Source organism: Talpa europaea, assembly GCF_964194135.1.
Source record: "Talpa europaea genome assembly, chromosome: 16".
Taxonomy (NCBI): Eukaryota; Metazoa; Chordata; class Mammalia; order Eulipotyphla; family Talpidae; genus Talpa; species Talpa europaea.
In genome coordinates, this window is record NC_140084.1 from 49,067,064 (window position 1) to 49,135,939 (window position 68,876).

Sequence of the window (68,876 nt, forward strand, 5' to 3'; positions counted from 1 at the left end):
AAACAGTCGCCCCATCGTCCCCCGTCTCTGAACACCGCTGAGGACCCTGAAGTTGTTGTTGGCAATTAGCAGCAGGAAAAGTTTTCCCGACTCTTCTGAGCTCCCAGGCCTGCCACTGCCCGTGCATCTCCAGGGACTCGATAATTGCAGCTCTGAGGGGGGGTCCCAGCAGCACACACTATATCTCAGGGTGCACTGGGCCTGGCACACACACAGGCTGAGTCCTTGCCCTGAGCCCAGCGCCCAGGCAGCAGGAAGCCGGTGAGTCTGCTCTGTGCTCACGGGGGCGGGTGTGGGAGGGGACAAGGGTGCAGGAGGGACATGGGCAGAAGGTGACCCGCTCCTGGAGCCAGACCTGGGCAGGCACCTCCCGGGCTGGTGAAGACAGCAGGTGCAGGCCCCCAACCCTGAGTGCTCCTGGTGCCGGCGCCGGCTCTTCAGGCCCAGGGGGCTGCGGGTCCAGGCATCCCAGGAGCACCCTGACTCCCCTGACCTCAGTGTGGTGGTTCTGGGGCTCCTGCTGCTCAGCCTCCTCAGGCGGTGCCCTGGCCTGATGCCCGGGGCCATGGGGCGTCTCGGGGCCTCCCTGCTGGTGAGACAGGGCCGGGGGCTGCACGGGGCTCTGGTCCCGGCAGGAAGCCCGTCTGAGAGCCGGTGGGGAGGAGACGGTCCCCGACATGGCAGGTGAGGGACGCCGCGGGCGGCGTTCATGGGTCCCCACTGTGGAGAGACTTTCCTCCCTAAATGTAGGGACAGCAGCACTTTAGGCGTATATCAGCATGAGAACTGGCAGGATGGACGCCAGGCATTTGGCCGTACAAATGATTTTCTTCTTACAAATTGTACTCGGGGTTCTGGGGAACCTCTCTCTCCTTTCCCATCACCTCTTTGTCTCTCTCACGGGCTGTCGGCCGAGGGCCACCGATTTCATTGTCAAGAACATGGTTGTGGCCAATTGCCTGGTCCTCATGTCGGGTGGAATCTGCTATCCAGTGACGTTCTTTGGGGAGATCCCCATCCTCAACGACTTTGGATGCAGATGTTGCCATTATGCTCGACAGGTGGGCAGGAGCATGTCCATCAGCACCACCTGCCTCCTGAGTGTGGTCCAGGCCGTCACCATCAGCCCCTGGCGCTGCAGGGGGGCAGGGCTGAGAGGGAAACCTCCCAAGTGCGTCCTGCCCTGCATTGCCCTGTGCTGGGTCCTGAGCCTGCTGGTAAATTCCATCATTGCCGTATTCATGTCTAGCAATTCCAGTGACAAAAATGACACAAGCAGGAAAAGGTTTGGACAGTGTTCCTCTGATCGTCTCGACACAGCCAGTGACATCTTACACGTGACTGTGCTCTCCTTCCCCGATGTTGTGTTTTTTGTGACCATGGTCGGTGCCAGCGGCTCCATGGTCTACACCCTGTCCCGGCACAGGCGGCGGGTCCGGCACCTTCACGGGTTCGCCTCCTCCACGTCCTCCCCCGAGTCTAGGGCCACTCACACCATCCTGCTCCTGGTCAGCACCTTCGTCTGCTTTAACATCATTTCCTCTGTGCTGAAGATGGTTGTGGCTGTTATGTATAATCCCGACTGGTATGTTTATAACATCAATATAGTAATCACACTGTGTTTCCCGACTCTCTGTCCTTTTCTGCTCTTGAGCTGGGAGCCCAAGGTGTCCCAGCTGTGCTCTGCCCTGATCAGGAATAGTAAATGCCACGAACCCTTGAGAAACATGTAAACCGCGTGTGAGTGCACGGTCATTTATTCATTCGATACGTCACTCAACACCCCCAGTGCTAAGTGCAATCTTGAGTGACTTATGGTTCATGGACAGCCAGAACAACCTCTTCAAAGCAAGTGTTTTGGGACCAGTCACTGTAACGAGGTCTGTACTGGGGTCCCTAATACTCCTGTGAGGAGCATGGTCTTGCTGCAGGTGATTAGCAGTGTGTGGGAGACAGCACGCGGTCCTGACACTCCCTGGCATGGTGGAGAGGCCTCAGCTGTGTCACTTTAATTCTCACAGTAAGTTCTGAGATGGTCCTAAGGGAACATTAGGAATGTTCCGTCCTAATGGAATGGAGCTGAGGACACAAGGAAATGGCCCGGTGGGGGCAGGGCAGCCCTGGAGCTGGAGTCAGCTGTCCTGAGGGAGACCCTGGCAGCGAGTCCGGCTTCGGGAGCAGTTTTCAGTCTTGCACATTCGACCCTCAGGGAGGCGGAGCCCTTATTTGAGAAGTCGTGTGATGGCGATTCCGTGCCGGAGCATCCTCTGGTAGACCTGCGGACGGATGGGCTGGGTCCAGCAGGCACAGACGCACATGTTAGCTGATTTCGAGCCACCAGAGGGTGAGGGTGATGGTGAGGATTCAAGGAGACGTGCTTTGCATGGCCTGGGATTTGCAGCAGCAAAACCTCTCCCACAGTGAAGGGGATGTGAGCGGATTTCCAAGACAGACTGGAGGTTCCCAATCTCGTCGCTCAGGGTGGAGGCTCAGGAAACTCGGCACCTGGGGAGACGCACTTGTAAGGAAAGAGCTGGATCTCCTGTGTGTTCACGGTGCCAAGGACGTGTGTCCTCAGTCTCAGGAGGGGCATGTATAGAGCTTGCTCTGAATGTACAGCGTGGAGTTCACGCAAAATATGAAGCATTCAACAGTGTGCGACTCAAAGCACTTATTGTGACAGACTTGTCTGTACATATCTGAGCTCACGTGACACACTTTCTCACACCACAAAGCACAAAGAGGAGAAGCTCATGGACGCTCACATCGTACAACTGCATTTTGTTTCCATGTGTGCCCATGCAGATCTGCAGATGTGTGTCAGCGATCACATGTGTGGCCTGCGTGCTTGTAGTGTAGGCACCTGTATCCGTGTCCACCTACAGCAATCATGTCACTTATCGACGCATTAGAACTTCCTACTTTGAGAGAAATGACCCATCCTATTATCTAGAATAGTGACATTTCTTAAAGTGTGTTTTATCTGGTGTGTATATTGCTATGGAATCGATTGTTAAAATAAATACATGCTTTTCCTATTATCAATTTATTGTTTAGCCATAGCTCTTAAAAATAATCCAAAGTGTATAGTAACATTTATTTGAACTTAAAAGTTGCTATTCACCTTTAAGTGTAATACGGTATTTTCAATATTATATTAGATGTATAATTTTAGAGTTTCTTTTCATATTTTGTCTATGCTAGCTTCCTTTCCTTTGGTTTTCAATGTGATCCTATAGTACAAATGCATTTGATATTTCTGCATTGTAATCACCGCATCTTCTTTGAAAGTTGTGTACAAAGTGTTGCTTGATTTTTTTTAAAGATTTGTTTATGCATACAAGAGCTGGGGTGCAGGCCAGAGATGGGGGCGGGTTGAGAAGATTCACCAGAGACAGAGTGGGGAACGGAACAGGCAGACTGACTGAAACACACTGCTGAGGGGAGCAGAGGGTGGGGCAGCCATGAGGGTTGCTCCCTGACTAACCTGGAATCAAACTCTTGGTGCAGAGGCTGTGGATCGCCTCACAGTGCGGCGCTTAACCCCTTCCACCACCGGGGAGGCCCAGTATTGTTTGATTTTAACCTAGAAACTTTATTCTGTTTCTAAGAGCTCACCACAGCGACATTTAGTCACTGATCCACCTTTGCCACATCAGGACTGGAAATATGAGTCTGTTTTCCTCATCCCATCTTTCTAAGCCCTCTGGTATGGTTTTACATACTTAACACCCCACCCCGGTGAGGCAGAGTAAGTCCCCATGAGCTCACCCTGTCCTCAGTCCCTCGATACCACAAACAGGGTCTTGTCCTCCCCAGCCTCGGGCTCCCCCCACAACAACCCCTCAGGCCACCCTCCTCTGCCACCTGCCCCAATGTCACCACCCAGCGGAACCCTTTTTGTGGAGGAGGTGGAGTGAGCACCTTCCTCTTTGGTCTGTTTGATGCTGATATGCATTTTCTGCTGCCCTGATGTTGGTCCTTCCCTGATGTTGCTGTCTAGCACCCTGTTGTGTGACCAGCAAACACCTGATCATACCTGATTACTTTGCCCAGGGAGCACCCCACATCCCCCAACCCCACTTCCTCCAGGTCCTAGGGGCTGACAGCAGAAGCTTTGTTCCTTGTAAAGAAATTCTAATTCGATAAATCTGCGCCTCCTGAGCGAGTGTCCTCACCACAATTGGAGCCCTAGACCCTGCCACGTCTGGCTGTGTCCTTAGGGTCAAGTCCTGCCCACAGCCCACTGGAGGTGAGTTTGACACTTCTGTGTGGATTTCAGGCTTAACTACTTCTCAGAAGCCCATGGTATCTTCTTCCAGCCAGCAGGAGGACTGTTCATGGAGACGTGATTTTCTGCTGCTGTGTGGAAGCTTTGATGGGGATGTGGCCCCAGTTGCTTCATTTTGCTTTTGTTTCCTTTGCTGAATTGCACGGAGTTGGGGTATGTAGCCACTCACATATTAGAATTGCATTAAGTTTCCTGATATACTTCTGGAAGATCAGTTAATTCCTGCTCTTCTTCACCTTCCAAAAAATAGAGACCTAGGAACTTAGAAATATATTATTTACATTTTTCACCTTTCTGACTTCCAGCAACGCCGATGGGTCCTGTGTGAGCAACACTGTATGGCAGATGTGACCATTTGCACATAACAGCATAGGGGGCTTAGGTCAGCAGTTGTTCAGCCTAATCATATTTCAGCTTTCTGTCTCTCCACTTGCCTGCCTGTGTATCCAGTCCCTTCTTCACCATTAAAGACATCGCAGACACAAGAAAGGCTCCAAGAGTCTTCTTCATTTCCAAATTAACAATGAATATGCCCGGCCCGGGATGGATGCGTAGCAATGGGCGTAGTTAGCAGGATTTGACCCAGATGGGTATGGAGCCATGTGACCCCATGGAGGGACTGAGGCTGGCAGTCATGAGAAGGTGGTACGTGGTGGCCACCCACCCTCTCTCTGTGGGCACCTCCCCTGAATGGCCTGAGGTAGACGGATCCCGGTTGCAGGTGGAATAGGCACTGTGCAAGGCAGACCTTGGGCTCGCAAGTGCCCATGAGGTGGCAGCAGGAGCTGTTGGATGGGTGTTGTTCTCAGCTCCTGGAGCGTCTATGAAGTGAGAGAAGGCCAAAGTGTGTGAGCTGCAGAATGACACCCAGGCCCTGAGAGGCCTCTTGAGTACTCTGGAGAAGATCCAGCGAGCCCCGAGTGTCAGATGTCAGCAGTATCTCGTCCTCCAAGATTTTTTCATTTGCACATTCAACAGTGAACCTGCCATGCCTGGGACTCTTGCACCAGCTATACCCACACAGATCAAGCAGACTCGTGGTGGGTATGATGTGTGTGATGTGCGGATATGGTGGGTGTCAATAACGTGCACACCTATATCCATGTCCCCTTAAAGTCAATCAGTGTATTTATCAGTATATTGGAAATTTGTCCCTTGGAACTAATGGCAAACAGTATTAACAAAAATAGTGACATTCTGCAAAAGATATGTTACGTGATATGTATCTAGCCAGAAAATTGTTTAATTGTTAAAATGTAAACCTGTTTTTACTATTATCATGATAATATTTAACCATAGCTCTTAAAAAATAATCCAGTGTCCATAGTAACATTTGTTTGATCTTAAAAGTGTGAATTCGTCTTTAGTTCATATAATATCGGTAATTTGGACATAGAATTTCTTTTCTTATTTAATCTGTGGGAACTTTTTCCCATTGTTTTTAAATGTAACTGCAAGAAATGCAGTTTTCTTTGCTACATTATTAGCTACATTTTCATTGAAAGTTATTTACATAGTATTGTTTGTTTTTAACTTAGAAATTTCTCTATTTCTGACAGCTCATCAGAGCTTTATTTAGTAACTTGGACCCAAATTTACCACACAACATGGAAATACGAGTCCATTTACTCCATCCCATCTTTATCAGCCCGCCGGCGTGTGTTTTATGTATTTAAATACCCACCCCTTGTGTGTGCAGAGTTCAGTTCCCATGAGCTCACCTTGTCCTCAGTCCTGGGATCCACAAAGAGGGTGTTATCTGCCCCCAACCTGTTTCCTCTCCCCACCCCATGCCTTAAGCCATTCTGCCCTGCCACCTGCCCCCGAACACCGCCAGGTGGGGCCCTTTCTGTGGAGGAGGTGGAGCAAGCACCTTCCTCTTTGGGTCTATTTGATGCTGTCTGCGTGTTTCCTACTGACCTGATGTTGGTCCTTCCCTGGCGATGCTGTCCAGGACCCTTTTTTGTGAATAGCAAACGCCTAATCATTGCGGTTATTTTTGCCCAGCGAGGCCCTGCAGATCCTTCCCATCCAGGGGGCAGGCAGGAGAGGCTTTGTTCTAATTCGATAAATATGTGCCTCTTGAGCGGGTGTTCTGACCACACTTGGAGCCCTACACCCTGCACATCTGGCTGTGTCCTTAGGGTGCAGTTCTGCCCACAACCCAATGGGGGTGTTCCAGCTGTCCCCAGCTGATGCTGACAGACCTGAGGGGCAACCCCAGGTCCAGGCTGGGGACTCAGGGGAGCCATCCCTGCCTGCTGGAGTAACAGACGCCTCCACTAGGGCTCGCCAGGTGAATGGATGGGATTGTTGTCATCACACCTGACACCAGGCATCATCAGGTGGGCGGGGCAGCCTGGCCTGGCACAGAAACCTCAGGGACAGACCGGCTAGGTTGGTCTCCCAGGACAGGTACCCTGGATATCTGATGTCCACTTTGCCTGTTGGGGGGGGTGGTTTGAAGTCCCCACTGTGCATTGGGCAAACCCAGCCTGAGATGGCCCCTGTGTGACACCTCCCTCCCCTCAGAGGAGGTCGGTGGGGGATCACCTGGTCCCTCTCACTGCCTCTGCTCAGCCTCGTCCTGACCCATGGCTGCTGCATGGGTGTGGGCATGAGGGGGCGATGCTCTTACCAGGACAGGAGGCCAGAGAGGTGAGCCCCCCACTCCATGTCTTGGTCACCTGACCCCATTCCTCCTGTGGTCTGGCCTCTACGGTTGCCCCTGGCCCAGGCACAAGCTGGCTTTTGTGTGGACTCCTTCCTGGGCCCTTGAATCGTCAGGCTGGGACTGGAGAGCAAAAGTCCTCAGGAGGGGGCACCTGGTTGGACTTGGGAGACCCCGAGAGGCTCCTACCTGGTGACCAAGAGCATTCAGGGCAGGGGCCCTGTGAAGGCACTGGACCCAAAGGTCGGGCTGTGTCTGATCCTGTAGTTCAAGGTGGGCAGTGCAATGGAGGTGGCTCCCCTTGACCTGGGCTCAGATCCCCCACAGCCCAGCCCACCCTCAGGGTACAGAGCTGGCGGCTCGGCCTCTGCTCAGCATGGTCCGGGATAAAGGGGCCCCACTAGACCAGAGGGTTGCAGCTCGATGGGGTACTCAGGCTATATGTGTGGGAGTCTTCTGTCCCTCCGTGGAAGGGTGTGGGGGGAAGCCCAGGGCTGTCGGTTCTGGGGAGGCTCAGGGTGGCTGTCCCAAGGGTGGCTCAGGGCTCGCTGTCCCCTTCCAGGTCGTGGCCAGTGACAGGCCACTTCTGTCTGTCTGTCCGTCCGTCTGTCTACCCTGTGTCCTCAATCTCTAGTTGGTCAGGAGATGGAGCAGAAAAAAATAGAGAGGCCCCACATTCTTGTAGGTCCTGTGCGTACATGCGTGCATTGGTGTCTGTACTTCTGCCCATTACGTCGTTTTCGTTATCATCCGTGTGTCGAAAAGTTGCACAGGAAGGAAAGTCTGCACGGTCGGTGATGGTACCCGTGGGTGCGTCCACTATGGGAGGCCGTGGAGAAGCCTCAGAAAATCAAATAAAGGAATTCCCCACGGGCAGCTGACCTCCGCCGCCACAACACAAAAGCACCAATGTGGGGAGATACACACGCCAGTGTTGGGCTGTCTTTACAGTGGGGGAGGAAGGAACCCGAGTGTCCGTGGAAGGATGCGTCGGGTGTGCGCGCGTACACACACCCACACACGCACACACTGTGTGTGTCCCCCGCCATAGTAAATACACAACCTGCCTTTGGCTGTGTCGGGTGGACCTAGGGGCTGTTATGCTTGGAGAAATGAGTCAGCCAGGGAGCGACCCGCAGGACAGGGCCTCACTCATCAGCGCTTTGGAGAGAAACCAGGAGGGAAAACCACCCCCTGTGGGACCAGGCGCCGCTCAGTAGTTGGTGGGGCAGGGAGTGGTAACGGGAAGACGCGATCGGCGCGGTGTGGGGTAGAGTTGGGCTTTGGGGACACCCTGGTGTCGTGGCGCAGGCCTGACTGTCCTGAGCGGCCCGGGCGGGTCGGCCTCACCCGGCTGGCCGAGCTCCCGCCTCGTCTCGCTCCATCCTCCGCCCTGAATCTGACCGGCTTCCCGCACTGGCTGCCCTGGAGCACCCACCGGTGAGAGGCCGGGTGTCCCCCTCTCTGGGAAAGGCACACCCCCTCTGTTCAGTTTGCAGTCCACAGGCCTGCTCTTCTGGACCAGGGGTCAGAGGCGCTTGCGCCCAAGGCGTGTGGCGTGTGCACGTTGGGGCGCAGGCCCTGACATGGCCGCCGGGTGGAGGTGGAGAGCACAGGCCTCCTGGGGGACCCCGTGAAGGCAGGGGGACCCTGGGGGACACCGGGCCTGCTTTTCTGTCTCCCGAATCCCCCTGGTCACTGCTCGGCAGGGCGTCCGGCCCAGGGCCCAGGTCCCCACCCACCTCCGGGGCCCAGAGGATATTGGCCACGAGGCTGATTCCAGAGGCTTGAGATCTAGTGGGAGTTTCCTTCCAAGGTTGTCACTCGCCTGGGGCAGGTGTCTCCTTCCTTCTTCCCAGTCGCGCCCGTGCAAAGGGGTCGCCTGATCTGTGTGCCCAGCTGGGTCCCCACGCATTGGGAAGGGCAGAGACGTGGTCAAGGGAAAGGTGACTTGTATGTGAGGACATGAATTTGGGGCCCAGTCTGAGTGTGGTGGGCTGAATGGTGTCGCTCCAAACCGAGAGATCAAAGCCGTGAAGTGCAGAAGCCCAGAAAGTGAGTATTTCAGGACAGGGCCGTTCAAAGGGACCCGTTCCCACGAGGCCTGACGGGTGTCGTTCTAGCAAGAGGGCGTTTGACACCAGAGAGACTGCAGCGCGATGACGAGGGAGCGTGGGAGGACGCAGGAGAAGGGGCGCTGCCGACGGAGAGGGCCCGGCTCTCCTTGACCTGGTCTCCACACCAGGACACCGGTATGTGTCCACTTCAGCTCTTGGACCTGTGCCCTAGAAAATGAGCGAAAGGGAAGGGCTTGCCCATTCCTTCCCGGGACCCCACCGGGCACCCAGTTCTCCCTCCCTACAGGTCTAGGTCTCTGGGGGTGGCAGCTGGCCGACCCTCTCAGACAGTAGAGCCCGGAGCGGAGGGCACGGGAAGGGGCAGAGCCGGGGACACTTCCTCCCTCTGTGACCTGCTCGCGGCGCGATGAGGAGGGAGGCCGGCGCCGGGCTGCGGCAGGGCTGGCGGGTTTCTGCTGGCAGAGCTGGCTGGCTGGTGTGGTTTGTTTTAGATTTATTTATTTACGCAAACAAGAGCTGGGGTGCAGGCCAGAGGTACGGGGGTGAGAGGAGTCGCCAGAGACAGAGTGGGGAGCAGAACAGGTGGATCGACGGAAACACACTGCTGAGGGGACAGCGGGGAGACAGGAGAGGTCTGCTGCGCCCTGTGGGTAGCTCCCTGGCCGGGGATGAAACTCCTGCTGCAGAGGCTGCGGCTCGCTGCACGGTGCCGTGCTTAACCCCCGGCGCCACCAGGGAAGCCTCCGCTCTTCATCGTCTACTCTAAGCTCCTGTCGTGTCCCAGCTTCCCTCTTCCTGGGCGCGGACTCTGGGCAGCTCAGGCCCATCCGTGGCAGGCTGGGGCTTCTTGGTCACGGGGATCAGTGGGGCGTCTTGTCGGGGCGGGGCATTCTTCCCTCCGAGTGGACCCCCAGTTCCACATTCACTCTCAGTGCGCCCTTATTTCCTTTTCTGAGGAAATCTCTCCCTCCACAGGGCGGGGGGAGATGGGGAGTTGCGCTGTCGTCTCATCCTTGAATAGGAAACTGGGGTTCTTTTGAACCTGCCCTTTGGGGGTTAGGCTTCCAGTCAACCCCAGCTGCATCCTCTGACCTCCCTGAGGACACACAGCACCCGAGAGGCTGCCTGTCGCCTCCAGCCCCGTTTGGCGTGAGCAGGGCCTCATGGGACGCCAGACTTCTGAAATCAGGCTCATCCTCAGCAGACATGAGTCCGCGTTGCTTTGTCTTCTCATTCCAGCTTTAGCTACACTCGCCCCAAAGGTGGTGTTGAAGGGCTGACCTCCCTAGTTTGCTAGACACCAGCATCGATGTTGGGCGAGGGGAGACGTGCGGGGGTTGTTGGAGCCCATGGGTGCCCCAAACAACCCTTGTGAGTTTTTCCAGCTCACTACTTCCCAGGGGCTATGGTGTTTGAGGACCACGGGACTTGTCTCTTAACCCCCCCCCCGCCGGCTCATACAACCTCCCCCGTTGCCGTCCCTTGACAACAGTCTCACGCTCACCCTACAGCGTTGTGTCTTGGCTGCTACCCCAAAGAGTGATGTTGTCCATAGCGTCCAAAGCACTTGTTAGACAAACCCTCACGTACAAGAGCCAGGGACAAATGTCAAGGCTCATCTGACAAGACAGACACACACACGGGAAGCCTGTGTGGATGCGTCTCGGTGCCCCCAGGACACACTTCCTGCCGCCTTCACGGGAGCCCACCACTTGGCCATCCAGGCTGACGAGGACGCACGATGTACACAACATACGGGAACCGTAGCCAGAGCTGCAGAGTGTTGAACCGTGGGCCCACTCAACAGTGAGCAGAGCGAAAGAACTTTATGAAGGAAATAGCCAGCCCCTGTGTTCACTGCCAGGTCTGAGGAGAGCTGAGCGAGGACAGATACGAAGCAGAAGAGCTTCCACACGGGAGAGGTCCCGAAAAGGGTTGCTGCCGGGCGGGAACAACATGAGGTTTGACAGTCACGCTCATGTCTGCGGCGAGGGCAACCGCAGTGGTGGCCACCCGGTGTCTTGATTGGCTGTTTGGGACTTTTGTCCTCCTGTAGGTGAACTGGCGATTTCTCAGCCCCATGCTTTGACTTCTCACTTGTTAGTCACGATTCCCTCCCATTATGTCCCTCAGGGGCCCAGGCCTCATCTGGCAAGATCTAACCCCTCAAATAGCATGAGGAGTATGGACCCAGTCGTTCAGCTTTCCTCGTGCAGCAGCGGGTGGGGCGCCTGGCGTCAGGACTTGAGGTGCGAGAATAGACCGGGCTGCTTGACTCGCCCCCACAAGACCATGAACACCCCCAACAGGTGAAAGAGCCCCCCACCTATCTGAGCCTCCCTCACTAAGCCCTAAATGGATTTGTGGACACGGCGAATGACTACACCACCGAATATTCTGCAGACACAGACAAATCACCTAATCCTGGTAAGGTTGGGGACTCTTCGCTTCCTCATCCAGGCAGAGCAGAGCCTGGAGACGGTGGTGTTGCGGCTCATGCGCAGAAAGGGGCTGATGGCAGGAAAACACGCAGAGACCAGGGCGGTGGTGTTCACCATCCACCACCCGGGCTGATGGAGCAGAGCCAAGCACGCGGGGAGGGCGGAGCACAGGGAGTGGGAGCACGCGAAAGTGCCCACCAAGAGGAGGACGTGGCGGGTGGCCCTGGACTCGGGGGACGACCCGGGGGATCCCCGACAGCTGTGGAGGTGCTGGGCCCGCTGCCTGTGCCTGTGCAGGAAGAGAACCATGGAGCCGCTGGCCCAGACGATGAGCAGGGAGAGGGAGAGCTCGGGGACGACGATCAGCAGCGCGAACACCGTCCCGATGACTTTCTCCTGCTCTGGGGGCGGACAGGACCCCCCGTCCCCATCTCTCACCATGCCGTGGCTCTCCCACAGGCCTGACATGTACAGCACATAGGCGGGAAAGATGAAGTTCACGCCCATGGACAGGACCCAGCACAGGGAAATGGAGAGGCTGACGCACCTTGGAGCTTGAAGCCCAAGGTTTCTCCAGCTCGAGCTCCTGGGGCTTATGGTGACAGCCTGGAAGACGCTGAGGAGGCAGGTGGTGCCAATGGACACGCTCCTGCCCACCCGCTGCACGTACAGAAGAAGTCTGCACCCCGACTCCCGGAAGGAATATTTCAACCCCAAAGCCGCCATTGCCTTGGGGACGCCTTTGGACAGAATGAACTAGGAGTTGGCTGTCGTAAGGTGCGAGAGGATCAAATCTGTGTCCCTCAACCTCCCTCGACTGCGGTCCAGGAGGAGGTAACGGTACAGGAGGGAGAGGTTGCCCAAGATCCCGATGAGAGCCTGGGAGACGGCGAGAATGCCGACCCCCAAATCCCTGGAGGTGATTCTGTGACTCGGCACCTGCTCCTTCATGCTGTGGCAGCCCTCGCACTTACTACCGAACAGCCTCATTACCGAGCAGTGACACAAAGGGGGACTGTGGTTTCTTGACTCCCAGGGAGTCCCAAAGACTTCAGGTGGCATGAAGAGGTGGAGAAACAGTCCTGACATGTTCATGGAAAAGTTGACCATTCAGAGGGACGAGCTCTTACGGGGCTGAGTCCTGACAAGCGACACCCCATGGGAAGAGAGCGTCGACACCATATTCACAGTAAAGCCCGGTCCCTAGATACTGGATGAGGGAAACACCTCAGACATCCACTCGTACAGTAAATCAACTCAGCACCGATGGCTGACCTAGATGTTAAAGATTGTTGGGGCCGGCTGCCCTGCAGGGAGCTGGAGTTTTGGAGAGCGCCTGTTTACTCTGCATGCGGGGTCCCAGGACATTACAAGTTCTGCAAACAGAACTTCTTCCCAGAACTGACTCCTGTTCTCTGAGGACGTGCTGGCTTGTGCGCATGTTCCCCAGTAACCAGGAAAGCTTGTTTTCAGCAGTAACTTATTCATCTTTATAAGAAAAACACAATTGCGTGCTATTTTCTTGTTCCTTTTTTCATCTCTTTAATAAAAGCTCGGGCTGGGAGAGGGAGAGGCAGAGCTGCTCTCGATGGCTCTCCCCAGCCTCCCCCTTGGGTCTAATCTTCGTTAATGGCAGAGAACTTCCTCGGCTGCCCTGTTTCCGCGACAAAGGACAAAAATGACTTACAGGAAAACACAAAGAGCCTGTTTCTGTGGTCCTAGAAGAAGGGAATATTTATGAGAAAACACAGAACAGTAAACCATATCCAGGAAATGATGAAATGAAGCAAAACTGAACAATGTACTCATCCAAAGACACACACACACACACACAGAGCGAGGGAGAAACCCAGAGAGTTTGACAGAGAAAGAAATGGAGGGAGGAAGGAGAAAAAGAGAAAGAGCAGGAGAGAGAGAGAGAGAGAGAGAGAGAGAGAGAGAGAGAGAGAGAGAGAGAGGACTTCTTTACTGGACAAGGAAATCTTACAGGCCACACAATTTCAAAAAAAAAGCAGGAAGCCCTCCCCCCAGAAGCCTCAAGAAGGAGCTAGTGCAGTGGATCATTTCTGAGAAACACTTAAAGGCCCAAACAACAGCAACAACCCCTTTGACCCACTGCACACCCAAACCGCCACCAGCAGCAGGTCAGCCCGAAGCCCACACCAAGGGCACGAAGCACCACCTTTGGGCAAGAAAGGGAAGGCGGTGCTCGGCCTCTGCCGCTGCTCTGTGCGTTCAAATTGGGCCGAACGTTTTGAAAACCCGCGTGGGGGGCTCCCCTGTGCACCCTGTGATCCCCTGAGCCAGCAGCTCCTCCCGGGGTGCCCGTGACAGACAGCGGGGCGCTGACCTTCTGGGCAGTGTTGCGGGATTTACTCGCCAGCATCACTCAGGACCCCCGACGCGACCCCCAGACCCAAAGTCCTCCGGCCCCAGCAGCGAAGCCATGAGCTAGAGTGGGGGGCTCCTCTCGCCATGCGCTTGCAGAGGGGCCAGCCGGCTTGCATGGTTCCGAAGGCGAGGTCTGGGGGTGGAGGGCCCGGCGCCAGCATTCAGAGTGGGTGACCCACTCCAGGGACAGCCAAAGTGCGCCCCCCGCCCCCACTCCCGCGCCCCGTGCAGACTCCCCAGGGGTCCCCGCACCTCCTGCAGCAGAGTGCCCCCGGCCCTGACAAGAGGGGCCCGGAGCGCGTCGGGGGAGAGGTGACAACCTCCTCTTTCTGGATCTGGGGTTTTGCGGGTGTTCTGTTGATGAGGTCCCGCCAGTGTGCGCGTCTCCTACCCCCCACCCCCACCGCGTGTCTTGATGTAACTGACTCACCTCCCAGGGCACGGGGCAGGGCCGGCCCGGGTCTGTAGGGGCGCCTGCGGGCAGCCAGGTCACGCCCGCCGTGGCTGTGGCGCCTGCGGGCCTGTCAGGAGTCACAGCCCTGCACCCCGATCTTCCCGCCTCCGCTGCGGCATTTATGACCGGACACGCCGGAGAGGGCACAGCGGGCCTGTGGCCGGGTGGCAGCGGCAGCCAGCCTGCCCTGGCGTCTCGGGCCCTGCGTGCGTCCGGCTCCCGGCTGAGGGCGGTGGCGAGACCCGCACCTGGTCCCCGGCGGCGTGGCCGGCAGACCCCTGAGGACAGAGGGAATGTCTCCACCCGCAGGGAGCCGCGTCTGCCGGGAGCTGCCCCCACACAGCGCGGCTGACTGCACAGCTCGGGGCCTGCCTCTGCCAGGAGTCCCGACAGTGACCCTGGACCCAGCTCGCCTGTGCTGCCCAGGCCGCCCGAGCCCAGCCTTACAAAGTGGCCGGCCTCTCCATCTTTAACCGGGATGCTTATTTATTTTTTATTTTTTATTTTCATTTTTATTTTATTAAAGATTTATTTATTCATGCATGCAAGAACCAGGTACAGGGCAGATGTGCGGGAGGGTGAGAGGATTCACCAGAGACGGAGCGGGGCCGACTGACTGAAATCCACTGCTGAGGGGAGCAGCGGGCGAGACAGGAGAGGTCTGCGGCGCCATGTAGGTAGCTCCCTGGCCAGCGGGGATCGAACCCGCTCTGCAGACAGCTTCACAGCGCTGCGCTCAAATACCTGTGCACCAGGGACGCCCTATTTTTATCATTGAGTTTGACATTTCTGTGTCTCAGACTTAACCGATTCCTTGTAAAGAAATTCTGATTCGATAAATCTGCGCCTCCTAAGCGAGTGTCCTCATCACCATTGGAGCCCTAGACCCTGCCACGTCTGGCTGTGTCCTTAAGGTCAAGTCCTGCCCACAGCCCACTGGAGGTGAGTTTGACACTTGTGTGTGCATTTCAGACTTAACCGCTTCTCAGAAGCCCATGGTATCTTCTTCCAGCCAGCAGGAGGACTGTTCATGGAGACGCGATTTTCTTCTGCTGTGGGGAAGCTTTGAGGGGGATGTGGCCCCAGTTGCTTCATTTTGCTTTTGTTTCCCTTGCTGGGATCGGTTTCCAAACACTTCTCCGAGCCTGATCGCAAAGGCATCCATCTGTGTTTTCTTCCTTGGAGTTTACGGTCTCAGGTCCTCCACCCAATGTTTATTCCATTTTGTGTTGCTGTTCACGGTGGTGGGAGCATGTGCGCCAGCTCCACTCTGCTGTGTGAGGTTGTCCAGTTTCCCCAACACTGTCTGTCGGAAACTATGTCCCTGTCTTGTAAGCTATCGGTTTCTGTGCCGTAAATGTCCTCCACGTGAGTGTGCTCTCTTTCCAGACACTCACAGACAAGACGTTTGTCCCTGAGCTGAAACTAGAGTCCACAGGCAGTAAAAGTAGGTTCCTGTAGCGATTTCTGTATCGCAAGTTCACTGCAGCGATTGCAAGAGCCAAGATGTGACAGAGCCCACAGGTGATGAACTGACCAAGAAGCCTCCAGGCCAAGGCCGAGAGCGCCATGTGGTTCCCGGGTGGGAAAAAGAGGGGTGAGTTTTGGGGGAACAGACCGGCAGACGCCGGGGCTACCTAGACACTACCTGGGAACATAGACAAGGTGGGATCCCACTCATGTGACCCCCTTAGCGTCCGGATGCTAATTTTGCAGCCGCTGAGGGGAAGGGAGACCCTGGGCTGTGATGGAGGTGCAGGCCGCGGGCCTTGTTGCATTGGGTTGGGGCCCGGACACCTGCTTTGGCCACAGCCCCCAGGGCTCGTGGCTGTGAGTAGTGAAGGGAGCTCTAGTGGCCGCACCGTGCTGGGGAGGAGAGCTCTGCAGTGGAATCCATGGGCTCCCTCCCCTCATCATCTTGTCGCCTGTCTATCCCGCTTCTGCCATTTATTTATTTATTAAGATTTATTTATTTATGAATACAATAGCTGGGGTATAGGCCAAAGATGCGGGGGTGAGAGGATCCACCAGAGACAGAGCAGGGAACAGAACAGGCACTGACTGCAATACACTGCTGAGGGGAGCAGCGGGTGAGTCAGGAGAGGGCTGCCTCGCGGTGTGGGTTTCTGCCTGGCCGACCAGAGTTTGAACTCGTGCTGCAGAGGCTGTGGATCACTTCATAGTGCGGTGCATACCCCTTATGCCACCAGGGAGGCCCTAAGTGAGTCTCAATTGTGTTCTCTTTGGATACCCTTAAAGTTTCAGCCCCCATGTAGCCCCAGGCCTCTCCCCCAGTTTCGACCCCAGACGCCACCGTGCTGCTCCCTCCATGATCTGCCCCTCATGTTCCCCCTCGCCCCTGAGCCTCCTGGTCTGTGTGCCTCAGCTCCTGCACAGGTCACTAGGACTCCCTGCCGGGGCACCAGCCCCCAGGTCCCCAGAGCGCCCTCTCCGCCGCATGCTGCGCCCTCTCTGCCATCCGGCCTCCTGCCCACCACTCGGCCACCGCCAGCCCTCCTGCATCTGTGTCCATGCAGAGCCCACCGTCTGCCTCCGCCCTGACCTGCTCTCCACCCAGTTCAGCCGCCCTAGTCCACGGATCCTTACTCGGGCCTAGACTCCCTCGAGAACCCACTGAATCTTGGGCCTGCCACCCTGCAACCTTGACTCCCAGGGGTGAACCTCTCAGTGAGCAGAGCCCCTCCGGGCTGCCCCTCCTCCTGCACACTCCAGGCTGTCCTGTTCATTCTGGGGCTCCTCCCATGAGCTCTTATGCCCCCAGCGCCCAGGGAATCAGAGTCTCCCCAACGCCCCAATCTCTGGACAGCCGCTAAGGACCCAGAAGTTGTTCTTGGCAATTAGCAGCAGAAACAATTTTCACGACTCTTCTGAGCTCCCAGGCCTGTCGCTGCCCGGGCAGCTCCAGGGGACCCGATAATTGCGGATCTGACGGGGAGTGGGTCCCAGCGGCAGACACTATATTCTGAGTGCACTGTGCCCGGCACAAGGACACAGGATGAGCCCTTCCTGAGCGCAGCGCCCGGGCGGCAAGAAGCCGGTGAGTCTGCTCTGTGCTCACGGGCGCGGATGTGGGAGGAGGTCAGGGGTGCAGGAGGGACACGGGCAGGAGGGGACCCGGTCCTGGAGCACAGCCGGAGCAGATATCTCCCAGGCTAGTGAAGACAGCGGGGTGCAGGCCCCCACCCTGAGGGCGCCTGGTGTCTGGCTCGGGCTCCACAGGCCCAGGAGGCTGCGGGTCCAGGCATCCCAGAGGCACCCTGACTCCCCACACCTAAGCGTGGAGGATCTGGGGCTCCTGCTGTTCAGCCTCCTCAGCAGGAGTCCTGGCCATGCCCAGGGCCATGGGGCATGTAGGGGCCTCCCTGCTGGTGAGACAGGGCCGGGGGCTCCACGGGGCTCTGGTCCTGGCAGAAAGCCCGTCTGAGAGCCAGTGGGGAGGAGACAGTCCCCGACACGGAGGGTGAGGGATGCAGCGGGCTGCGTCCATGGGTCCGCACTGTGCAGAGACTTTCCTCCTAAGTGTAGGGACAGCAGCACTGTAGGAAAATAAAGCTGCGGGCTGCAGACGTTTTCAGGCTGAAGAGTGTCCTGTCCCATCTCTGCCGCTGTCCATGTGATAACCCCGTCACTCTGGGCACCTGTCCCGCCTCGGCAGGTCTGTGTCTGCTCCTTCCCCTTCACGCACGCTCTGGCCTCATGACTGGCCGTCCCGGGACCAGCCCTGCAGCTCAGGTGCCAACAGCTCTGGCTGAGGTTGGTAACCAGAAGCCGCGCCTCCCTGTGCTCTCTTCCGAGGCTGCACTTCCAGTCCTGGTGCTCGGGTGCGCAGCTCCTGGAGGGGCCCGAGGCTGCTGTGCTCCTGCCGTCCTGCCGCTCTGCACCTGCCAGGCTCACAGAGAGCCCAGGACACCCTGTAGCCCATGCTGGGGGCTCCCTGGTCTCTGTAGCTTTAGCAAAGTGTAAAACTGACTAAGATATTGAGCCATCCCGGTGGCGCAGCGGTTGAGCGCTGAGTTGCGAAACTGCTCGCAGCCTCTGTAGCATCGGTTGGACAATGGCGGCCCGAGAGGGTCCCACATGGGGCTCAGACCTCTCCTCTCGCCCACTGTTCCCCTCAGCCGTGTGTTTCGTCAGTCTGCCTGTTCTGCTTCTCGCTCTGGCTCTGGTGAATTCTCTCACCCTCCCCCGCTTCTGACTGTACCCAGTGCTTGTATAATAAATAGATAAATAAATCTTTAAAAAAAAAGGAGTAAAATATTAGATCAAAAATAAGTGGAAAATTGTCACTAGCAAAGTGAAATCAAGTGCCACGGCTCTCACCAGTAGTTTCAAAATGCACAGTCAAATCAAGTTGTGATTTACCTGGAGACCCGGCTGAGGGGCCCCTGTGAGTGTGGGTCCAGTGTCCTGTGTTGTCCCCGCCCAGCCAGGTGCAGCTCTCCTCTCGGCCCGAACCGAGGAATGAGTCTGGAGAACCAGGATCCCCTGTGTGCCTGTGCGCCCTCCTCTTCGCGGGGTCTGGAGAGGGCCACCTCAGGAGTCGTGAGGAAGGAAGTTACCTTGCCTGGGGCACGTCAGAGCCGTGAGTCCTGGTTGTCTGTTCAGCCCCTGAAAGTCTCGAAAGGATGAGCGCCTTGACGTGAACATGTCAGAGCGGGAGCTGTGCTGGGAGGGGAGGTCAGGGCTGCACCTGCCGTGATCCAGGAGCCTGAGCCTCGGGTTCCTGGACAGGGTCCTCCTGCTCAGAAGGCCCACGTCAGCCTGGGAACTGGCAGGATGGACGCCAAGCATTTGGCCCTACAAATGATTTTCTTCTTCCAAATTGTACTCGGGCTTCTGGGGAACCTCTCTCTCCTTTCCCATCACCTCTTTGTCTCTCTCGCGGGCTGTCGGCCGAGGGCCACTGATTTCATTGTCAGGAACCTGATTGTGGCCAATTGCCTGGTCCTCATGTCGGGTGGAATCTGCTATCCAGTGACGTTCTCTGGGGAGATCCCCATCCTCAACGATTTTGGGTGCAGATTTTGTCATTATGGGCGACAAGTGGGCAGGGGCATGTCCATCAGCACCACCTGCCTCCTGAGTGTGGTCCAGGCCGTCACCATCAGCCCCTGGCGCTGCAGGGGGGCAGGGCTGAGAGGGAAACCTCCCAAGTGCGTCCTGCCCTGCATTGCCCTGTGCTGGGTCCTGAGCCTGCTGGTAAATTCCATCTTTGCCGTGTTCATGTCTAGCAGTTTCAGTGACAAAAATGACACAAGCAGGAAAAGGTATGGACAGTGTTCCGCTGTTCGTCACGACCCAGCCAGAGACTTCTTATATGGGGCTTTACTCTCCTTCCCTGAGGTTGTGTTTTTTGTGACCATGGGCGGGGCCAGCGGCTCCATGGTCTACACCCTGTCCCGGCACAGGCGGCGGGTCCGGCATCTTCACGGGTTCACCTCCTCCACGTCCTCCCCCGAATCTAGGGCCATTCACACCATCCTGCTCCTGGTCAGCACCTTCATCTGCTTTAACATCATTTCCTACGTGTTGAAGATTGTTGTGTTTCTTACGTATAATCCCGACTGGTTCCTTTTTAACATCAATCCAGTAGTCACGCTGTCTTTCCCGACTCTCTGTCCTTTTCTGCTCTTGAGCCAGGAATACAAGGTGTCCCTGCTGTGCTCTGCCCGGATGAGGAATAGTAAATGCCACAAACCCTTGAGAAACATGTAAATCGCGTGTCAGTGCTCGGTCATTTATTCATTATAAGTCACTCAACACCTCTAGTGCTAAGAGCAGTCGTGAGTGACTTCTGGTTTATGGACAGGCGGAGCAGCCTCTTCACAGCAAGTGTTTTTGGCTTCGTCACCGTAACGAGGTCTGTACAGGGGTCCCTAATACTCCTGTGGGGAGCATGGCCTTGCTCCCGATGATTAGCAGTGTGTGGGAGACAGCACGCGGTTGGTACACTCTCTGGCCTAGCGGAGAGGCCTCAACTGTGTCACTTTAATTCTCACAGTAAGTTCTGAGATGGTCCTAAGGGAACATTAGGAATGTTCCGTCCTAATGGAATGGAGCTGAGGACTCAAGGAAATGGCCCGGTGGGGGCAGGGCAGCCCTGGAGCTGGAGTCAGCTGTCCTGAGGGAGACCCTGGCAGCGAGTCCGGCTTCGGGAGCAGTTTTCAGTCTTGCACATTCCACCCTCAGGGAGGCGGAGCCCTTATTTGAGAAGGGCGTGTGAAGGCGATTCCGTGCCGGAGCATCCTCTGGTAGACCTGCGGACGGATGGGCTGGGTCCAGCAGGCACAGACGCACATGTTAGCTAGTATCGAGCCACCAGAGGGTGAGGGTGATGGTGAGGATTCAAGGAGACGTGCTTTGCCTGGCCTGGGGTGTGCAGGTGCAAAATCTCTCTCACGGTGAAGGGGATGTGAGCGGGTTTGCAAGACACAGACTGGAGGTGCCCAGTAGCTCAGGGTGGAGGCTCAGGAAACTCGGCACCTGGGGAGACGCACTTGGAAGGAAAGAGCTGGATCCCCTGTGTGTTCAAGGTGCCAAGGGCGTGTGTCCTCAGTCTCAGGAGGGACATGTGTAGAGCTTGCTCTGAATGTACAGCGTGGAGCTCACGCAAAATATGAAGCATTCAACAGTGTGCGACTCAAAGCACTTATTGTGACAGACTTGTCTGTACATATCTGAGCTCACGTGACACACTTTCTCAGACCACAAAGCACAAAGAGGAGAAGCTCATGGACGCTCACATCGTACAACTGCATTTTGTTTCCATGTGTGCCCATGCAGATCTGCAGATGTGTGTCAGCGATCACATGTGTGGCCTGCGTGCTTGTAGTGTAGGCACCTGTATCCGTGTCCACCTACAGCAATCATGTCATTTATCTACGCATTAGAACTTCCTAATTTGAGAGAAATGACCCATCCTATTCACTAGAATAGTGACATTTCTTGCCGTGGACCAGCACAGCAGTAGACGGTGAGGCCACCTCAGGGTTGAGAGAAGCGTGCAGGGTGGTCAGGGCGTCGGTGAAAGAAATGACACACAGACACACTTCAAGAGTGAAAATCTGAGTGTCATTTTCTTTGAGTTTGTGACCAATATATATATATGTTTTCCAAAGGCACAGGGACAATGAATATCAATGAAATCAGCTTGCTCCTGGGCTCAGTCTATCACCATCAGGGAGGTGATCTACATAACAAGCAATGACTTTTATAGAAGAAAGAAGGAAGTTTAGAAAGATAAATAAGGGATTAAAGTTTGTAGTTCTAGAAAGAGGGGATAAGATTTTTAGCATTCTTGTAGTGGTTCCTGGTGGTCATTATCTTTTGATAAGCTTCTGCCTTTTCAGGGAACTTCTGCTGTACTTTCTCTGCTTCAGGGTGTTATGCTGTTCTCCCCCTGCACGCTGGTTGCCCAGTCAGACCTAGGGACGGTTAACCCTAAAGGTCACTGCAGGGGGAGGTGCAGCAATTTCTTAAAGTGTGTTTTATCTGGTGTGTGTGTTGCTATATAATCGATTGTTAAGAAAAATACATGCTTTTCCTATTATCAATTTACTGTTTAACCATAGCTCTTAAAAAAATACCAAAGTGTATAGTAACATTTATTTGAACTTAAAAGTTGCAATTCACCTTCAAGTGTAATATAGTATTTTCATTATTATATTAGATGTATAATTTTAGAATTTCTTTTCATGTTTTGTCTATGCTAGCTTCTTTTCCTTTGGTGTTAAATGTGATCCTATTGTTATAGGACAGGGAGAGGGGCAACCGAAACCCCGCAAACCTGCCTATTCTAAATGGGTTTTGCCATCCGCCGCATCAACAGAAAACATAGGAGACTTTAAGGGGAAGGAACTTTAACCATAGATACGGTGGAATAAAAATTAAAAGGGGGGATTGTAACAGGGTGGTCCCCAGGAAAGGGGGAGGTTCCCTGCCCCACCCAAGGGAGGGTGGAGCTGAGCAGGAAGAGGAGAAAATGCAGAAGAGACTAAGGAAGGAAGCAGGATGGAGCCAGAAGGAGACCTGGAGGAGGCGCATGGAGCCTAGAGACACGTGAAGAAACTGCGCTTGTCTTTTGCTGGTGGACTAGGTGACACAGATGTGGGTGAGACCCGTGAGGAGGTAACAATGGCAGCTTTTATCTTGATGTTGATTTTGCTCTTTTCCTTCCGGGCTTGTCCAGTTGTTTGTGACCTTTTCTGTGGGTCCCCACTGGAAGATGCTTTAGACTTGTGGCAGGCTTTGGGGCCTTGTTCTGGGCCGATCCCATTTGGATGGACTTTTATCCACGAGGGGACGGGTAACTCTGGATGCTTCATTTAGAAACTAGACTCTTTGCCTTACCTGTATTGTTTCCTAGTTTTATTAAAGTTCCTTCCCATTAAAGTCTCCTATGTTTTGTGTTGATGCGGCGGATGGCAGAACCCATTTAAAATAGGCAGGTTTGCGGGGTTTGGGCTGCCCCTCTCCCTGCCCTATAACACTATTAGAAATGCACTTAATATTTCTGCATTATGATCGCCACATCTTCTTTGAAGGTTGTGTACAAAGTATTGTTTGATTGTTTTTTAAAGATTAATTTATGTGTAGGAGAGTTGGGATACAGGCCGTGATGGGGGGGTTGAGAAGATTCACCAGAGACACAGTGGGGAACGGAACAGGCAGACTGACTGAAACACAATGCTGAGGGGAGCAGCGGTTGAGACAGCCATATGGGTTGCATCCTGGTTGATCTAGGATCGAACTCGAGCTGCAGAGGCTGTGGATCTCCTCACAGTGCGGCGTTTCAACCCTTGTGCCACCAGGGTGGCCCAGTATTGTTTGATTTTTACCTAGAAATTTCATTCTGTTTCTAAGAGCTCACCACAGCGACATTTAGTCGCTGAATCCACCTTTGCCACATCAGGACGTGGAAATATGAGTCTGTTTTCCTCATCCCACTTTCTAAGCCCTCTGGTATGGATTTTTCATACTCAACAGCCGACCCCGGTGAGGCAGAGTAAGTCCCCATGAGCTCACCCTGTCCTCAGTCCCTGGATACCACAAACAGGGTCTTGTCTGACCCTGGCCTCCGGCTCCCCCCACAACCATCCCCTCAGGCCACCCTGCTCTGCCACCTGACCCAAGGTCACCACCCAGCAGGGCCCTTTTTGTGGAGGAAGTGGAGCGAGCACCTTCCTCTTTGGGTCTGTTTGATGCTGTCTATGCATTTTCTGCTGCCCTGATGTTGGTCCTTCCCTGACTTTGCTGTCCAGCACCCTGTTGTGTGACCAGAAAACACCTGAACATACCTGGTTACTTTGCCCAGGGAGCACCCCACATCCCCCAACCCTAGTTCCTCCAGGTCCTAGGGGCTGAGGGAGAAGCTTTGTTTCTTGTAAAGAAATTCTGATTCGATAAATCTGCGCCTCCTGAGCGAGTGTCCTCACGACATTTGTAGCTCTAGACCCTGCCACGTCTACCTGTGTCCTTAGGGTCAAGTCCTGTCCACAGCACATTGGAGGTGAGTTTGACACTTCTGTGTGGATTTCAGGCTTAAGCGCTTCTAGAAGCCCATGGTATCTTCTTCCAGCCAGCAGGAGGACTGTTCATGGAGACGCAATTTTCTTCTGCTGTGGGGAAGCTTTGAGGGGGATATGGCGCCAGTTGCTTCATTTTGCTTTTGTTTCCCTTGCTGGGATCGGTCCCCAAACACATCTCCGAGCCTGATCGCAACGGCATCGATCTGTGTTTTCTTCCCTGGAGTTTACGGTCTCAGGTCCTCCACCCAAGGTTTATTCCATTTTGTGTTCATGTTCCCGGTGTTGGGAGCGTGTGCGCCAGCTCCACTCTGCTGTGTGAGGTTGTCCAGTTTCCCAACACTGTCTGTGGGAAACTGTCTCCCTGTCTTGTAAGCTATCGGTTTCTGTGCCGTAAATGTCCTCCACGTGAGTGTGCTCTCTTTCCAGACACTCACAGACAAGACGTTTGTCCCTGAGCTGAAACTGGAATCCACAGGCAGTAAAAGTAGGTTCCTGTAGCGATTTCTGTATCACAAGTTCACTTGCAAGAGCCAAGAGGTGACAGAGCCCACAGCTGACGAACTGACCAAGAAGCCGCCAGGCCAAGGCCGAGAGCGCCATGTGGTTGCTGGGTGGGAAAAAGAGGGGTGAGTTCTGGGGGAACAGACCGGCAGACGCCGGGGCCACCTAGACACTACCTGGGAACATAGACAAGGGGGGATCCCACTCATGTGACCCCCTTAGCGTCTGGATGCTAATGTTGCAGCCGCTGAGGGGAAGGGAGACCTTGGGCTGTGATGGCGGTGCAGGCCCCGGGCCTTGTTGCATTGGGTTGGGGCCCGGACATCTGCATTGGCCACAGCCCCCAGGGCTCGTGGCTGTGAGCAGTGAAGGGAGCTCCAGTAACCGCGACGGGATCGTGCTGGTGAGGAGAGCTCTGCAGTGGAATCCATGGACTCCCTCTCCTCATCATCTTGTCACCTGTCTATCCCGCTTCTGCCATTTATTTATTTATTAAGATTTATTTATTTATGCATACAAGAGCTGGGGTATAGGCCAGAGATGCGGGGTTGAGAGGATCCACCAGAGACAGAGCAGGAAATAGAACAGGCTCTGACTGCAATACACTGCTGAGGGGAGCAGCGGGTGAGTCAGGAGAGGGCTGCCTCACCCTGTGGGTTTCTCCCTGGCCGGCCAGGGATTGAACTCGTGCTGCAGAGGCTGTGGATCACTTCATAGTGCGGTGCTTAACCCCTTGTGCCACCAGGAGACCCTAAGTGAGTCTGAATTGTGTTCTCTTTGGATACCGGTAAAGTATCACCCCATGTAGCCCCAGGCCTCTCCCCCACTTTCGACCCCAGACACCACCGTGCTGCTCCCTCCATGATCTGTCCCTCATGTTCCCCCTCGCCCCTGAGCCTCCTGGTCTGTGTGCCTCAGCTCCTGCACAGGTCACTAGGACTCCCTGCCGGGGCACCAGCCCCCAAGTCCCCAGAGCGCCCTCTCCGCCGCATGCTGCGCCCTCTCTGCCATCCGGCCTCCTGCCCACCACTCGGCCACCGCCAGCCCTCTTGCATCTGTGTCCATGCAGAGCCCACCGTCTGCCTCCTCCCTGACCTGCTCTGCACCCAGTTCAGCCGCCCTAGTCCACGGATCCTTACTCGGGCCTAGACTCCCTCGAGAACCCACTGAATCTTGGGCCTGCCACCCTGCCACCCTGACTCCGGGGGGTGAACCTCTCAGTGAGCAGAGCCCCTCCGGGCTGCCCCTCCTCCTGCAGACTCCAGGCTGTCCTGTTCATTCTGGGGCTCCTCCCATGAGCTCTTATGCCCCCAGCGCCCAGGGAATCAGAGTCTCCCCAACGCCCCAATCTCTGGACAGCCGCTAAGGACCCAGAAGTTGTTCTTGGCAATTAGCAGCAGAAACAATTTTCACGACTCTTCTGAGCTCCCAGGCCTGTCGCTGCCCGGGCAGCTCCAGGGGACCCGATAATTGCGGGTCTGACGGGGAGTGGGTCCCAGCGGCAGACAGTATATTCTGGGGTGCACTGTGCCCGGCACAAGGACACAGGATGAGCCCTTCCTGAGCCCAGCGCCCGGGCGGCAAGAAGCCGGTGAGTCTGCTCTGTGCTCCCGGGCGCGGATGTGGGAGGAGGACAGGGGTGCAGGAGGGACACGGGCAGGAGGGGACCCGCTCCTGGAGCACAGCCGGAGCAGATATCTCCCAGGCTAGTGAAGACAGCGGGGTGCAGGCCCCCACCCTGTGTGCGCCTGGTGTCTGGCTCGGGCTCCACAGGCCCAGGAGGCTCTGGGTCCAGGCATCCCAGGAGCACCCTGACTCCTCTGACCTCAGTGTGGAGGATCTGGGGCTCCTGCTGTTCAGCCTCCTCAGCAGGAGTCCTGGCCTGATGCCCAGGGCCATGGGGCATTTCGGGGCCTCCCTGCTGGTGAGACAGGGCCGGGGGCTCCATGGGGCTCTGGTACTGGCAAAAAGCCCGTAGGAGAGCCGGTGGGGAGAAGACAGTCCCCGACACGGAGGGTGAGGGATGCAGCGGGCTGCGTCCATGGGTCTGCACTGTGCAGAGACTTTCCTCCTAAGTGTAGGGACAGCAGCACTGTAGGAAAATAATGCTGCGGGCTGCAGACGTTTTCAGGCTGAAGAGTGTCCTGTCCCATCTCTGCCGCTGTCCATGTGATAACCCCGTCACTCTGGGCACCAGTCCCGCCTCGGCAGGTCTGTGTCTGCTCCTTCCCCTTCACGCACGCTCTGGTCTCATGACTGGCCGTCCTGGGACCCAGCCCTGCAGCTCAGGTGCCAACAGCTGCTGCCTGAGGTTTCTGACCAGGAGCCGCGCCTCCCTGTGCTCTCTTCCGAGGCTGCACTTCCAGTCCTGGTGCTCGGGCGCGCAGCTCCTGGAGGGGCCCGAGGCTCTGCTGTGCTCCTGCCGTCCTGCCGCTCTGCACCTGCCAGGCTCACAGAGAGCCCAGGACACCCTGTATCCCATGCTGGGGGCTCCCTGGTCTCCGTAGCTTTAGCAAAGTGTAAAACTGACTAAGATATTGAGCCATCCCGGTGGCGCAGCGGTTGAGCGCTGAGTTGCGAAACTGCTCGCAGCCTCTGTAGCATCGGTTGGACACCGGCAGCTGGAGAGGGTCCTACATGGGGCTCAGACCTCTCCTCTCGCCCACTGTTCCCCTCAGCCGTGTGTTTCGTCAGTCTGCCTGTTCTGCTTCTCGCTCTGGCTCTGGTGAATTCTCTCACCCTCCCCCTCTTCTGACTGTACCCAGTGCTTGTATAATAAATAGATAAATAAATCTTTTGAAAAAATAAAATTGACTAAGATATTAGATCAAACTATGTGGAAATTTGTCACTACCAAAGTTAAATCAAGTGCATGGGTCTCACCACTACTGGTGACAAAGTAATCAGTCAAATCTAGTTGTGATTTACCTGGAGACCCGGCTGAGGGGCCCCTGTGAGTGTGGGTCCAGTGTCCTGTGTTGTCCCCGCCCAGCCAGGTGCAGCTCTCCTCTCGGCCCGAACCAAGGAATGAGTCTGGAGAACCAGGATCCCCTGTGTGCCTGTGCGCTCTCCTCTTCGCGGGGTCTGGAGAGGGCCGCCTCAGGAGTCGTGAGGAAGGAAGTTACCTTGCCTGGGGCACGTCAGAGCCGTGAGTCCTGGTTGTCCATTCAGGCACTGAAAGTCTCGAAAGGATGAGCGCCTTGACGTGAACATGTCAGAGCGGGAGCTGTGCTGGGAGGGGAGGTCAGGGCTGCACCTGCCGTGATCCAGGAGCCTGAGCCTCGGGTTCCTGGACAGGGTCCTCCTGCTCAGAAGGCCCACGTCAGCCTGGGAACTGGCAGGATGGACGCCAGGCATTTGGCCGTACAAATGATTTTCTTCTTACAAATTGCACTCGGGCTTCTGGGGAACCTCTCTCTCCTTTCCCATCACCTCTTTGTCTCTCTCGCGGGCTGTCGGCCGAGGGCCACCGATTTCATTGTCAAGAACCTGATTGTGGCCAATTGCCTGGTCCTCATGTCGGGTGGAATCTGCTATCCAGTGACCTTGTCTGGGGAGATCCCCATCCTCAACGACTTTGGATGCAGATGTTGCCATTATGTGCGACAGGTGGGCAGGGCCATGTCCATCAGCACCACCTGCCTCCTGAGTGTGGTCCAGGCCGTCACCATCAGCCCCTGGCGCTGCAGGGGGGCAGGGCTGAGAGGGAAACCTCCCAAGTGCGTCCTGCCCTGCTTTGCCCTGTGCTGGGTCCTGAGCCTGCTGGTAAATTCCATCATTGCCATGTTCATGTCTAGCAATTCCAGTGACAAAAATGACACAAGCAGGAAAAGGTATGGACAGTGTTCCTCTGTTCGTCTCGGCACAGCCAGAGACTTCTTATATGGGGCTTTACTCTCCTTCCCCGAGGTTGTGTTTTTTGTGACCATGGTCGGGGCCAGTGGCTCCATGGTCTACACCCTGTCCCGGCACAGGCGGCGGGTCCGGCACCTTCATGGGTTCACCTCCTCCACATCCTCCCCCGAGTCTAGGGCCACTCACACCATCTTCATCCTGGTCAGCACCTTCGTCTGCTTTAACATCATTTCCTCTGTGCTGAAGATGGTTGTGGCTGTTATGTATAATCCCGACTGGTATCTTTATAGCATCAATACAGTAATCACGCTGTCTTTCCCGACTCTCTGTCCTTTTTTGCTCTTGAGCCAGGAATACAAGGTGTCACTGCTGCGCTCTGCTCGGATGAGGAATAGTAAATGCCACAAACCCTTGAGAAATATGTAAACCGCGTGTGAGTGCACGGTCATTTATTCATTCGATAATTCGCTCAACATCCCCAGTGCTAACTGCAGTCGTGAGTGACTTAGGTTTATGGACAGGCGGAGCAGCCTCTTCACAGCAAGTGTTTTTGGATCAGTCACCGTAACGAGGTCTGTACAGGGGTCCCTAATACTCCTGTGGGAAGCATAGCCTTGCGCCAGATGGTTCGCAATGTGTGGGAGACAGCACGCGGTTGGTACACTCTCTGGCCTAGCGGAGAGGCCTCAGCTGTGTCACTTTAATTCTCACAGTAAGTTCTGAGATGTTCCTAAGGGAACATTAGGAATGTTCCGTCCTAATGGAATGGAGCTGCGGACACAGGGAAATTGCACGGTGGGTGCAGGGCAGCCCTGGAGCTGGAGTCAGCTGTCCTGAGGGAGACCCTGGCAGCGAGTCCGGCTTCGGGAGCAGTTTTCAGTCTTGCACATTCCACCCTCAGGGAGGCGGAGCCCTTATTTGAGAAGTCGTGTGATGGCGATTCCGTGCCAGTGCAGCCTCTGGTAGACCTGCGGACGGAAGGGCTGGGTCCAGCAGGCACAGACGCACATCTTAAGTGGTTTTGAGCACCAGAGGGTGAGTGTGATGGTGAGGATTCAAGGAGACGAGCTTTGCGTGGCCTGGAGTGTGCAGGAGCAAAATCTCTCTCACGGTGAAGGGGATGTGAGCGGGTTTGCAAGACACAGACTGGAGGTGCCCAGTCGCTCAGGGTGGAGGCTCAGGAAACTCGGCACCTGGGGAGACACACTTGGAAGGAAAGAGCTGGATCCCCTGTGTGTTCACGGTGCCAAGGACGTGTGTCCTCAGTCTCAGGAGGGACATGTCTAGAGCTTGCTCTGAATGTACAGCGTGGAGCTCACGCAAAATATGAAGCATTCAACAGTGTGCGACTCAAAGCACTTATTGTGACAGACTTGTCTGTACATATCTGAGCTCACGTGACACACTTTCTCAGACCACAAAGCACAAAGAGGAGAAGCTCATGGATGCTCACATCGTACAACTGCATTTTGTTTCCATGTGTGCCCATGCAGATCTGCAGATGTGTGTCAGCGATCACATGTGTGGCCTGCGTGCTTGTAGTGTAGGCACCTGTATCCGTGTCCACCTACAGCAATCATGTCATTTATCGACGCATTAGAACTTCCTACTTTGAGAGAAATGACCCATCCTATTATCTAGAATAGTGACATTTCTTAAAGTGTGTTTTATCTGGTGTGTATATTGCTATATCATCGATTGTAAAATAAATACATGCTTTTCCTATTATCAATTTATTGTTTAACCATAGCTCTTAAAAATAATCCAAAGTGTATGGTAACATTTGAACTTAAAAGTTGCAATTCACCTTTAAGTGTTATATGGTATTTTTTTTATTATATTAGATGTATAATTTTATTATATTAGATGTATAATTAGATGTATAATTTTCATATTTTGTCTATGCTAGCTTGTTTTCCTTAGGTTTTAAATGTGATCCTATATTACAAATGCACTTGATATTTCTGCATTGTAATCACCGCATCTTCTTTGAAAGTTGTGTACAAAGTATTGTTTAATTTTTTTTTAAGGAATATTTATTCATATAAGAACTGGCAGACTGACTTAAACGCACTGCTCATGGGAGCAGCGGGTGAGACACCCATGGGGGTTGCATCCTGGAAGGCCTGGGTTCAAACTCCTGCTGCAGAGGCTGTGGATCGCCTCACAGTGCGGCGTTTAACCCCTTGCACCACCAGGGAGGCCCAGTATTGTTTGATTTTAACCTAGAAATTTTATTCTGTTTCTAAGAGCTCACCACAGCGACGTTTAGTCACTGAATCCACCTGTGCCACATCGGAACGTGAAAATATGAGTCTATTTTCCTCATCCCATCTTTCTAAGCCCTCTGGTATGGTTTTTACATACTTAACGCCCCAGCCCGGTGAGGCAGAGTAAGTCCCCATGAGCTCACTCTGTCCTCAGTCCCTGGATACCACAAACAGGGTCTTGTCTGCCCCAGACTCGGTCTCCCCCCACAACCACCCATTATGCCACCCTGCTCTGCCACCTGCCCCAAGGTCACCAACCAGCGGGGCCCTTTCTGTGGAGGAGGTGGAGCGAGCACCTTCTTCTTTGAGTCTGTTTGATGCTGTCTGTGCGTTTCTTGCTGCCCTGATGTTGGTCCTTCCCTGGTACTACTGTCCACGAACCTGTTGTGTGACCGGCAAACACCTGATGATACCTGGTTACTGTGCCCAGGGAGCGCCCCACATCCCCAAGTCCAGTTTCTCCATGTCCTAGAGCCTGACAGGAGAAGCTTTGTTCCTTGTAAAGAATTTCTGATTCGATAAATCTGCACCTCCTGAGCGAGTGTCCTCACCACAATTGGAGCCCTAGACCCTGCCACGTCTGGCTGTGTCCTTAAGGTCAAGTCCTGCCCACAGCCCACTGGTGAGTTTGACACTTCTGTGTGGATTTCAGGCTTAAACGCTTCTCAGAAGTCCATGGTATCTTCTTCCAGCCAGCAGGAGGACTGTTCATGGAGACGCGATTTTCTCCTGCTGTGGGGAAGCTTTGAGGGGGATGTGGCCCCAGTTGCTTCATTTTGCTTTTGTTTCCCTTGCTGGGATTGGTCCCCAAACACATCTCTGAGTCTGATCGCGATGGCATCGATCTGTGTTTTCTTCCCTGGAGTTTACGGTCTCAGGTCCTCCACCCAATGTTTATTCCATTTTGTGTTCATGTTCACGGTGGTGGGAGCTTGTGCGCCAGCTCCACTCTGCTGTGTGAGGTTGTCCAGTTTCCCCAACACTGTCTGTGGGAAACTGTCTCCCTGTCTTGTAAGCTATCGGTTTCTGTGCTGTAAATGTCCTGCACGTGAGTGTGCTCTCTTTCCAGACACTCACAGAGAAGACGTTTGTCCCTGAGCTGAAACTGGAATCACTTCATAGTGCGGTGCTTAACCCCTTGTGCACCCAGGGAGGCCCTAAGTGAGTCTTAATTGTGTTCTCTTGGGAAACTGGTGAAGTATCAGCACCATGTGTGGCCAAAACCACCCCCCCACGTTCCACCCCAGACTCCACCGTGCTGCTCCCTCCATGCTCTGCCCCTCACGCTCCTCCTCGCTCCTGAGCGTCCTCGTCTGTGTGCCCTGGCGCCCGCACACGTCACCTGGACTCCCCGCCCGGGAACCAGCCCCCAAGACCCCAAAACGCCCTCCCGGCACATGCTGTGCCCTCTCTGCCATCCGACCTCCTGGCATCGTCTCGGCAACTTGCCCGTCCTCCCCCATCTGTGTCCCTGCAGAGCCCACCGTCCGCTTCCTCCCCGACCTGGTGTCCACCCAATTTCAGCAGCCCCAAGGCCACGGGTCGGGCCTTCCCGGTCCCACACACACATGCTCGGGCCTGGTCTCCCCCGAGAACCCACTGCACCTCGGGCACCATCACCACCCTGCTGCCCTGATTCCTGTGTGTGACCCCGCAGTGAGCAGAGCCTCCTCGGGCCGCACCTCCTCTGCAGACTCCAGGCTGTCCTGTTTATTCTGGGGCTCCTCCCAGGAACTCTGCCTGCCCCAGCGCCCAGGGAATCAGAGTCTCCCCAACACCCCAATCTCTGGACAGCCGCTGAGGACCCAGAAGTTGTTCTAGGCAATTAGCAGCAGAAACAGTTTTCCCAACTCTTCTGAGCTCCCAGGCCTGTCACTGCCCGGGCAGCTCCAGGGGACCCGATAATTGCGGTTCTGACGGGGGTCCTGGGCCCAGCACAAGGACACAGGTTGAGCCTTTCCCTGAGCCCAGCGCCCGGGCGGCAAGAAGCAGTGAGTCTGCTCTGTGCTCACGGCGGCAGGTGTGGGAGGAGGACAGGGGTGCAGGAGGGACACGGACAGGAGAGGACTTGCTCCTGGAGCACATTTGGAGCAGAGATCTCCCAGGCTAGTGAAGACAGCGGGGTGCAGGCCCCCACCCTGAGGGCAGCTGGTGCTCTGCTCAGGCTCTAAGGCCCAGGGACTGGGGGTCCAGCGTGGTGGTTCTGACCTCAGCCTGGTGGTTCTGGGGCTCCTGCTGCTCAGCCTCCTGAGGCGGGGCCCGGGCCTGATGCCCAGGACCATGGGGCGTCTAGGGGCCTCCCTGCTGGTGAGACAGGGCCGGGGTCTGCACGGGGCTCTGGTCCCGGCAGGACCCGTCTGAGAGCCGGGGGGGAGGAGACGGTCCCCGACACGTTGGGTGAGGCCGCCGCGGGCACGTTGTTCTGCCTCCTCCCCAGAGAACTGTCCCCTCACTGCGGGCAAAGCGGCGCGCAGGAGGAAACAGAGCGGAGGCGATGTCGGGGCCTGTTTGACCACAGAGACAACGTGACCCTTGACCTGCCCTTTCAGAAGGAGCCTCGCGGGGCTGCTGGTGGCGGCGGGGGCAGAACCCGGGACGGTGCGTTTCCTCTCTGCTCCCCGGGCCGTGGATTCCCCTCCCCGGCCCGTCTGCGGCCTGGACCCCTGTCCCGCGCCCGGCTCTCTGCTCACCGTGAGGTGAAGGTCAGACTCTCCTCAGCGGTTGGGCCCGAGATCTGACGTCGGGGCCGAGCTCGTCCCCACACGCTTATCACACGGGGTGTCGGGGCCCGTCGTCCCGGCTCAGGCCTTTGCCTCCGGCTCCCGGGGTGAAAGCAGACGGGCTGTTTCCAGGCTCCTGGCGGCTCTGGGCTCCCAAGCCCGGGGTGGGGGGACGGCTCTGCCCTCCCTGCCCGCGGAGCTCCCAGTTTATTCACACCCCTGGAGCTTGAGTCCCAGCTTGAATCCGTCTAGAGAAAAACCTTACCAGTGAGTGGAACCTTGTCAGGACCCGTCTTGGGAAATGAATCTGCCCTGGAATGGCAGGACACACGCAGGGTCAGTCAGCTTCTGGTCTCTGTGGAGCCATTTCTGAGGGGCCCCTGGTGTGTGTGGGGTCAGTGTCTTCTTTTGTCCCCCGCCCAGCCAGGTTCCGCAATCCCGTCGCCCTCAAACCTATAAGTGAATCTGATGAACCAGGAACCTCTGTGTGCCTGTGCACCCTCTTCTTCAAGGTCTGCAGTGTCGCCTCTGGAGTCTGTCAGGAAGAAAGGGGGTCCGATTGGTGGCCCTTGACTTTGTCATTCTGGTTGTACATTCATCACCGAATGTCTCAGTGGCATGAAGATGGATGCCAGGCCCGCAGGCAGAGGGCAGGTTTACTGATGATTCGGGCAGACCAATGAAGGGAGTCTTGGAGCCCCCTGTAGATCTGACAGGCCTTAATGTTGAATCCGGATACCCTGGCGTTTTCTCTCAGCATTTCTCTGGGACTCTTCTCGTCCCGTGTCTCACCTCGGAGTGGTTTTCTCCGAGGGCTGCCCCTGCTGGCTTTATCGTCCGCCTCCTGGCACAGGCGTGAGCATTTACACTTGCTCATGCCTGTGCTCTTTGGCCCAGGTATCCCTAATCAGAGGCTTGTGTGCCCTGTGCCTGCACCACTGAGGAGGTGTGCAAGACCACAGATGGCAGCCATAGTGGCTCACAGGGGAAGGGTGGAAAAAGCCTGCTAACTTCCTTTACCCTCCAATGGGGAGGGAACAGGACATAGCAGAAAGACTAGGGCAGCCGGATTCCAGCGAGAAACACCCCCCAGCCTGGGCCTCGTGTTTTACGTCTCAGCATATCCTTGCTCCTGCATCGGTTCTCCTGTTTGCTTCTGGGGAGGGTGGAGAAAGGTGTCTCGAACTCGAGATGCCACAGTCCCTCCGTGTAAGGATGTGTTCACACCCGCTTGGTGACTGGGTGTGATTGTGTGAAACACCGACCCTGTGATTGTGCTGTTGTCATCCGAGCTCACGGCTGTGTGACTTTGCACGCGGTGTGTGTGTGCAGGACTGAAGGGGCAGCGGGCCCCTGTGAGTCCAGCGGTGGCCGTGTGTGCTTGCCTGCACAGAGGGTGTGACTAGCGGGGTGTGGGAACCTGCACGCACAGGGCTGTGGGACCTGCATGCTGTTGAGTGTGTGTTCATTCAGAGCGTGGTTTGTCCAGCAACCAGCGTTCTGGCTCCACACTGGGGATAGTGATGGATTCGGTTGTAGAGCTGTGACAAGAAAAATAATGTAGGAATTAAATTTGCCAGAGACACAGGGGGTGACACAAAGACAGCCAGCATCTGTCACTGAAGATGCAGTGCAGTGTGAGTGTGGAGGGAGGAGTGAGCCGCTGACGGTCATGAACCAGGCCAACAGCATCTCTTCACCTGGTGGCTACCTGCGGGCTCCTCTATGGGGACACGCCTGACGCTGGTGCTTCCTGTCGGAGGGAATATTCTGGAACCATCTCTCTCTCTTTCCGCGGCTGTTAGTCACCTGCTGCATTCTGTCACGAGGGAGAATCCGTATCGGTGACGTATCTTGTCCAGTGTCTCCACAATCATTGATGAAGAGTTGAGCAGACGAAGACAGTGATAGAGGATGGCATTTATGTTACCCTGTTCATGTTGTTTCCTACCTTTTAAAACCTCCCTGGACGTTTTGACTCATTGCAGATCTTTGCTCAGTGCTTGGGATGAAGTTCGTAAGATCTCCCTTCAGGGCCAAACTTCCCAGCGAGCAGAGCCTCCCCGGATGCCGCGCCCACTCAGCGCCCAGTCTGTCCTGATTACTCTGGGGCTCCTCCCGGGAGCTCTGTCTGCGCCCAGGGCCCAGGGAAACAGTCGCCCCATCGTCCCCCGTCTCTGAACACCGCTGAGGACCCTGAAGTTGTTGTTGGCAATTAGCAGCAGGAAAAGTTTTCCCGACTCTTCTGAGCTCCCAGGCCTGCCACTGCCCGTGCATCTCCAGGGACTCGATAATTGCAGCTCTGAGGGGGGGTCCCAGCAGCACACACTATATCTCAGGGTGCACTGGGCCTGGCACACACACAGGCTGAGTCCTTGCCCTGAGCCCAGCGCCCAGGCAGCAGGAAGCCGGTGAGTCTGCTCTGTGCTCACGGGGGCGGGTGTGGGAGGGGACAAGGGTGCAGGAGGGACATGGGCAGAAGGTGACCCGCTCCTGGAGCCAGACCTGGGCAGGCACCTCCCGGGCTGGTGAAGACAGCAGGTGCAGGCCCCCAACCCTGAGTGCTCCTGGTGCCGGCGCCGGCTCTTCAGGCCCAGGGGGCTGCGGGTCCAGGCATCCCAGGAGCACCCTGACTCCCCTGACCTCAGTGTGGTGGTTCTGGGGCTCCTGCTGCTCAGCCTCCTCAGGCGGTGCCCTGGCCTGATGCCCGGGGCCATGGGGCGTCTCGGGGCCTCCCTGCTGGTGAGACAGGGCCGGGGGCTGCACGGGGCTCTGGTCCCGGCAGGAAGCCCGTCTGAGAGCCGGTGGGGAGGAGACGGTCCCCGACATGGCAGGTGAGGGACGCCGCGGGCGGCGTTCATGGGTCCCCACTGTGGAGAGACTTTCCTCCCTAAATGTAGGGACAGCAGCACTTTAGGTGTATATCAGCATGAGAACTGGCAGGATGGACGCCAGGCATTTGACCGTACAAATGATTTTCTTCTTACAAATTGTACTCGGGGTTCTGGGGAACCTCTCTCTCCTTTCCCATCACCTCTTTGTCTCTCTCACGGGCTGTCGGCCGAGGGCCACCGATTTCATTGTCAAGAACATGGTTGTGGCCAATTGCCTGGTCCTCATGTCGGGTGGAATCTGCTATCCAGTGACGTTCTTTGGGGAGATCCCCATCCTCAACGACTTTGGATGCAGATGTTGCCATTATGCTCGACAGGTGGGCAGGAGCATGTCCATCAGCACCACCTGCCTCCTGAGTGTGGTCCAGGCCGTCACCATCAGCCCCTGGCGCTGCAGGGGGACAGGGCTGAGAGGGAAACCTCCCAAGTGCGTCCTGCCCTGCATTGCCCTGTGCTGGGGCCTGAGCCTGCTGGTAAATTCCATCTTTGCCGTGTTCATGTCTAGCAATTCCAGTGACAAAAATGACACAAGCAGGAAAAGGTTTGGACAGTGTTCCTCTGATCGTCTCGACACAGCCAGTGACATCTTACACGTGACTGTGCTCTCCTTCCCCGATGTTGTGTTTTTTGTGACCATGGTCGGGTCCAGCGGCTCCATGGTCTACACCCTGTCCCGGCACAGGCGGCGGGTCCGGCACCTTCACGGGTTCGCCTCCTCCACGTCCTCCCCCGAGTCTAGGGCCACTCACACCATCCTGATCCTGGTCAGCACCTTCGTCTGCTTTAACATCATTTCCTCTGTGCTGAAGATGGTTGTGGCTGTTATGTATAATCCCGACTGGTATGTTTATAACATCAATATAGTAATCACACTGTGTTTCCCGACTCTCTGTCCTTTTCTGCTCTTGAGCTGGGAGCCCAAGGTGTCCCTGCTGTGCTCTGCCCTGATCAGGAATAGTAAATGCCACGAACCCTTGAGAAACATGTAAACCGCGTGTGAGTGCACGGTCATTTATTCATTCGATACGTCACTCAACACCCCCAGTGCTAAGTGCAATCTTGAGTGACTTATGGTTCATGGACAGGCAGAACAACCTCTTCAAAGCAAGTGTTTTGGGACCAGTCACTGTAACGAGGTCTGTACAGGGGTCCCTAATACTCCTGTGAGGAGCATGGTCTTGCTGCAGGTGATTAGCAGTGTGTGGGAGACAGCACGCAGTCCTGACACTCCCTGGCATGGTGGAGAGGCCTCAACTGTGTCACTTTAATTCTCACAGTAAATTCTGAGATGTTCCTAATGGAACATTAGGAATGTTCCCATCCTAATGGAATGGAGCTGAGGACACAAGGAAATGGCTCGGTGGGGGCAGGGCAGCCCTGGAGCTGGAGTCAGCTGTCCTGAGGCGAGACCCTGGCCGCGAGTCCAGCTTCGGGAGCAGTTTTCAGTCTTGCACATTCCACCCTCAGGGAGGCGGAGCCCTTATTTGAGAATGGAGTGCGAAGGCGATTCCGTGCCGGAGCATCCTCTGGTAGACCTGCGGACGGATGGGCTGGGTCCAGCAGGCACAGACGCACATGTTAGCTGATTTCGAGCCACCAGAGGGTGAGGGTGATGGTGAGGATTCAAGGAGACGTGCTTTGCATGGCCTGGGATTTGCAGCAGCAAAACCTCTCCCACAGTGAAGGGGATGTGAGCGGATTTCCAAGACAGACTGGAGGTTCCCAATCTCGTCGCTCAGGGTGGAGGCTCAGGAAACTCGGCACCTGGGGAGACGCACTTGTAAGGAAAGAGCTGGATCTCCTGTGTGTTCACGGTGCCAAGGACGTGTGTCCTCAGTCTCAGGAGGGGCATGTATAGAGCTTGCTCTGAATGTACAGCGTGGAGCTCACGCAAAATATGAAGCATTCAACAGTGTGCGACTCAAAGCACTTATTGTGACAGACTTGTCTGTACATATCTGAGCTCACGTGACACACTTTCTCAGACCACAAAGCACAAAGAGGAGAAGCTCATGGACGCTCACATCGTACAACTGCATTTTGTTTCCATGTGTGCCCATGCAGATCTGCAGATGTGTGTCAGCGATCACATGTGTGGCCTGCGTGCTTGTAGTGTAGGCACCTGTATCCGTGTCCACCTACAGCAATCATGTCATTTATCGACGCATTAGAACTTCCTAATTTGAGAGAAATGACCAATCCTATTATCTAGAATAGTGACATTTCTTAAAGTGTGTTTTATCTGGTGTGTATATTGCTATGGAATCGATTGTTAAAATAAATACATGCTTTTCCTATTATCAATTTATTGTTTAACCATAGCTCTTAAAAATAATCCAAAGTATATAGTAACATTTATTTGTACTTAAAAGTTGCTATTCACCTTTAAGTGTAATACGGTATTTTCAATATTATATTAGATGTATAATTTTAGAGTTTCTTTTCATATTTTGTCTATGCTAGCTTCCTTTCCTTTGGTTTTCAATGTGATCCTATATTACAAATGCACTTGATATTTCTGCATTGTAATCACCGCATCTTCTTTGAAAGTTGTGTACAAGTGTTGCTTGATTTTTTTTAAAGATTTGTTTATGCATACAAGAGCTGGGGTGCAGGCCAGAGATGGGGGGGGGTTGAGAAGATTCACCAGAGACAGAGTGAGGAATGGAACAGGCAGACTGACTGAAACACACTGCTGAGGGGAGCAGAGGGTGGGGCAGCCATGAGGGTTGCTCCCTGACTAACCTGGGATCAAACTCTTGGTGCAGAGGCTGTGGATCGCCTCACAGTGTGGCGCTTAACCCCTTCCACCACTAGGGAGGCCCAGTATTGTTTGATTTTAACCTAGAAACTTTATTCTGTTTCTAAGAGCTCACCACAGCGACGTTTAGTCACTGAATCCACCTGTGCCACATCAGGACGTGGAAATATGAGTCTGTTTTCCTAATCCCATCTTTCTAAGCCCTCTGGTATGGTTTTACATACTTAACGCCCCACCCCGGTGAGGCAGAGTAAGTTCCCATGAGCTCACCCTGTCCTCAGTCCCTGGATACCACAAACAGGGTCTTGTCCTCCCCAGCCTCGGGCTCCCCCCACAACCACCCCTCAGGCCACCCTCCTCTGCCACCTGCCCCAAGGTCACCACCCAGCGGGACCCTTTTTGTGGAGGAGGTGGAGCGAGCACCTTCCTCTTTGGTCTGTTTGATGCTGTCTATGCATTTTCTGCTGCCCTGATGTTGGTCCTTCCCTGATGTTGCTGTCTAGCACCCTGCTGTGTGACCAGCAAACACCTGATCATACCTGATTACTTTGCCCAGGGAGCACCCACATCCCCCAACCCCAGTTCCTCCAGGTCCTAGGGGCTGACAGCAGAAGCTTTGTTCCTTGTAAAGAAATTCTAATTCGATAAATCTGCGCCTCCTGAGCGAGTGTCCTCACCACAATTGGAGCCCTAGACCCTGCCATGTCTGGCTGTGTCCTTAGGGTCAAGTCCTGCCCACAGCCTACTGGAGGTGAGTTTGACACTTCTGTGTGGATTTCAGGCTTAACTACTTCTCAGAAGCCCATGGTATCTTCTTCCAGCCAGCAGGAGGACTGTTCATGGAGACGCGATTTTCTGGTGCTGTGTGGAAGCTTTGATGGGGATGTGGCCCCAGTTGCTTCATTTTGCTTTTGTTTCCTTTGCTGAATTGCATGGAGTTGGGGTATGTAGCCACTCACATATTAGAATTGCATTAAGTTTCCTGATATACTTCTGGAAGATCAGTTAATTCCTGCTCTTCTTCACCTTCCAAAAAATAGAGACCTAGGAACTTAGAAATATATTATTTACATTTTTCACCTTTCTGACTTCCAGCAACACCGATGGGTCCTGTGTGAGCAACACTGTATGGCAGATGTGACCATTTGCACATAACAGCATAGGGGGCTTAGGTCAGCAGTTGTTCAGCCTAATCATATTTCAGCTTTCTGTCTCTCCACTTGCCTGCCTGTGTATCCAGTCCCTTCTTCACCATTAAAGACATATCAGACACAAGAAAAGGCTCCAAGAGTCTTCTTCATTTCTGAATTAAGAATGAATATGCCCGGCCCGGGATGGATGCGTAGCAGTGGGCATAGTTAGCAGGATTTGACCCAGATGGGTATGGAGCCATCTGACCCCATGGAGGGACTGAGGCTGGCAGTAATGAGAAGGTGGTACGTGGTGGCCACCCACCCTCTCTCTGTGGGCACCTCCCCTGAATGGCCTGAGGTAGATGAATCCCGGTTGCAGGTGGAATAGGCACTGTGCAAGGCAGACCTTGGGCTCGCAAGTGCCCATGAGGTGGCAGCAGGAGCTGTTGGATGGGTGTTGTTCTCAGCTCCTGGAGCGTCTATGAAGTGAGAGAAGGCCAAAGTGTGTGAGCTGCAGAATGACACCCAGGCCCTGAGTGGCCTCTTGAGTACTCTGGAGAAGATCCAGCGAGCCCCGAGTGTCAGATGTCAGCAGTATCTCGTCCTCCAAGATTTTTTCATTTGCACATTCAACAGTGAACCTGCCATGCCTGGGACTCTTGCACCAGCTATACCCACACAGATCAAGCAGACTCGTGGTGGGTATGATGTGTGTGATGTGCGGATATGGTGGGTGTCAATAACGTGCACAGCTATATCCATGTCCCCTTAAAGTCAATCAATGTATTTATCAATATACTGGAAATTTGTCTGTTGGAACTAATGGCAAACAGTATTAATGAAAATAGTGACATTCCACAATAGATATGTTGTTATGCGATATGTATCTAGCCAGAAAAATTGTTTAATTGTTAAAATATAAACCTGTTTTTACTATTATCATTATAATATTCAACCATAGCTCTTAAAAAATAACTTGGACCCACCTTTACCACACAACATGGAAATACGTGTCCATTTACTCCATCCCATCTTTATCAGCCCGCCGGCGTGTGTTTTATATATTTAAATACCCACCCCTTGTGTGTGCAGAGTTCAGCTCCCATGAGCTCACCTTGTCCTCAGTCTGGGGATCCACAAAGAGGGTGTTATCTGCCCCCAACCTGTTTCCTCTCCCCACCCCATGCCTCAGGCCATCCTGCTCTGCCACCTGCCCCCGGGTCACCGCCAGGTGGGGCCCTTTCTGTGGAGGAGGTGATGGGAGCACCTTCCTCTTTGGGTCTGTTTGATGCTGTCTGTGCTTTTCCTGCTGCCCTGATGTTGGTCCTTCCCTGTGTTGCTGCCCAGGACCCTTTTTTTGAATAGCAAACGCCTAATCATTGCGGTTATTTTTGCCCAGCGAGGTCCTGCAGATCCTTCCCATCCAGGGGGCAGGCAGGAGAGGCTTTGTTCTAATTCGATAAATGTGTGCCTCCTGAGCCGGTGCTTTGACCACACTTGGAGCCCTACACCCTGCACATCTGGCTGTGTCCTTAGGGTGCAGTTCTGTCCACAACCCAATGGGGGTGTTCCAGGTGTCCCCAGCTGATGCTGACCTGAGGGGTGGCCTCAGGTCAGGGCTCGGGACTCAGGGGAGGCATCCCTGCCTGCGGGAGTCACAGCCACCTCCACTAGGCTTTGCCAGGTGAATGGATGGAATTGTTGTCATCACACCTGACACCAGGCCCCATCAGGAGGGCAGGGCAGCCTGGCACGGTTTGCTCAGGGACAGGGGCTAACCAGGCCGGTCTCCCAGGACAGGCACCCTGGCCGCCTGCCATCCACATGGCCTGTTGGGGGTGTGTGTGAGGTCCCTGCTGTGCAGGTGAGCAAACCCAGCCTGAGATGGCCTCTATGTGGACACCTCCCTCCCCTCAGAGGAGGAGGGTGGGGGCTCACCTGGTTCCCTCTCAGTGCCTCTGCTCAGCCTCATCCTGCCCCACGGCTGTGGCAGGGGAGGAGGCGTGAGGCGGTGATGCTCTTACCAGGACTGGAGCCCAGAGAGGGGAGCCCCCCAGTCCTTGCCCTGATCACCTGACCCCATCTCTTCTGTGGACTGGCCTCTGCGTCCGCCCTAGGCCCAGGCACAAGCTGGCATGTGCATTGAATCCATCCTGGGTCCTTGGATCCTCAGGGACTGGAGAGCGAAGGTCCTCAGGAGGGGGCTCCTGGCTGGGCTTGGGAGACCCTGAGAGGCTCCTACCTGGTGACCAAGACGGTTCAGGGCAGGGGCCCTGTGAAAGCGGAGGACCCGGAGGTCAGGCTGTGTCTGATCCTGTGGTTCAAGCAGGGCAGTGACAATGGAGGTGACTCCCCTTCACCTCAGCTCACCCCCTCCCTTCCCCATAGCCTAGCCCACCATTGCGGTTACAGCAAGGGCCTCATTGCTTAGTCTGCACGTACCCTCAGCATCACCCAGGGATAATAGGGTCCTATTAGGCCCCAGCCTGGGCCAGCCTGCAGAGGTACCCAGACTGAGGGAGGAGGACTCTCGTCCACCCGGGATGGAGGGATGGATACCGCAGTTGTCAAAGCCAGGGGCCTCCAAGGCGCCTTAGGGCTCCTCACCCCAGCAGGCGGTGAGGCAGGAGGATGCACAGGGCTGCTGAGTCCTCCAGGGATACAGGCCTGGGCTTCTGCTTTTCTGACCACCTTGGCTGGTTCTGAGCAGCTCCCACCTGGCCTGCCTGGTTCCACAGGTCCCCACCGGCTGTGCCCTGACCAGCTCCCAGCCATTCTGAGCCCTAATTAACCTGCTCCTGCTTCCTGGCACCAGGGAGAGTCTATGGTTAAAAGTATTTTATGAATATAATCTGTGTCATCACTTCCTCTGACCTGAGGTCTTTCAAGCCTTCCAGGGTCTGAGCCTCCAGGTCTCTGCCCGGTGCGCCCTGCAGGCTGCACTCAGTGTGTGACAAGAGTCAGATTCCCGAGGGTGACCCTCTCAGTGAGCACAGCCTCCCCGGGACGCCCCTCCCCCCCATCCCCAGTCTGTCCTGTTTATTCTGGGCACCCTCCCAGAGCTTTGTCTGCCCCTCAGGGCCCAAGGAAGCAGGGTCTCCCCTATACCCCACGTCTCCGGACAGCCACTGAGGACCCTGAAGTTGTTCTTGGCAATTAGCACCAGGAAATTTTCCTACTTTTCTGAGCCCAGGCCTGTCACTGCCCGGGCAGCTCCAGGGGACACGATAATTGTGTCTCCAAGGGCAGGTCCCAGTGGCACACACTATATCTCGGGGTGCGCTGGACCCTGCACAACGATGCAGGCTGAGCCCTTCCCTGAGCCCAGCGCCCGGGCAGCAGGAAGCCGGTGAATCTCCTCTGTGCTCACGGGGGCGGGTGTGGGAGGGGACAGGGGTGCAGGAGGGACACGGGCAGGAGGGAACCTGCTCCTGGAGCCAGACCCAGGCAGGCACCCTTTGAGCTAGTGAAGACAGCGGGGTGCAGGCCCCAACCCTGAGGGCGCCTGGTGCTCTGCTCAGGCCCTCAGGCCCAGGGGGCTGCAGGTCCAGGCAGCCCAGGAGCACCCTGACCCCCCTGACCTCAGCCTGGTGGTTCTGGGGCTCCTGCTGTTCAGCCTCCTCAGCAGGAGTCCTGGCCTGATGCCCAGGGCCATGGGGCATCTAGGGGCCTCCCTGCTGGCGAGACAGGGCCGGGGGCTCCACGGGGCTCTGGTCCCGGCAGAAAGCCCGTCTGAGAGCCGGTGGGGAGGAGACAGTCCCCAACCTGGTGGGTGAGGGACGCAGCAGGAGACGTTCATGGGTCCCCACTGTGGAGAGACTTTCCTCCCTACATGTAGGGACAGCAGCACTGTAGGAAAATAAAGCTGCGGGCTGCAGACGTTTTCAGGCTGAAGAGTGTCCTGTCCCATCTCTGCCCCTGTCCATGTGATAACCCCGTCACTCTGGGCACCTGTCCCGCCTCGGCAGGTCTGTGTCTGCTCCTTCCCCTTCACGCACGCTCTGGCCTCATGACTGGCCGTCCCGGGACCCAGCCCTGAAGCTCAGGTGCCAACAGGTCCTGGCTATGGTTTGGGACCAGGAGCCAGGTCTCCCTTTGCTCACGCCGGGTAGCTCCTCCAGCCAGGGTGGCCAGGTGCGGCTCCTGGAGGGGGCTGGAGGCTCCGCTGTGCTCCTGCCGTCCTGCCGCTCTGCATGCGCCGCAGGCTCACGGGAGAGCCCAGGACACTCTGTAGCCCGTGCTGGGGGCTCCCCGGTCTCCCTATCTTCAGCAAAGTGAAAATTTGCCTACAATTGAGACCAATAATAATTGGAAACTTGCCACTACCAAAGTTAAAGTGCTGTCACTAGTAATGACAAAATACAGATGAAATCTAGGGCCTCCCTGGTGGCACGCAGGTTGAGCGCCGGGCTATGAAGCTGTCCGGAGCCTCTGCAGCGCGGGTTCAATCCTGGCCAGCCGGTGAGATACCCATGTGGCACGGCAGACCTCTCCTGTCTTGCCTGCTGCTCCCCTCAGCAGTGTGTTTCGGTCAGTCTGTCTGTTCTGTTTCCCGCCCTGTCTCTGGTGAATCCTCTCACCCTCCCGCACATCTGGCCTGTACCCTGGTTCTTGAACGCATGAATTAATAAATCTTTTTTTTAAAAAAACAAAAAACAAAGTCAAATCTAGTTGTGATTTATCTGGAGACCGGTGAGGGGCCCCTGGTCAATGTGGGTTCAGTGTCCTGTGTTGTCCTCCGCCCAGCCAGGTGTTGTCCCCCGCCCAGCTCTCCTCTCTGCCCGAACCAGTGAGTGAATCTGATGAACAAGGAACTCTGTGTGCCTTTGCACCTGCTTCTTCATGAGGCCTGGGCAGGGCCGCCTCGGGAGTCTGTGAGGAAGGAAGTTATCCCACCTGGAGGTCCATGGAGCAGCAAGTCCTGATTTTACATTCAACCACTAAAATTGTCCAAAGGACTGAGAGTCTTTAAGTGAACATCCCAGAGCGGGAGCTGTGCTGGGAGGGGAGCACAGGGCTGCAGCTGACATGATCAGGGCAGCTGAGCCTCCTGTTCCCGGACAGGGTCCTCCTGCTGAGAAGGCCAAGGTATCTGCTGAGAGCTAAGAGGATGGACCCCCGGGATTTTGTGGCACAGGTTATTTTATTACAGAGTGTATTAGGGGTCCTGGGGAATCTCTCTCTCCTTTCCCATAACCTCTTCCTCTATTTCACTGCCTCTAGGCTGAGGATCACAGATTTGATTGTCAAGAACCTGACTGTGGCCAGTGTCTTGGTCCTGTCTTCCAGAGGAATCAGCTATGTAGTCACATATTTTGGTTGGTATCAAGAAAATGATTTGGGGTGCAGGTTTCAACCCTATGTTGGTGGAGTGGGCGGAGGCGTGTCCATCAGCACCACCTGCCTCCTGAGTGTGGTCCAGGCCATCACCATCAGCCCCCAGGGCTCCAGGTGGGCAGGGCTGAGAGAGAAAGCTCCCAGGTGCATCCGCCCTGCGTTGCCCTGTGCTGGGTCCTGAGCCTGCTGGTAAATGTCCTCTATCCCGTGTTCATGTCTGATATTCTGTCACCAAAATGACACAAGCAGGAAAAGGTTTGGACAATGTTCCTCTGTTCGTCACGACACAACCAGAGACTTCTTATACGGGGCCCTCCTCTCCTTCCCTGATAATTGTGTTTTTTGTGACCATGGTCGGGGCCAGCGGCTCCATGGTCTACACCCTGTCCCGGCACAGGCAGCGGGTCCGGCACCTTCACCGGTTCACCTCCTCCACGTCCTCCCCCATGTTCAGAGCCACCGGCACCATCCTGCTCCTGGTGAGCACCTTCATCTGTTTTAACATCATTTCCTCCATCATGAAGATGGTTGTGTCTGTTATTTATCATCCCGACCAGCTCATTTTAAACTTTAATACAGTAGTCACGCTGTCTTTCCCGACTCTCTGTCCTTTTCTGCTCTTGAGCCGGGAACTCAAAGTGTCCCTGCTGTGCTCTGCCTGGATGAGGAATAGTAAATGCCACAAACCCTTGAGAAATATGTAAAGCGCGTGTGAGTGCACGGTCATTTATTCATTCGATAATTCACTCAGCACCCCCAGCCCTAAGTGCAGTCGTGAGTGACTTATGGTTTACAGACAGGCTGAGCAGCCTCTTCACAGCAAGTGTTTCTGGACCAGTCACTGCAATGAGGTCTGTACAGGGGTCCCTAATACTCCTGTGGGGAACATAGTCTTGCTCCAAATGGTTTGCAATGTGTGCGAGACAGCACGCGGTCCTGACACTCCCTGGGATGGTGGAGAGGCCTCAACTGTGTCTCTTTAATTCTCACAGTAAAATTCTGAGAAATATCTCGGCATGGAGCTGAGGACACAGGGAAATGGCCCGGTGGGGGCAGGGCAGCCCTGGAGCTGCAGTCAGCCGTCCTGAGGGGCCATCCCCGCAGCGAGTCCGGCTCTGGGAGCAGTTTTGAATCTATCTCATTCCACCCTCAGGGAGGCGGAGCCCTTATTTGAGAAGGGCGAGTGAAGGCGATTCCGTGCCCGAGCATCCTCTGGGAGAGCAGCGGACAGTCTTGGCAATGTGGGTGAGAGGGACTGAGTCTACAGCAGTGGCCTTCGTGTGTTACAGAAGCAGAGGAAGCTGACTTGAGGTGCTTGGGGCGTCTCCAGCTGTCTGGGTTGCAAGGACAAGGCTGGAACCACTGGGTGGTCACACACAATCATTTTTGTGTCCAGGTGTTCTGGCAGGATGTTGGACATCCGCTGGGCCCTGTGATGCGTCTAGATCATTGTCTGGGTTCCAGACTGTTATTTGTCTTCACACAGTGGAATAGGGTCAGTGAGCTCTCCTAAGTATATCAGAGGCCCCAATCCCATTCCTAGGGGTTCAGCCCTCCTGAACCTAATCACTCTGGACAAGTTTCACCCCTAACTCCATCCCCTGGGGTGTTGTATTCAGTTGCAATATTTGAACGCTGAGGGGACACAAGCAGATCACAGCAGGGGCCTTTGGACAAATCCAACATCCTGGCATCTTTCTATGTCTGTTATAATACGAATTGTTGTGATATAGGCTTGTGCTTTCTGTCCCACAAGGACCAGAGGGGTGATCCCCCTTCATCCGGGTGAGAGGAAGCCGAGAAGCGTGTTGGTGGGACAACCCACCCTTTCACATGCCACCAGCAGTGGGTGAGGAGGTGGGTCAAGTCCCTCTTCCCTGGATACACGTTTCATTACATAAATGACACTCTGTTGGCTGTTGTTGGCCCCACAGCCCTGTGTCACGAGTCATCGGTGCTCTCCAGAGGGGTGTCTGCTGGAACCTGATCAAATTTCCCAGTGAAAGTTCCTCGGCTCTGCAACCCTCAATCCGCCCAGCAGTGAAAGAGAAACTCTTCTCTTTAGCCCTCCCCCTCAAAAAGCAGGCCCAGCCCTTCCTGAGCTCCCGGGACAGGGGAGACACACAGGTCTCCGTGACAGGTGAGCGGGTGGGGGACCTTTGGACAAATTCGCTTGGACGCTGCACAGCGAGTCTAGCTCAGCCTTGCGGGCCCTTTGCGTGGTGCAGTGAAGGGCAAAGAAACCTCCCAGGCCTGCAGGTGCCCACCCCTCAGGTACGGCCCGCGCCTGAACCTGGCGGAGTGGCTGCTTGATGGAGGTGAGGAGGCGCGACTAGCGAGCCCTGTGGGAGCGGACAGACCCAGGGGGACAGTCGCAGCCCGCCCCGGGGAGGAGACCGGGGGGCGGTGGAAGCAGGTCGAGGCTGTGTGCCCGGGACAGAGCCGACGCCGCGGCATCCGTGCAGACATCTGACAAGCGAGCGGAAACGCGGCCCGGGAGCAGGCCCAGTGGGGGCCAAGGGTCTCCGGCCAGAACGAGCAGAGGCGCTCGGATGGCGGCGGCTCTGGGGTCAACCGGGCGGCGGGAGGCGCGCCTGGGGGCCAGGAATCAGCCCAGAGGGACGCCCGCAGCCACCCTCCTCGGCTACGCGGATCACGGGCGCAGGATCTGACGCCCTCCCCCCGCGCCCGCGGCCGGCGCCGGGTCACCGCCGCACCCGCCGGCCCCGCAGGCAGCGCCCGCGCCGCACGACGTCACGCGTCCCTGTGGACGCACGCGCAGAAGCTCCCGGGGGGACTCGCAGAAGGACAGACTCCGCCACCGCCCACTCCTGCCCCTCATTGGCTAGAAGCTCTGCCCGTCTTGCCCGTTGCTAGTGGCGACGTGGGCGGGCCCAATCTCAGTACGCGCTAAGATACCGCGTACTTCCGTTGTCTTCCTCTTTCTCCTTGACTCCGGCCAGCCTAATCTAGGCCCTTCGACCAATGGCAAATGGGCGGTGGGCGGGGCTTCATTTGTCGGGCCAAAGAAACGCGGGCTCGGCCGGGCGTAGCGCGGCCAATGACGGCGGGGCGGCCCCTGTAAGGTGGCTCAGGCGTCCCCACGCTCCCCTTCCTCCTCCCCCCGGCTCGGCCCCGCCCTACCCCCGTTTCAGCACGGCGCTGGCCGCAGTCTGACAGGAAAGGGACGGAGCCAAGATGGCGGCGGCCGACGGCGACGACTCGCTCTACCCCATCGCGGTGCTCATAGACGAGCTCCGCAACGAGGATGTCCAGGTCCGGAGGCGCGGGCGACTCGGGGAGCCGGGGAGGGGGCCCGCGGGCACGGGCGGCGGCGGCGGCGAAGGCGCAGTGTTCTCGGGGAGTGGCGGAAGGGGCCGCGGCCAATCAGGGTCCAGCTCTCATCTCGCCGGGTCCCCGGGCCGGATAAGACGGCGCTGGGGGTTGGGTGTCGGCTGGGCTGCAGCGAGGTTGCGTCTGGGGGTCCCGGGCCTGCCCGGCGCGCGCGGCGGCCCGGGGCCTGGGAGGCGGCGGCCCGGGGCCTGGGGGTCGGCGGGCAGGGTGCGGAAGGGCAGCGCCCGCTGATGGGCGGCGGCCCCGACGGGCCCTTGGGGGTGGGAAGGCGCGGGGCTTGCTCCCCGGGGAGGGGCCGCCGGGCCCCGCGGAGCTGTTCTGCGTCCTGGGCGGCGGCGCCGGCGCCGGGACTCAGCGCCGTGGGGTAACCTCCCCGAAGGGCGGCCGAGCCCGAAGGCTGCCCGGCTAGTCCTGCCCGCCCTCCGCCCGCTCTTTGGCTGTCGACCCCCGAAGGGGAGGGCGGTGACGAGAACCCCCCAGTTCCGAGAACCCCCCAGTCCCGAGGCCGAGGGCTAGCTTCGTGGAGGAGCGAATCGCGAGTCCAGAGCCGCCCCCTTAGGGCCCTCCCATTGCCTGGGGGCGGAGGCATTTTCCTAAAGGGGCTGACAGCTGTGTGGCGAGCTGGGATGCGCCGGCGGCGAGGGGTCCGGAAGCGAGGTCTCCGGGCGGCCAGCCCAGCGCCACCTCCCACCCGCCTGTCACCTTGTGCGCGTCCCTTCCCCGCCTGGGCCTCCGTTTTCAGTCAAACGCGGGCTAACAGTAGCCCGGCCTCGTGGACGGGCTGAGGGACTGAACGGGTTAACGATACAAGTAGAATAGAACCGTGTCCGGCCTGGTGCCAGGGCCCTGATGTTCGGTGTAGTTGTTGGGCGTGGTGATTGAAGAGGTCCGGTCCCCCCCTTTTGGCCTCAGTTTCCCTATTTGTAAAGTGGAGCAGGGGGGAGCGCTGTCTCTGGGTTTCCGGTTAGTGCGCTTAAGCTCTGGAGACCCACGGGCTGCACCCCTGGCTCTTCTACTTCTCGCTGATGGATAAGAGCGAGTTTTCTCTCTAGCCCTCCGTTTTCTCTGCTCTGGAGTGGGGGTCATTACCTAGTTCACCAGGCTGCTGGGCGAAGTCATTTCTTCAGTAAACACCTGCTAGAATCAGGCCTGATGTTGAGGCCAGGAAGGTGACACCAATGTGATGCCCTGGACAGATGTGAAACAGCATGACTGCCTTGGTATGGCTGAGATGTAGGAAGGAAGCAACGCATGTTGTGATAGTGAGTCAGTCGGTATCTGGGCCTCTGCTCTGCCAAGGGCCCTCTTCTGGGCACAGGTATTCACCTGGCCTCGTGGGCCAACGGTCAACAAGTCTAGAAGTGAAGTGTGTGCGGGGTTGGTTGGGGATAAGCACTGAGGAGAATATGAAGAGGGGGGCAGTTTAAAGAATGGTCTGGGAAGACGGAGCCCATGTTGGCAAAGAGCCGGAGGCGGCAAGGATGGAGTCCAAAGATGCTGGGCAGGGGTACTCAGCAAACTGGAAGCTGGATGGGGAGGCTCCCCTGAGGCTGCAGAGTGGAGGATGAGACCAGAAGCAGCAGTTTCAGGAAGGAGGTGGGGTGGCCCTTGCAGGAAGAGAGGCACGCAGGTGTTGATGGGCCGTGTCAGGAGACGTCTATGAGTGTCACCACCAGGAACTTCTCCTGGCCTCCGTGGGTGAAGGTGGAACCCGCAGCATGCAGGGCAGCCCCGGCAGAGGGAATGCACTTTTCACAGAGATCGGCGGAGCTGGCTTCCGAGGGACTCCTGAGGCAAGTTTAGTGGCCTTAACAGCATCATTCTACGAGCTGCCGGTTCTGGGGGTTGGACTCTGAGTAGTCCTGCTGCACTGAAGTCAAGGTTTTGGCAGAATTACCTTCCTTCTAGAGGCTCGAGGGGAAAAGCTGTTCCCTGGCCTTTTCTACCTTCTAGAAGCGCCCACATTTCTTGGCTTGTGACCCCTACCCAGAGTTCTTCGTGGTCATGTCTTCCTCTCACCAGCCCAGAAAGGGTCTCCCATTAAGGATCCGTGTGACTCGATTGGAGCCGCCTGGTCATCCAGGCTCCTCTCCCCCCATCTCACTGAACCTTCACCACGTCTGCTGAGTCCTGTGTTCACAGGAACTGAGTTCTGTGTTCACAGGCTCTGGGTGTGGACATCTGTGGGGGGCTTGTATTTTGCCTCCCATAGTTTGGAGGTGGAGCTGGGAGGGTCAGTCACGGGAGGTGGCGGGCAGTGGCGAAGTGACTTTATTTTTCTTCTTACATTTCCAATTCAGTTAATTTTTCCTTTCATTACTTTTACTTCCCGTGCTTTGAAGTCTGAAGGGAAGCTGCTCTTTCACAGATATTTAAGGAGAGCCTGGTGTGTGCTAGGGGCTGCGTGCTGGTTGAGGAGGTTGACAGGAGAAACAATGTAAAGAAAGGCAGATGGAGGGGAAAAAAGCAGGAATGGGGAGGGCTTATAATTTTGAAGGAAATGCCTAAAGGAAGCCGGTGACGGTTAAGCCGAGAAGGGGAGGGAAGGAGCAGGCCCTGCTCCTCTCCGCGAACTAGCACTCCTGGAAACCAGTGCAAAGGTCCTGAGGCTGGAGTGTATAGAGTGTGTTCTGGGATCAGCAGAAAGGCCACTTAGGAGGTGAAGATGAGAAGGCCTGTGTCTTGAAAGATCTTCTGAGCTGTCACTTAAACCAGGAGTGACACCCAGCTGCTGTTGGCCTTTTGTTGTTTCTGGTTTTGTTTTTTCAAGTGTTATTGAAAACCCATTTGTTTCCATTATTATCTGTGGCTGTTTTCCTGCCACAGCAGAATAGAATATTTGTAACAGAGACAGGGTCTAAAATATTTACTACCTGGCCCCTCACAGGACAGAGATTGCCAATCCTTGATTTCAGCCTCTCTGTGTGAAAATCCCATATTCCAGCTGCCCACTGGGGTACCTCACTGTTAACAGGTGAGGTGACCTTGCTGGACTCGAGTTGTCAGGTTCGAAGCCACTCCTGTGCGTGGCTGTGGAGCACTTGACACGTGGCTCATTTGAAATGAGATGGGCTGGAAGTGAAACGCACGCCCATTTCAGACCCCGACAACGGGGAGACTAGAAAGCGTCTCAGCGAAGCTTCCCACTGCCTGCGTGTGGAATGGCATTTCTGACATAGTGAGTTAATTCCAACTGTTGTGAGTAATTTCACATGCTGTGTTACCTTTTTTTTTTTTTTTTTTTAAGATTTGTTTGTTTATGCATACAAGAGCCAGGGTACAGACCAGAGATGCGGGGGGTGGGGAGGGGGTGAGAGGATTCCCCAGAGACAGAGCGGGGCACAGAACAGGCAGACTGACTGAAATACGCTGCTGAGGGGGGCAGCGAGAGCTCTGCTGTGCCATGTGGGTTCCTCCAAGGCCCCTGTTGGTTACTTTTTCATAATGGTGCTAGAAAATGTAAATTTATGTAGCTTGCGTTTGTGTTAGATTTGCACTGGAGAGTGCTGAATGTTGATCCTGCCCCGTTCATATATAGCAAACCTTCATTCTGAAATTCTGCCCATTTGATGACTAAGGGTGAGAAGTTGCTCAGTCTGTGTCACACACCTCATAAATGGTGAAAGTAGGAATTAGCTTAAGGCAGTGGGTTTCAGGGCACACACTTGACCACCAAGCTGGGGTTCCCCTGCAACACACAGTCTGGGCCTGGAGGTAACACTGGGAGGAGACTGAGCCGTGGGTGGAGGCACACGAGGTTTCGGGCCCTGGTCTGACCACTTTGGGAGTTCCCAGCCCTTCTGGCCTTGACAGTCTTGTTGAGTGAAAAGGGGGTAGAAGACACACCCAGCCTGTGCTGCGGATGAATGTGATGGGTCACATGAAGCAGGACGGCCACTCCCACACCTGCCATGGCCGCATCTAGCCTCTGCTTTTTGTAGGGAGCCCAGGGTCTGGTGAGGCTGAGCTGAGGGCGAAGGTTGCCTTCTGAGAGTTTAAAAAATGGCGGTGGCGGTGAGCACAGGCTCAGTTTGAGGTTCTGCCCCGAATTCGGTGGAGACCCACGCTTCCCTCTGTGCCTCCGCTGCTTCCTGGAGAGGGCGCAGAGTTGGCAGCTGCCTCCTGAGTGTGTTCTAAGAATACAGGTGAGCACACCTGTGCAGTGGTACCTGGTTTTGTACCCGCCACACAGAAAGCACGCTTTAAAAGATAGTTGGACTTTTAAAAACTTACAAAATAAACATTTTTCTGACTTTTGCTGTGCCCAGCTTGTGTTCGGGACAAGAGGAGCAGCCAACACAGAGTGCTTGCTGCATGCCAGGCAACCTCTGTTCTCCTTATTGGATCATCCCAGTGATTCTATGAGGTAGGCACTGCTCCAGCACCTGGTGACTGAGGGAGCTACAGCTCTGGGATGCCGGAGACTTGCCAGGGGCCCTCAGCTCCTTGGTAGAGCCCTGCACACACCCATTCATTATGTCTAAAAAATTGACATGTTTCCCAACCCAAATGTCCCAAAATAGACAAATAGATCAAAAAGTTGTGTAGTCATACAATGGAATATTACTCAGCAGTAAAAAAAGACAGACTCATGCCATTTGTGGCAACATGGTTTGAGCTGGAAGGGATGATGCTAGCCGAAATTAGGCAGAAGAAAAAAGAGACCTACTGGTGGTCTCACTTATATGTGGAATATAGAGGGACCAAACAGAAGGTCAAGAGAAAGTCAAAGGGGGCCTCCCCTGATGGTGCAGAGGTTGAGCCCTGGGCTGTGAAGTTGCCCGCAGCTTCTGCAGAGCCGGTTTGATCCCTGGCCGCCAGCGAGGCTCCCACATGGCGCGCAGACCTCTCCTGCCGCGCCTACTGCTCCCCTCAGCAGTGTACTTTGTCGGTCTGCCTGTTCTGTTCCCTGTTCTGTCTCTGGTGAATCCTCTCACCCTCCCGTGCTTCTGACTGTACCCAGTGCTGGTATGTATGTATGTATGTATGTATGTATGTATGTATGTATGTATAAATAAATAAATAAATAAATCTTTGAGAAAAAAAGTCAAAGGTAGCATAGAACTATTCTGGTGAGGAGGGGAAATGAGGAACGAAGAAGGGTATGTGGGGAGAGAGGCTTTACTTGGACTAGTCAGGCAGTGGGGGCTCTGGGGACTGTGTCTCAGGCCAAGGAGGCAAGTGCAGACGTGGGGAGACTGGGTGCTTTTGTGTGTGTGCTCATCGGTCACTGCCCAGGAGACCCTTGTCACTGGACCCTGGGGAGCAAGCACAGGGAAAATGAGACTGGAGCAGTAGATGGGGAGCTGGGGAGTCTTGGGCCTTGGGGTTTCGCATGGCTGGGGAGAGAGGGCTGGCCACGGTGGGTCGGCTGCAGCTGTTCCTTGCAGGGCAGCGTCCCTGCGGGAGGCTGGGCTGTGTGCTGAGGGCGCAGGCAGCCCTGACCCCGGGTGTGGAGTGCCTGGAGGTGACAGGCACACTCGGGGGCACTGCGCGGGGCGGGGGGAGTCTCTTGTGGCCATGATGTCATTAGGGGACCACTTCCTTGCTGCGCTCTGTCAGAGAACCCAGCCCGCCATCGCTTAACAAGCGAGGGTTTGTTTTCCCATCTAACGGGTTCAGCAGCGCGGGGTCATCACAGACTGTCGCCGTCCAGGCCCGCCTTGCGCAGCCTCGGGCTGGCTGCGGCGTCTGTCCTGGCAGAGCTGACCCAGGGCAGGGAGGTTCTTTCCTTCTCCCTTCAGCAAGGGGAGAACCTTTCCTGAGCTCTCCGTCCACTTGCCTGTGTCTCTTTGTCTAGAACTGGGTCATGTGCTGAGTTAGTATTGAGTTTTGCTGCAAGCGGTAGGAAACTTTAAATGAGCTCAAAGTGTACTTGTGACTGAAGATCAAAAAGCCTAGTGGTCCCCCAAGCTGACAGGGCGTTCTGGCATGTCGGCCCCAGGCTCTCTGCCTCCCCCTCCCTCAAGGCCCCAAGATGGTTGCAAAAGCCAGGAAGAGAGGCGCGACCCCCATCTTGCCTTAAGGACACTTCTAGAAGTCGCCCATACAAATCCCCCGACCAGACGACCAGACGACCAGAACCCCATCACTTCTGGATGCAGAGACGCCTCGGGGGTGGGGTGGGTCACCACTGAAACTAGGGGTGCCTGACCAGCAGGGGAGCCAAGAGGGGGGGCACTCAACCGGGGCCTATCTGGAATTCTAGGGTAGACCCTGGAGTCAGCTGGGAGAAATAACGTCTTTGTGCTCACTGGCCTCTCGGCTCTGCTCCTCCCAGGGCGCCTGTGTTACCGAGCGGAGTAGAAACAGCGTTGGGGGGCCTGTGAGTGTCACCGTGGAAATCAGGACTGTCTGTGTCTAGTGTCAGCAAGTTCCACTAGTGTCATTAATGGCACCTCTTTCAAATTTGTGGTCATTGTCGGACCTGCTAAGGGGGTTTGTGGTGTACTTCCACCGCCCAGATTGAAATCCCAGAAGTCCGATCAGAGCCTCTGCTGAGAGCCGGGTGGCTGGGCTGCAGTCCTGAGCCTGCCATCGCGGACCGTGAGCTTCCTTGGCTTCCGGAGCCTTTGTTTTTTGGGTCATCAAACGGGGTCGGGTCATCCTGAATTTACCTCGTTGAGTGGTTGTGGGGTGCAGATGAGTTGAGGCGTGAGAGCCCTAGGCCCGTCCCCACCATGTCGCCGCCATGGATACGTCGGCCGATGCTGCTCTTTCGCCATGGGAGGAGGGGAGCCACCCCTCCCGCCTGGGGGGTGCCCAGACAGGCAGCAGGTGGGGGCTGCAGGCGCAGGGTGCTCCTGGGAGTGTCGCTTTGTGCTCCCAGGGACTCCCCACGATGGGTGCTGGTTTCACCCCAATTCTCAGGTGAGAAAACTGAGACTCAGAAAGCGGCTGCTGCTCCTGCATTCTGGGCCTGCCTCCTCCCGCCGGCATCACGTCCTCAGAGCTGCTGTGCCCCGTGGTGGCTGGCCCCGGGCACACCGCAGCAGAGGGCCTGCGTGGGAAGGAGGGAGAGGCGCCAAGTGGAGTGGCACGCTCGCGTCCGTGCCCTGTGTGGGCCCCGGGAAAGGGCTGTTGTCGCTTCCTGCCTCCTGCCAGCCGTGTGGCGTGTCTATGCGATCTGGGGCTTTCTGGGCCTGGCTGGGTCCAGCGCCGCCCCTCTCCCTTCATCCTGGACTTGCTCCCATCTCTCTCCTTTTCTTTCCTCTCTAGCTTCGCCTCAACAGCATCAAGAAGCTGTCCACCATCGCGCTGGCCCTCGGGGTCGAGAGGACCCGCAGTGAGCTCCTGCCCTTCCTCACAGGTGCGGTGCCCTGGGGGGAGGGGGGCGCCGTGGGGGCTCCTGCTGCACGAGAGCACTCTTGTTGGGGGTTTCGTGGCTATTTTCCAGTGTCTGTGGGGCTCAGAGCCGCGGGTGGGGATGGCCGTGGGAGGGAGTCTGCAAGGCAGGGGTTCTCGGGTGTGGACCCCAGGGTGGGGCCGTGCTCTACGCCCTTGCATTCTCTCATCGGCCGGGCTGGGCTGCTCTGGCAGGACCTGGACACAGAGAGGAGCCAGCCCTGGACTCGGGGGGTCAAGACCTGTCATGGGGTTTCTGTTGGAGGTGGCGTGGCAGCTGGGGCCTGAGCCTGCCCCTGGAGGAGGCTTCCAGGAAGTGGTAGCTGAGCTGAGGCTCACAGGATGGAGCACTTACTTCTCAGAGCAAAGAAAAGAGCAGAGAGAGCAGTCTTAGGGGAGACGTGCCCCCAGCCTCAAGCCCCCACGACCGTGCCCTCACTTCCCAGGCAGCTGCACTTGTGTCCCCGGTGGCCCCATCTCCCCTCCCCAGCCCAAGCCCTGATCTCCACCAGCCCGGGTGTCGGTGGGCAGCTGAATGCCGGGAGTCGGGAAGCTCGGTCTTGGGGGACTGACCCAGCCTGTCTGGTCCACAGACACCATCTACGATGAGGATGAGGTCCTCCTGGCCCTGGCGGAGCAACTGGGAGCCTTCACCACCCTGGTGGGTGGCCCCGAGTACGTGCACTGCCTGCTGGTGAGTCTGTGGGGCCGGCGGGAGGCCCTCTGCTGCCCCTGGGGCGGGGAGGGGAGCCGTAGGGGAGGCCGAGGTTACCGTCCCTGAAGAGGAGCCTCGGGCCTTCTGTTCGTGCAGCTCATTGGCAGTGAGGTCACCACACCACAGCTGCACTCGTCTCCCTTAGCAGTCGCGGGCCGGCCACCTGCCTGGCCGTGCCAGCCCCACCCGCACCCCACACCCTGTCACAGCCGGAGCTGTGGAGTCATTTGCTGTGTGACTTGGGAGTTTCTCACCTCTCTGTGCTACACTGTCCTCGTCTGTAAAGCGAGAGCCGTTGCAGCCTGTCCTGACGGCCGCCTGGGATCCTGTGGCCACGCTGGGCCTGCGGCACTCACTGAGCGTGGCTGCCCGCCCCTCAGGGCTTAGCTGCACCCGCAGGCCAGTGTTCCGCCTCTCTGGGCAGCACTGGTATTCCACCTGGTGCCTCCTCCTGGCTGTCCCCAGCCCCATGCCGCCACCACCTGGGGGCTCGGGCTAGTGATGGCTGGGCACAGGGGTGCGTCACAGGCTCCCAGGGCTGCTGTCTGGGAGATCGGGGAGGCGCCTGTCTTCTGGGGAGCGCCTTAGAGGTTGCCCAGTCCCTTGATTTTCATAGTTCTCGGAGCCCTGCTTCCGGCCCGCCTCTTCCTCCCCTCAGTCACTTGCTTTCACTGTTCCCAGGGTGCCCTTTGCTGCGGTGCCTGTACTTGATAGTGTTGCGCAGCTTTGTCGGTGGGGGCCCCCCAGGTGGTATGTGAGTGCCAGTACTGCTGCTAACGGGCGGCCTTTTGGGTTCGAGCACACACGGTCAGTGTTTTCTCCCAAGCAGCCTCAGGTCCAAGGCAATGTGATCGTTGCCTTGGAATTGCGGCGTCTCGGCTTGCCTCTGTGCTGGGTATAATTTGCGTGTGATACACTGAAACCAAGCATAAGTGTGATCCTTTTGCACAGCTCAGGGCTGTATACCAGGAATGTGGTGAGGTCACGGACCAACCTGAAGGGGCCGTGCCTCCCTGGAGCTTTCTGCAGCTCTGGCCCTGGCCAGCTTTGCTGAGGAGAGATTTCATAGCCTTCAGCAGCTTCTCGGAGCTCTGAGGACCAGAAAACCCTGTTGAGAACCCCTGGGGCCTGCAGCCAGAGGGCACTTGGCTGCTGGGGAGACAGGGTGGGATGAGGGGCATCGGCAGTGCCCCCACAGGATATTCGCAGCAAAGGAAATTCCTGTCATCCCACACTTCCTTTTGGGGAGCAGTCTCAGTGACCCCCAGGACAGGTGCCCATGGAGGTTCCATCAGAGAGCAGATGTCCTGCGGCCCTGTGGGCCAGCAGGCCGGGAACCCACACGCAAGTCAGGTCACTGTGTTCCAAGCCCAGAGCAGCCCTTAGGCTGGGGTGGGGCAGCTATCAAGGAAGGCCTCCTGGAGGAGGTGGCACATAGGTTGGTTTGTGACAAGTCATAGGGAATGGAGAATGCCTGCTGTATACTTTGTTCATCCCACAGATAGGAGCTAGGCCGTGGGTGTGGGAAGCCAGAGGTCTGGCCTAGCCCTGGTTCTCTAATGAAACAGAATTGATTTCTCGGGACCCATGTAATGATAGCAAGTGATGCTTCCGTGTCTTAGCCCTTTTGGAATTGGGGATCCCTTTGATCTCTGAGACTCTGACCAAAACTCTGGACTCAGAACAGCTCAGAAGACTTTAGGAGGACCCCCACCTACCCCTCCTTGGCCTTAGGTCTGAGAGTACACCCCCTGTCCTGAGGGGCCCTGGACGTTGTGAGAGCAGCCCTGGAACTCCCTGGCACCTCCTTCCTGGGCCTGGCCCTGAAGCCTGACTCCTCCGGGCTGTGCTGTGGGAGGCCTGGGTGGACCTGCCATGGGTGGTCCAGGCAGCACCCTGTAAGAGCCTGACTCTGTAGTCCCCCGCTGGGGAGGGCCTCTGGGAGAAGGACGGATTACCCTGAGCTCCACTTAGTCACTGGGGCAGCTGACTGGCTTCCTGCTGTATGCCAGCCGAGCGTGGGAGCCCAGTCCCTGCGGCAGTGGGTGACCCCCCCACACCTGCGGCCACACCCCGTGAGTCACTCCTAGCCTGAAACCTTGCCCAGGGTGACCCTATGACAGGTGTGCCCTGGCAGGCACAGTTTCCTTCAGGACCCATCATTGCCAGCCTTCTCCAAAGGAGACTTAAAATTTAAAAACAAAAATTTTTTTTAAAGATTTATTTATTTATTTATTTATACAAGCACTGGGTACAGTCAGAAGCACGGGAGGGTGAGAGAATTCACCAGAGCCAGAGCGGGGAGGAGAACAGACAGACAGAAGGAGGACACTGCTGAGGGGAGCAGCGGGCGCAGCAGGAGAGGTCTGTGTGCCATGTGGGACCCTCGCCGGCGGCCGGGGATTGAACCGGTGCTGCAGAGGCTGCGGGCAGCTTCGCAGCCCAGCGCTGCACCGCTGCACCGCTGCACCACCAGCGAGGCCCAAAATTTTTTTATTGCAAAATAAAATGCCGTTTTAACCATCTTTAAGTGCGTGGCTCTGCAGCCTACTGTGGGCACGTTGCGGCGCAGGCCCCTGCCCTTCATCTCCCCACTGCCCTCGAAGCTTCATCGAAGCTTCTCATGCTCCCTGCCCCTGTAAGCAGACTCTACGCCCCACTCCTACTTCTGTGAACCTGCCCCTCATGTGAGGGGTCCTGCACGGTGCCTCACAGGCTTGCCCACGAGGGAGTGGCATGGGTTAAAGGTGATTTTTCACCTGTGACACCCCGGCCCTCTTGGAAAGCCAGGCTGCTTTTGCGAGCTCCCCGTGGGGACAGCAGGTGTGTGGCCCATGCTCCCAGGCTGCCCCTGTCCAGTTTGCAGTCTCTGCCTTTCTCTGCTGTCCCCTCCTGTCACCTTTGCGCTTTGCTCCACCCTACTGCCTGCCTGGGCCCCGGAGGCCTTACCGTTTATGACCTCAGTTCGCCTTCTGTACCTGTCAGGCCAGGTTGGACTTCTGACTGTAGGCCTGCCCGCCTTTGTTTGAACAGCTTAGGAGAAAGTGAGTGTCCCCCTCATTTGGTTATTGAGTCCCGTGTGTGCTAGGAGCTCAGCGGGGGACACCCCTGAGCCAGCCAGCTGTCCCCAAGGAGCACAGCCACCCAGGCCTTGCAGTGACATAGTGAGCAGCCACGAGCCCCGGCCTGGATGGGCCAACGGGTGCTATGATGAGTCCCAGGCCGCAGCTGCTGTCCCGGCTGGGGCATCTCCAGGCCAGGGCCCACTGTCCCTTCTGCCTGCAGCTGTGCTGGCTCAGACAGGGAGCCCCGCCTTTGCTGGCGCAGTTTTCTCCTCTATGAACAGAGATAGCCGCGGGTGATGGGATGCGCCTGCTTCGTGGGATTTGGCTGGTCAGAGCAGGTCGCTGGAGTGGGCTGCCTCAGTGGCCCTGCGAGAGCACGCAGACATGGCGTCCCCCTGGGTCACTGCCTTAGCGCACTGGGGACAGCTGTGGCTCTCCCTAGAAAGTGACAGATGATGGGGGCACGTGCACCCTACCACACCCCTCCCAGAGCTGATAAATGGGGCTTTTCAGGGAAGGCACACCAGATGAAAGCTGGGAGGCTGATCAGGGAAGGCTTCTCGGTGGAGGTGTGCCTACAGGAAGCACACATGGTGACAGGTATTCTGTGCTGCAGCCGCCCCTGGAGTCGCTGGCCACGGTGGAAGAGACGGTGGTGCGGGACAAGGCGGTGGAGTCCCTGCGGGCCATCTCGCACGAGCACTCGCCCTCCGACCTCGAGGCCCACTTCGTGCCGCTGGTAAAGCGGCTGGCGGGCGGCGACTGGTTCACCTCCCGCACCTCGGCTTGCGGTCTCTTCTCCGTCTGCTACCCACGCGTGTCCAGTGCCGTCAAGGCAGAGCTGCGACAGTGAGTCCCCTGCTCTGGCCCCTGAGCAGCCCCCAGCCCCCTGCCTTAGCTCCGGTTAGGGGTCCCCTGAGCTCCCGCGGCCTTGGAGGGACCTGGCCTAGTGTCGTCCTGGCTGGCTCGTGCAGGGAGTGGAGCTGACTGTTCCCTCCTCCCGTGCGATGAGGGTTTAAGTGGATGGCTCCCTGCCGAAAGCAGAGGTGCCCACAGGCCCCTGGAAGTGCGGTGAGCCCTCAGCCAGCCCCCTCTGGCGAGGTACCCCAAGTTTCTCATAGGTGGGACTTGCCTTCCAGAAGAAGGCAATGGAAATGCACTTAATTGGATTAAAATTTCCCATTAATACGCTTGTCTTCCCCTCCCTCTGGACGTTGTCCCTCCACCAGTGGCACAATCTAGTGAGTTCTCCTGCCAGCACCCTGGTTCCCACTGCCCTCGGCCGGGAGGCCCCCATGGAGCAGGCTGCTGAGTGGCCAGGCTGCGTACCTGGGCTCCGAGGAGCTGTCAGCTCCCTGCTTGCCTGGACTTGGCGCACATGGGCTACTGAGTGTCAAACACACGGTCTCCTTGAACCTCACAGTGACCTTGGGCCAGGTTGGACTGGGGTGGGGGAGCACTTTATATCAGCTCCATTTCTAGCATGGGGAGACCCTTACTTGCTGCCTTGGAGTCCCAGGGAGCCTACTCCGTGCCCCATCCCATCCAGGTACTTCCGGAACCTGTGCTCAGATGACACCCCCATGGTGCGGCGGGCCGCAGCCTCCAAGCTGGGGGAGTTCGCCAAGGTGCTGGAGCTGGACAATGTCAAGAGTGAGATCATCCCCATGTTCTCCAACCTGGCCTCCGACGAGCAGGTGGGCTCTGCACCCCTCCCCTCCCTCTGCTGGGCCCCGCATCCTAGAGGGAGCCCGCTGCTCACCCGCCTGTGCCGCCCCCCAGGACTCGGTGCGGCTGCTGGCAGTGGAGGCATGCGTGAACATCGCCCAGCTCCTGCCCCAGGAGGACTTGGAGGCCCTGGTGATGCCCACCTTGCGCCAGGCTGCTGAGGACAAGTCCTGGCGCGTCCGGTACATGGTGGCCGACAAGTTCACGGAGGTGGGTCCACTGACAGCCTCTTGCAGCGGGGAGACTGAGGCCCCGAGGGGGTGGCTGGGCTGTGGGTTGTCGTCAGCCGGGTGGAGTCATGGGGGCGTGAGCAGTAGTCTGTGAGGACGAGGGCCGCCGACGTCTGGACTGAGAGTGAGCACCGCAGGCAGAGCGTGTCCCGGCCGCATCAGCTGCCCCTTCAGGAGGGCGGGGAGTCCACTGGTGTGTGGCGCGGCCAAAGGAAAGACCATACAGACTGACCCTTACTCCCCGCTGTTTGGGAGCCAGAAGGTAAAAGCAGGTGTGAATGGCAGCACTCCAGCCCCTCTCCCCAGTTGTCCACATGGCTCCTCCCTGTCCCGACGAGGTCTCAGTGGTCATCCCCTTCTTGGGGTTCACCAGTCGTGGCTGGGTCAACCTCCCTGGTGACTCGCTTCCCTCCGTCGCCTCTTTACATGTCCTGTCTTTAGTCACATCTAGAGTACTGGGGCGTCAGGACTTCCATGGATTTGGGGGAGGTGTAGGGATACTCTTCAGTGCATGGCTATTTGTTAGGAAGACTGAGGAGCCACAGGCCGCTGCGCAGCACCCCCATGCTCCCGTGGACACGGTGGCTCTGCCTGGCCTGGACTCGGGGCAACAAGCCCGCGCATGTGGGACTGCTGGGGTGTGCCAGTGCCCAGCACAGAAGCCCACGAGCGTCTTTCTCCTTCCCTAGAACCCCTGCCTCCCCGCCTGCTGCCGTGAGACGGGCTGGACCTGCCAGCCTTTTTCCCCTTAGTCTCTATTGTTTTACGTTAATCACAAAAGTAGCACTCGCTCTGGTGACCAGTCTTTAAAAGTACAGACATAGGTAACTCAAAAGCTTGGCTGGTCTCAGGTTGGGTAACAGAGAACCCTGACCGACCTGGTCAGCACGGCTATCGTCACGTCTAGCACAGACCACGGCACTGTGCCTCAGTGCCCTCAAGCTCCTCGTTGTGCCTCTCCAGGGTCACAAGAATCCAGCCGGGCACTCGGGCCCCAGCCTCACGCCCCTGTCCTGCAGTGCTCAGCCCTTACCGTCCCTCGGGCCCCTGGTGCTGGGGTAGACCCACTGCACGGGCCACATGTTTGGCCTGGATTCTGGAGCTTGTGACTTAAAATTTGGTGTCATTCAGCCAGTCCCTCCCTGCCCTCTCATCCCTCTGCCTTCCCACCTGCAGCTCCAGAAAGCAGTGGGGCCCGAGATCACCAAAACAGACCTGGTCCCCGCCTTCCAGAACCTGATGAAGGACTGTGAGGCCGAGGTGAGGGCCGCAGCCTCCCACAAGGTCAAAGGTTGGTGCTGGCAGCCAGAACACAGCAAGTGGGTGGGTGTTGGGCCAGGTGCAGAAACGGGCAATGCGTCTCATCTCCTGCCCCCTTCTTTGCCCCCAGAATTCTGTGAAAACCTCTCAGCTGACTGTCGGGAGAATGTGATCATGACCCAGATCTTGCCCTGCATCAAGGTAATGGGGGGTTTGGGCCAGGGAACAGAGCAGCCCTGAGCCTCTGAGAGAAGGGGTGGAGACGGGCTTTGAGGGTCAGCCAGAGGCAGCTGAGTGCCCGGCCTCCGGGACCAGGCAGTCTGGGGTTTGAAGCCCTTGGGGCTACAAGTGGAGATGACGTATAAGGCTCAGGGCTGACCGTGGAGGCAGAAGCGCTTCCCCCCTCCAAGGGGCTTGGGGATGGTTGCAAGGGCAGGGCCAGTGTTTCTGGAAGCAGGCTGGACACTCCGGGAGCCCAGCTGCCCTGGGCGCTCAGTGGCACGTGGGACTCGGGGCCAAGCCGGCCGTCCTCAGGGCTTCTTAGCCGTCAGGCCACGTGGCATTGGATCCCAGAGACTTCCCCCTCCCATCCCCCTCCCAGGAGCTGGTGTCAGATGCCAATCAGCATGTCAAGTCCGCCCTGGCGTCAGTCATCATGGGCCTCTCCCCCATCCTGGGCAAGGACAACACCATCGAGCACCTGCTGCCCCTCTTCCTGGCTCAGCTGAAGGATGAGGTAGGCCCGCGGGGGCTCTGAGCGCAGGTGGGCTGGCTGCCTTGCTGGGTTGCCTGTGACTGCTGGCCCCGTCAGCTGACACCTGGGCCCCGGGGGCTGTGCATTGTGGGTGAGGTGGCCCACATCCACTCACTCGTCTGTGACTCGTTTTGCCCGGTCCTTCCCCCGTGCTGCTGCTGTCCTGGCTTCCAGAGACCAGAGAACAAAGCAGACGGTTTTGGTCCTCAGAAACTGGCAGAGAGAGACAGGGCTGCCTGGATTCTGTGATCCAGGGGGCGCGCGTGTGTGTGTGTCTCCCTGTGCCCACGTGGAATCAGGCTGACTCTGCACCACAGGACCCTGGAGCCACAGGCTTAAATACTGGCATCCTTTCCTCACAACAGCCCAGAGGTGACTGGGCCTGCACTGGGACTGGCCTCTGCCGACCGCAGTACCCCCTGGGTCTGAGGTGGCCACTATGAGTTCCCCCATCTCTGTGTCCTGGACAGCAGCAGGCCTAATCCTCTCAGCCAGACCCCAAGGATGGTGCTCAGCACACCCGCCCTCACCCCACGCCCCTCACTGGCCAGAGCTGGTCATGTGACCATGCCTGTGTGTTTAGTGTTGGAGAAGCTTGGGCAGCCGGGGCCTTGGGAATGGTGGCCAGAGAAGGAGGGTGGACTGTCTGGGTGAGAGGGCTCCTTTTGCCAGTCCTGGGTTGCTGTGTGCTGGGCCCCCATCTGATCTCCATGCTCCCCTCAGTGCCCAGAGGTGCGGCTGAACATCATCTCCAACCTGGACTGCGTGAACGAGGTCATTGGCATCCGGCAGCTGTCACAGTCCCTGCTCCCTGCCATCGTGGAGCTGGCGGAGGACGCCAAGTGGCGGGTGCGACTGGCCATCATCGAGTACATGCCCCTGCTGGCTGGACAGCTGGTGAGCGTGATGCCGGGGCGGCAGTCGGCGCGGTGACGGCCACCTGGACTGGGAGGGCCGTGTAGGGAAGGAGGACGAGGAAATAGGGCCTTGAAAATGATCAGCGCTGAGGGAGGGAGGAGAGTCCACCGGGGAAGCTGAGGAACCCTCCTGGGGCAGCCTGGAAACCTCCTCCCTGCTTCCCTCCTGCAGGGGGTGGAGTTCTTTGATGAGAAACTCAACTCCTTGTGCATGGCCTGGCTGGTGGATCATGGTGAGTGCCTGCAGAGGCCGGGGAGAGTGGGGCTCTGGCGGGGTGTGGGTGGCACTGACAGATGCACGTAGCGACTGGGTTCCTTGCTCTCTAGAGCCTTGGACATGTGCAGGGTGGGGGGACAGGGCGGCTGCCCGGGGCTGCCTAGGTAGTGGGGCCTGAGCCCGCCCCTGGAAGCCAAGTGCAGCAGGCCAGGCTCAGCACTGAACCCACGTTCATGAGCCCCCGTTCGTGGCTGTCTCAGCCCATCTCCATCTCGGCCTGATCGGACACGGGCTTGTGGCTTTGTGGAGCGCGGTCAAGTGGCTGGGCCGTCTGTCAGGCACCAGAGCATGCGTGGAGTCGGGTGCTTCTGGAGCACCGGGGCTCCTCTGAAATGAGCCAGCATCCCGTGGGGGATGCCAAGGAGACACGCATGGGGAGCCCCATGTGGGGCATGCTGAGCCCTCTCCCCCAGGCTTGGTGGTCGCTGGCCTGGCCCAGGGCTGCGGTAGGCGCCCGTGAGTACACGTAGCCCCACCACATCGCCATCACACCCACCTCCCCTTCCCGCAGTCTATGCCATCCGCGAGGCGGCCACCAGCAACCTGAAGAAGCTGGTGGAGAAGTTTGGGAAGGAGTGGGCCCACGCCACTATCATCCCCAAGGTCTTGGCCATGTCTGGGGACCCCAACTACCTGCACCGCATGACCACACTCTTCTGCATCAACGTGAGCAGCCCGCCGGCCACTGGGAACTGGAGCCCCCGGGGAGGAGGGCTGGCGGAGAGAACAGACGCGGGAGCGGGGCGTGGCGGGCTATGGAGTCGCGGTCTGCCCCCTGGGGAACTCAGGCCCTGAGGCTGGACTGTCAGCCTCACGGGGCCTCTGGGGGTGTTGCCTGTGTGGCGGGGATCCAGGGCTGAGGAGAAGTGATGCCGCCGGGAGTGGCCTCCTTCTGCACGTGTGCATGTGTGTGCGTGGCGTGATGGCTGAGCGTGCAGGCCCCACAGGCAGACCTTAGTGCTCTGCCGTGCCGGCTGCAACTGTGGAGAACGAGCCAGGTAGTTGTGACCAGGTAGTTGGTTTCCCGGCCTGGAATCTGGTCATATGCTGCCTCCTCACGTGGCGAGGGTCGGCCTGGTTCTGTGGGCACAGGGCCAGGTCAGCGGAAGTCTTGTGCAAGTATGCTCCTGTCTGTCCCCTTGAAAAAAGTGTTCACGTGGCCGAAAATCAAAGGACAGGATTTAAAAACCAGTGTAACTCAGAGTTCTGATCATTCCTTCCCAGGCCTCCCCTCGGGGACCCTGGGGATCAGGAGCCAAGTCCCACCCCCAGGAGTGAAGGGAAGGCTGTGGACAGGCAGGGACGGGAAGACAGTGAGCGGCGGGTGAGGGGGGACTCAGGAGAGTGCCTTGCCCCAGTGGGCTCAGCTTCCTCTAGGCCCGAGGGCGGGTGATCAGCCTGTGCTGCCCTGGCTCCCAGGTGCTGTCGGAGGTCTGCGGGCAGGACATCACCACCAAGCACATGCTGCCCACCGTGCTGCGGATGGCCGGGGACCCTGTGGCCAACGTCCGCTTCAACGTGGCCAAGTCCCTGCAGAAGATCGGGCCCATCCTGGACAACAGGTGAGGTGGCATCCGCACTCACCAGCAGGCCCCCGGGCATGTTGTCTGAGCTCTGCAGGGAGAGCCTCGGGTGAGGCGGGCACTGCCCTTTGCCTGCTGCGTGACCTTGGCCCATCTGTAACCCCTCTGCTCCTCAGCTCAGTTGTGGGTTGAGAGGCCACGTGGCCTCCCGCACATAGGGGAGTGCTGCCAAGGCGGCACTTCTGTGCGAGCAGCAAAGTGCTAGAAAACGGAGAGGCTCACGTGTTTGTGTGTGTGATTTATAATTCCACCAGGGTCATCATCCACCCAGGAGAAGGTTCACTGAAAACTGCAATGTCTCTAGTGAGAACTATAACATTTGCTTTGAGAAATGAAAGCGCTACATGGTGTTCACGGATGGGACAAATACCAGCCCGTCTCACCATGTTCTTTAATGGAAGTTCTGCCAGTTAATTCTGGAGTTAACATGAATATGCAAAGATCTGAAGCAGCCAAGGTGACCCTAAAGAGCAAAGGCGGTAGACTCGGGCCTGTGACGCCAGGACAGGTGATGTCTGTGGCAAGAGAAAAGTGGGCGTCAGCACAACAGAGTTCAGATCACTCGGTGGAGTAGAACGAGGGCACAGAAACCAGCCCCAAGTCTGCAGCAGGCGCCACAGCAGTCAGCGGGGGTGGAGTGGGTGGGCGCCCACCAGAGCCAAGAACCTCCCACCTCAGTTCACGAGCAAATAAGGGATGAGAGACCAGAGAGTGAAAATTCTAGAAGGAAATGTAGGCCGATACCCTCAGGACTTACGGTGGACACAGCTTTGTTGAGTAGCCGCCAAAGGCGGATGAGTTGGTTTTCAGTAAATTGAAGACCCTGGTCCAGAGACCCTGTTATGAGAGTGGACACGCCGGCCTCCGGCAGGCAGGCGGCGCAGGCAGGCGGCACAGGCAGGACGCGCTGTGGCGGAGAACGCAGCCAGAGTGCTCTTCCGCAGATCAGTAGGACAGGAGGTGGGGGAAGCCTCGGACGGGTGATTCCAGGTCTGGGGTGGCAAGGCGCTCGGCACTAGCCGTCAGGAGAACGCACATCCCCCCACACACGCCCTCCCCAACTGAGCCTCCCGACTCCACCATGGTGTGAGCACAGGTGTCGTGGGCCCTGGCGCCCTGCTCCCCGGGCGGGGCTGTGAGAGGCAGGCCATCCAGTCACCCCGGAAGTGAGTAGATGGGCGCAACACTTCCCCTCCTGGCGCCCGCCCAGGAACAAACAGGCTGTGCTCATGTCTGAGGCCCTTGTGGTGGCCGCCATTGTGGAAACCGCAAACATCTGTCTGCGGGCCCTGCTTTGCTCCACCTCGAGTTGGGCTGTGAAGAAGAATGCCTGCAGTTTGCGCCCGCACGGTGACGCTCTCACTCAGAGGACACCTTGGTGCTTCCTTTTATGCCCCATGCTCAAAGGAGGACACGCAGCTGTGATGGGAGCGAGCGCAGCGGTGCTTGGGAGCCTCTGTCAGCCGAGGGGAGAGGCTTAAATTGCGCTTGTGATGCCTCTCTCTGTGTCTCTTTGCAGACACAACTTCCCCCCTGTAGTTTCAGCAGACACTCGGCTCCCCCTGGGAATGGGCTTTCGGTGCAGACAGGTTCCCTGGGCCCCTTCCGCAAGAGCAGAGGGCTCCTCAGCGCCGCGGGGCCGCGGCTGGCACAGCTGCTCTTGGGCTGGGCTCGCCCCCCTCCACCGGCAGTGAGTGGGCTGGCTGATGCCTCGACGAGGCCTGGCTCACTGAAGCAGCACTGGAAAGTCCAGGGCTGTATGCTGTATTGTTGGACAGCGAGCGACGTGCTGCACGCAGCATGGTGGGGTTCTCCTGGTCACCGGGAACCAGTGACGTGTGCGGCTCCCATTGTGCCAGGTCTGGGGGCTGAAGCCACACACTTCCAGTATTTCCCTTCGGCACTTGCCACGCCTTCCCAGACTGTGCGTGGCGGGAACCCAGACCCATACCCGGCAGCCTCTGAGGGGCGAGTGATGAGTGTTCAACTGCCCAACCCCTGAACTTGGGGACCGGTCCAGACGGCCTGACCCTCCTGTGCCTCTCTGCGCTTGAATCCACGAGGGTGTCTGTGTCCGGGCCCCAGACCCCGCGCCACCCGCTCACCCTGCCCTCCACTTGCAGCACACTGCAGAGTGAGGTCAAACCCATCCTGGAGAAGCTGACCCAGGACCAGGACGTGGACGTCAAGTACTTTGCCCAGGAGGCTCTGACTGGTGAGGCATGGAGGCTGCGGAGACCCTGAGAGGGCGGTCTGGGCCGTGCCTGGGCGGGGAGGGGTGGGAGCAGGTGTGGGGCTCACTGT

General features: G+C 57.0%; 5 protein-coding genes across 5 annotated transcripts in view; 4 read left to right on the plus strand and 1 right to left on the minus strand.

The window, feature by feature from the left end:
• Positions 1-941: 941 nt before the first annotated feature.
• LOC311186131 (vomeronasal type-1 receptor 4-like) lies at positions 942-4,352 on the plus strand (the record flags this gene model as incomplete). Its single annotated transcript, XM_084257015.1, has 2 exons — positions 942-1,585; positions 4,283-4,352. The coding sequence occupies 2 exons, from the start codon at positions 942-944 to the stop codon at positions 4,350-4,352; spliced, it is 714 nt and encodes a 237-aa protein (XP_084113141.1).
• A 7,102-nt stretch (positions 4,353-11,454) lies between these two features.
• On the minus strand, positions 11,455-12,471 carry LOC311186132 (vomeronasal type-1 receptor 4-like; the record flags this gene model as incomplete). The annotated part of the gene is given in 2 exon segments (XM_084257016.1): positions 11,455-12,237; positions 12,241-12,471. Coding segments are annotated over 2 exon segments (1,014 nt in total).
• Positions 12,472-19,123: 6,652 nt separating this feature from the next.
• On the plus strand, positions 19,124-20,062 carry LOC311186133 (vomeronasal type-1 receptor 4-like; the record flags this gene model as incomplete). Its single annotated transcript, XM_084257017.1, has 1 exon — positions 19,124-20,062. The coding sequence occupies one exon, from the start codon at positions 19,124-19,126 to the stop codon at positions 20,060-20,062; it is 939 nt and encodes a 312-aa protein (XP_084113143.1).
• Positions 20,063-27,717: 7,655 nt separating this feature from the next.
• On the plus strand, positions 27,718-28,656 carry LOC311186134 (vomeronasal type-1 receptor 4-like; the record flags this gene model as incomplete). Its single annotated transcript, XM_084257018.1, has 1 exon — positions 27,718-28,656. The coding sequence occupies one exon, from the start codon at positions 27,718-27,720 to the stop codon at positions 28,654-28,656; it is 939 nt and encodes a 312-aa protein (XP_084113144.1).
• Positions 28,657-48,528: 19,872 nt separating this feature from the next.
• PPP2R1A (protein phosphatase 2 scaffold subunit Aalpha) overlaps positions 48,529-68,876 on the plus strand; it is a 20,766-nt gene continuing 418 nt past the window's right edge. Inside the window, exons 1-14 of the mRNA XM_084257762.1 lie at positions 48,529-48,621; positions 55,918-56,008; positions 56,637-56,737; positions 60,440-60,672; positions 61,373-61,520; positions 61,606-61,761; positions 62,958-63,072; positions 63,172-63,242; positions 63,643-63,777; positions 64,519-64,692; positions 64,885-64,945; positions 65,501-65,655; positions 66,409-66,551; positions 68,696-68,787. Of these exons, the coding sequence (XP_084113888.1) occupies positions 48,544-48,621; positions 55,918-56,008; positions 56,637-56,737; positions 60,440-60,672; positions 61,373-61,520; positions 61,606-61,761; positions 62,958-63,072; positions 63,172-63,242; positions 63,643-63,777; positions 64,519-64,692; positions 64,885-64,945; positions 65,501-65,655; positions 66,409-66,551; positions 68,696-68,787 (1,753 nt within the window). The 5' untranslated portion in view covers positions 48,529-48,543. The remainder of the gene's footprint in view (positions 48,622-55,917; positions 56,009-56,636; positions 56,738-60,439; positions 60,673-61,372; positions 61,521-61,605; positions 61,762-62,957; positions 63,073-63,171; positions 63,243-63,642; positions 63,778-64,518; positions 64,693-64,884; positions 64,946-65,500; positions 65,656-66,408; positions 66,552-68,695; positions 68,788-68,876) is intronic.